The sequence below is a fragment of the Pelobates fuscus genome, chromosome 3, assembly GCF_036172605.1.
Source record: "Pelobates fuscus isolate aPelFus1 chromosome 3, aPelFus1.pri, whole genome shotgun sequence".
NCBI lineage: Eukaryota > Metazoa > Chordata > Amphibia > Anura > Pelobatidae > Pelobates > Pelobates fuscus.
Genome location: NC_086319.1, coordinates 267,419,793 through 267,491,320, shown reverse-complemented (window position 1 = coordinate 267,491,320; position 71,528 = coordinate 267,419,793). Strand labels below are relative to the sequence as shown.

The 71,528-nt window shown below is 42.5% G+C and overlaps 1 protein-coding gene across 1 annotated transcript; it reads left to right on the top strand.

Annotated features, from left to right (window-relative positions):
* The first annotated feature begins 22,865 nt into the window (after positions 1-22,865).
* Positions 22,866-52,316, top strand: BNIP3L (BCL2 interacting protein 3 like). Its single transcript, XM_063448502.1, has 6 exons — positions 22,866-22,986; positions 35,308-35,488; positions 37,870-37,936; positions 42,599-42,702; positions 44,765-44,914; positions 46,791-52,316. The coding sequence occupies exons 1-6, from the start codon at positions 22,866-22,868 to the stop codon at positions 46,837-46,839; spliced, it is 672 nt and encodes a 223-aa protein (XP_063304572.1). The 3' UTR covers positions 46,840-52,316.
* The last annotated feature ends 19,212 nt before the right edge of the window (positions 52,317-71,528 follow it).

The following is a 71,528-nucleotide window of genomic DNA, read 5'->3' as shown; positions in this document are numbered from 1 at the left end:
ACGTCTAGTCCATTGTTAGCTGATGGAACAGTGGAGTGGCCGTGGCTGTGAGCGCGGCTGATGGGAGAAGTGATGAAAGGCCTGGAATTTAAAACGAGAGAAATTATCAGCTGCCTCGTTACAAATACCTGGAATATGAACACAATGCAAGAAAAATTATGACATGCTGCCAACCAAGTGAGTTTCCTCAAAAATCTCATGATAGTAAGGGAGTTGGAGCGACCTTTGTTGATAATGGAACAGGTTGCTGGTTGTCTGAGTAACACCTGACTGATGAACCTGTCCATAGATGTCCCCATGCCACGGCAGCCGCCACGATGGGATATATCTCGAAAAGAGCTGAGGTAGAGAAAAAACACTCCAGGTCCTGCACCTCTGAAGGCCAGCTACCCCAAAGCCATTCGTTCCCAAAAATCGCTGCAAAACCTGTGGTAGACGCCGCGTCTGTCCAAACAGTAGGAGAAGTGTCAGACAATTGAGGGAGGAACATGCTTTTCCGTTCCAGGAGTTTAAAAAGTTTCTCCACATGAGAAGGTCTGCCGTGGCTTGGGTATCTAGGTTAATCTGTGTGCATCATGTAGAAACCGTGAGAACATGCTGAGGAGACGTGATATGAAAGCACGGCCTTGGGGTATAATACGCATGGCAAAATTGAGTGACCCCAGTAAAGATTGTAATTCTTTGCGGTTGCAAGTGCGTAGTTGTACATAGAGGTTGATGTTTGTCAGGATGTTTTCTACCTTGGTGCGTGGTAGGGTAGCTTGCATGTTGGCTGAGTCTAGCATGATACCCAGGAAAGTGATGATGGTATCTGGGCCTTCGGTCTTGGTAGGGGAGACTGGGACCCCCAACTGGTTGAATAGGTTGACAGTTTCTTTGAGGCTACTGGGAGGGGAAGAATTCTCCTCGACCATTAGGAAATCGAGTAGTTTGAATGCATTTGTTATGTCGGTCTTAATGAGCCATGCACCGACTCCTGCCTGTAAGATAGCCGTAATGGCGTGGTCTATAGTGGAATATTGCAGGGAGAATTCCTCCGATGGTATTAGGGAGTTGAGGCTAGGAGTGGTAGAGGTGTGTGGTGCCGACAAATCGATAATAAGTCTCTGCTTGTTGGAAGATTTTCCTGTGACAACCCCGATAGGGTTTGTCCTCCATGTAGTGAAAGGAGGGGATTGAAAAGGTCCCAATAAAAAACCTGCTGACACTTCTATAGCTATGAGTGTGTCAACAGCTGTAGGGTTGTGTTGGGCGGATTGTAGATTTGGACATTCCAGGATTCCTGAATGCATATGTATGATACCTGTGTGGAATCCTTCTTATAGACCAGAGATTATGAAATCTACTAAATGTGTAGATGGATGCTGTGACAGAAATGTCGCAAGTAGGGATATGTTGATAGACGTTAGGTACTGTTTGGGATACATTTTATTGGGACACATGATTTTTGCATGTGCCCTGAAACATTTTGAGCATATATGCAATAAACGACAACCGCTGTAATTACATGTGCCAACATTAAAGTTATTACATATCTGGGATTTGCCCAGAAACTTGATACATCTACCCAGTTTGTCTTTAGCTATTTTCTCCGTAGGACCAGCGGAGCTAGGTCCTTGCACGTGGGTATGCTCGTTAGCAGTGGTGGGAAATTTTTTTCCGAATGAGACATGGAGGAGCAGTATGCACAAGCTGGCGTCCTTAGCCCTGCAAAGTGTCTGCAAAATCACTGTGTCTATCTTACTCCAGTTGGACCTTGTCCCGTACTGTGAGAAGGCGCCTGACACTTTTGCAGAAAAAGATCTATGGTAATCGTAAAATGCCGATCCACCATATTTATTGCCCAGGTCCACCAGCTTGTGCATATACATGTCAAATTCCTCACGCCTGTGTGGGTAAACGGCACATATGACATCCCGGTAGATGCCAAAAGCCAACACAAATTCCGGGATGGTGAGTTTCCTGTTTAGGCGTGCATCCCTGGACTTGACCACCACAGAAATATCCTCATACGCATAAGTTTTATGCTCCACCACATCCTGGGAGGCAATTAGTAGTGCCGCTAAGTTGACATCTTTACCTTCCAGGATGTCTTCTTAAGGTGCTCAGGTATCATATGGGCAGGGTTAACCTCCTGCTCGTCAGAGGTGGTGGCTGGAGAAACTAGTGGCAACTCGACCAGTGGCGGAGGGGTCACAGTGGCTGACCCAGCCAAGGTAAGGGCTGTGGTGACCGATTCCAGTTTCTCCAGCCTGGAGTTTACCTTGCCCATGGATGACATGAGGGATGTAAGCATGCCCTGTATATGTGTCGGGTTAGACTGGCTAGTCCCTTCCCCTGCATCAGAGTTATCAGTTGAGGTGTGCAACAGTTTGTATAGTTCCGCTTTCCTGGCAGTAGCGGGGAAAGGAAAGTGTCGCCTCCTGAGTTCGCTAGTTATGCGAGGGATTGTCCAGGACCTGAATGATGCAGGACTAGCCATGTCTTCTTCCGGTGGTGGGGAGTTTGGTCTAGCCGGAGTGCTCGGGATGGAGAAATCCTCTACCCCTTCTTGAGACATACTAGATGAGAAAATATACCGTTAGTGTTGAAACCCAGGGGATGTACTGGCGGGCTAATTATGCCGTGTGAGGCGAAAAATTAATCTTGTCCTTTGGTGACAGGTGAGGCCCTGCTATTTGCCAAGTGGCTATGAGAGGCTCTATCTATGCGTTGGCGCGAGGGAATATTGAGGCCACCCATGTAGTGGCAGGAATTCGTAGGCCTCTCGGTGACAATAAAAGAAAAACAGGGGAAGGGAGTGACAGGTGACGCCCTCTCTAAACTTTGCGAGGCGGCTAACTAACGTGTGGCTCGAGGGGTGTTTGCCTCCGAAACGTTTGAGGCGGGGTGTTGGCCTCGCGGACCTCTAAACTATAGGCGGTATGCCAAGAGGGGAGATACCTATTTGGGCCTATACCCCTAACTTGCCAGTACTCTATGTCCTATTTAGGGAGAACGTATGTGACACGTGAGCAGGCTTATGTACCTGATAGTATATATATACGTATATGGTGCGTAAGGTATAGAAAACCTGGATAAACCTAAAAGGGTAGAAATAGATATGATAGTATGAGAAATGGATCCTGTGATACTAACGTAGACTAGATATGCTGTGGTTGATTTTATTAACCGTATGTGTTGAAGGGGAACAATTAGAGTAAGGAAGTACCCCGCCTGATTTGTTATGGAGAAAACCATAACGCAGGATTAGCTTGTAGTGGCTACGTATAATGTGTATACATGGTGACCAAATTTAAAATATATATATATGGCCGTGCTACTGTAGTAAGCATGGTGCAGGGAGTATGAGTTAAAATATGAAAATTGACCATTAGCAGAAAAAGTTGACGTATGAGAGGTTAAACCAAAAGTGTGATTCAATCCTGAAAGTGTGAGATGTTGGGACCGTGTTCTGTATACACGATATATCGTTTGAGTATACGCAGAAAGGTCAGGAAATGTACGTGCCATGTAATCGGGTGTACATGGTAGTGACAACGTAATATACACAAATAAATTAGAGAAAACCTTATCACATATATATACACATTATACCTATTCCTGATTAATTATCTGAGTTCTTGTGTATGTAATTTGAGTACATAAAGAAAAGTCAGCATATGACACGTGCCATGTAATGAAAAGTGTACATGGTGTGTTTAAACAGGGAAAAAAAAAAACGTTTGTTTAAAACAAATGTCCTAAGTGTAAATGGAAGGTACACAAAAAGTAAAGTTTGTTCAAGCAAAACTATGTATATGTATACCAAGATAATATCATGAACTAATACCTGAGCCCTAACCTAGGTATAATTAATGTGACAGCATAAATTATGAAATACATGCTATAATCGTTATATGTATATAAAACAGACTGGTATTTAATTAACTATAATCTGCATTAAAAATGAATAATCCTACTATCAGGTACTAAAAACTTATCATATAGAAGCAAACTGAAATAAAGGAGGGAAAAAGTAAAGCATAAGAATGCTACATACTTAGTACTTGGTTTCCGGAAACCGGAGGGTTAATTTGCCTGAGACTTTGGCCGTAAAGCGTGTGGCCGTAAAGTAAGGCTGAAAATTATTGCGACGCCGTGGGAAGTGATCCGGGCGACGGACTTACGTTTGAGAAGTCCTGCGGACTCGATCAGCGAAGACGACCGGGTTTTTTGTGCGTGGCTGGCCGTGGAAAGACCTGTAAGGAGTTCCTGGACATAGCTGACACCGAAGAAAAACGTGGAGTTTCCGAAAGCAAGATGGCGCCGTCCGTGAACCGGAAGTGGATTCAGGATGCAACGCTGACCTCGAAGGTATGGAGCCAGGTAAGGGGTGTCCCTTAAGTAGGGAAGGGGTGTGTCATACGCCCCTCCCACAAACACAGGCCAAAAGGCCTTACTACATATATACACACACACACACACACACACACACAACCAGTATAGCTTATAGTTCCACAGACATAACGGTGAAATTTTACATTCTAAATGGGGAAAATGTTAACATTTAAGTGGAAAAAATAAAAAATGACTGCCTGTAGTGTCTGAAGGTTAATGGTTTGCAGATAAGTTGACTACACAAAATGCACATGAGATTTACTATTTGAGCTGGCAAAACATCATGGGTGATGGAGTAACTATCACTGGGCCATGAAGAATTAGAGAATCAAGATCCCATTTAACCAATTGCAATAAATGTAAGTACACAACACCAGTTGTATGTTTTTAATACACGAGACAGATAAGCTAGGCTGTTTATAGCTCGCTCTGCGTTTCCTGGAATGCCTTTATGAAGCACAATGTATTGGAAATGTTAATTGCTTCATTTTGAAAACACAATGAAGCGCAAATACAGTTCCAGGTTTCAGAAACCATAACTGCAAAATCTATAGGTCTTGGGAGGTGGGAAATCAGGACTTTCAGTGTGTGTGTGTGTGTTTTATTATGCAGGGAGGGAGTAAAAATAAAAATAAAAAATTAATCAGCCTAGTTAGGTTGAGTAGCATGCATCTTTGCCTTCTTTGATGCATACCTAAAACATTTCCCTAGTAGTGTTTGCAGAAGTATGACTTAATTACAGCTATATGGTATGAGTATAACAGTAGAATGGGTGATCTGAAAAAGGGATACTTTTATTCATAAAATATTAACACTCCAAGCACCATAACCACTGCAGCCTGTCACCCTCGCACAGTAAGTAGTCAAAGTCCAAGAGAGTGGCATCACTTCCTCTCCTGGAACTGGGAACTCATGCCAGGATATTTCGTTAGTTTCACAGAGACAAACTGCTGGACAGGGCAGACTAGGCTGAGACAATGAGCACACCCTTGCATTGCAACATCTGCCTGCAGAGCAGGCAAGTTGTCAAATTATTCTTTAACGGTTTGTCTACTTACTGTGGAAGGGTGCCAAGGTACCTCTATAGTGGTTGTGGTTCTTAGAGGGTTCCTTTTACATTGCACGGATTTTGACATTTTTGCACTGAATGAGCCAAAATTGTGCCTGGATTTTTAATTGTCCAAGCTAATTTCCCAAGCTAATTTCCCACTGGCAAGGGTAGCAGCCAGCAAGCAAATGGTTATGACCCTCATCGAATGGTAGTGAGGTTTAAAATGACCTTCATGCCACTGTTTTATATTAAACTGGAGGGGGACCTGGTAGAGAGAAGTTCCTTGTATGCCCCAACTCATGGACATCTGGTCAGAGCTCTTTACTGGCACATGAAGGGACATGCCAATGTATGACCCACAGGTGGGAGAAGCGGCTATGATATACTCTGGCTGGGAGAACATGCAAGTGAAGTGTATTAATGAGGGGTGTGGCATGCCATTGTCCCCAAACGTGGTCATCATTGTGGGGAGAATTAATCTAAAGGGAAATGGACATGTCAGTAGTCCAAACTTCCCAAATGAAGGTCTTTAATCCCACATAAAGTCTCTGCCTTCCTCCCCTAATAAAAGTGAATGAGGTGGAAACAAATGTAATACCTGTAAGTAACAGATATTACCTAGTCAGAATTTCAGGGTACCCTTCAGCCGCTTACTTTGTTCCAGCGCTGGTGACCTCTCCTCCCTGTCCGACGTCACTGGAGCCGAATGCGCATGCACGGCAAGTGCCGAGTGCGAATTCAAAGTGTCCATAAGAAAGCATTTCTTAATGCTTTCCTATGGACGCTCTGCGCGATGGAGGCGAAACTCGCCTCCAGCGTCGCAGATGCGCCTCTAGTGGCTGTCCGGAAGACAGACACTATAGTGTCCCTTTAACAATCATTTTTTAGGCACAAAATAATCCATAATAAACAAGCGTAATTATTAAAGATTATTTTATTCATAAAGAGGATACTTGGCAGAGATACTCAGCCTATAATTATATATTAAGGAGAAACATATGGCAAGAGATATTCAAATGATTGCTGAAAAAAAACAAAAAAAAAAACAACTTGCAGATAACGTGATTGGATGACTCAAGACAAGGTGCTGCAACAACTAAAGAGTTAATGTGTACAAAGCCCCAGGGCCTTATGGTTTTCACCCAGGAGTACTTAGTGTAAGTGTGGAAATAAGAATCTGTGTTTTTAATCTTGTAGGATTCTTTTCTTTCAGGAAAATTAGTTAAAGCATTATTAGCAAAAATAAAAATGAAAATAAGGAGAAATTCTACGCATATGATATGACCAGTGGCGTACTAAAGAGGGGGCGGTCCGCCATGGGTGCCACTTACTAGGGGGGTGCCCAGGGCAGACTGCAATGCCCCTCCTGCCTCGATCGCCGAGACCGGCAGTCTGCAGCTCTGCAATGTGCAGAGCTGCAGACCATGGATCTCGCGTGCACTGCCCAATCAGAGCGTTGCCGCGGGTTACCACGGCAACGCTCTGATTGGGTCTCGCGAGATCCATGGTCTGCAGCTCTGCGGAGCTGCAGACCGGAAATGAGGGCCACCGGACCACCAGGCAGCCCCCACTGGACCACCAGGGATTTAAGGTCATTTTTTTAGTCACCACCCCTCTCTTCATTACCCCCCTCCCTCTCTCAATCACCTCCCCCCCCTCATCACCCCCCTCCCTCTCACAATCACCCCCCCCTCTCCTCATCTCGACTTTTTTATTTATTATCCGTGCCACATTTTTTATAAAGGTTAGTACCAATCACATGTTTCATTTAACATTTAACATATTGATATATATCACAGTAATGATGTATTTTATTGTCTCTCATGTAATTTACAAATTTAAAAATGGGAGGTGAAAGGGCCTCATAAGTGGAATAGCCTAGGGCCTCTTTTCATCTAAATCCGGCCCTGGTCATGTCAAATTAACGTAAGTGCATTCTTTGAAGAAGTAACTAGAAGTATAGATTAGGGCAGAGATGGCAAACATTTTTGAGCCCGAATGCCCAAACCGCAATAAAAAACAACTTTTTTTTTTCCTAAGTGGTCACTTCTCCTCCCCTCTTTTGTGGGCACTCCTCTCCCCCAACCCCCTTTAGTGGTCACTCCTCTCACCCCCCACCCTCTCTTTAGTGGTCTCTCCCTCCCTTTTAGTGTTCCTCTCTCCCCCTCCCCTTGGTACTAACCCCCCTCCCTGTTGTGCCTCCTACCTCCCTGTGTAGCGTAGCTGGGTAGCTCTCAGTGAGCACTTCCTTTCAGTCCAGCCGGGTACAGGAAACTGAAGTTTCTACACTGCGATCCATGCCACCTGGCCACGCTACTCAGAGTGACTAGCAGGAGGGAGCGCTGTGCGCTTCCCTTCTACCGGGTTACTTAAATCTGGCATCCCCCGGGCCAGTGCGCCCTAGGTGACTGCCTAAGTTGCCTATAGGTAGTGGCGATCCGGGACACGTGGGCACCCTACTGCCGTGCTCACAGAGAGGGTTCGGCGTGCCATAGGTTCGCCATCGCTGGATTAGGGTGTTGCAGTGCACGTGATCAACTTGGATTTTGCATTCGATAAATTTTCACACAATAGGTTAACTAAAAGAAATCGGTCTAGATCAGCATTAGGATATTTAGAGTTAGGGGTGGTTGAGGATTAGGAGAAAACTTCCTTAAAGGAACAACAGTGTATTCCTAATGCTATAGTGTCTCTATGCACTAAATTGATTGTCCAAGCGCCTGCCGCCCTTGCCAAAAAAAGGGTTAAAAAAAAAACAAAAAACAAAAAAACCTTTAAATATTTACCTGAATAAAGTGCCGAAGTCCCTTGGTTGGGCTGCTCCTCCTCTGAGGGAAACTGAAAGCGCACGCGAGCAAGCGTTGCGCATGCATTAGCCTTCCCCAAAGGAAAGCATAATTTGATGCTTTCCTATGGGGGATTTAAACCATGAATACGTCCAGTGTTGCTTCATGGAGTCAAACTCTGTGAAACTCCAGGAAGCTCCTCCAAAGTTGTATTCCTAGCAATATAGTACTCTATATTGCCTCCACCTCCCTCCCCCGCACTGCATAGAAAAGATTGAAAACCCTTAAGTCACTTATCTGATTTCTGTGCTGAAGTCCCTTTGCGCTCGGACAGGCTCGGCCAACCTCAGCCGGTTGGGAGGCCCAAGGCGCGTGCGTGGAAAATGCCATAATCACATTAGGACTACCCCACAGGACAGCATTGAATCATGGGGTTTTAGCGGACGCTGGATGTCCTCAAGCAAAGTGAAAGGACGTCCAGCGTCAGGTGACCAAAAGTCCCCTGACAATCCGGAAGCGCCTCTAGTAGACAAGCACTTTAGGTGGAGTTAACCCTGCAAGGTAAGTTTTGCAGTTGATCAATAACAGCAATAGTTATAACTGCAAGGTTAACTGACAGGGGCACTGCGCCTAGACCACCTCTGTGGCTTGGCTTCCTATTCAGAATTTCCCATTGAAATACATGGACGTTACTGTGCCAGGTTTGGTGCCATATTTCATGTTCAATATTATTTAGCTCAGGTGAGATAAAACAAGCCAAATTAAGGAGAGTCAATGTGATTTTCATATAGAAGATGCTTGGTTACTTATTCAGAATTTGCCATTGGACTGCATGGATGTTAGGGTGCCAAGTTTGGTGCAATATATTGCGGACAATATATTTTGGATTAGGCCAGACTTAAATTTTTGGACGATTAGTAGAAAAAAAAACATATTTAGATTACCCAAAATGGTTTTCACAGAGGAAAACGTTGATTATTCATTTAGAATATCTATTTGAAAGGCATAGAAATGAGAGTGCCATGTTTGGTGTCATATCTTATAGTCATTGTAATTTGGATCAGGCTAGACTGAACTTTTTCCTGTCGAGGGATGAGCCACAATTGTTTTCGTAGAGGACTAGTTTGGTTTGTTATTTAGATATGCTGGGATTGGCTCCCTCTGTTTAGCATTATTATGCTGTTTGTCTAATTCCGTTAGTTTACATTGCATTAGTTAATCCATTTGTTAAAATGGCATTCGTTTAAACCTTGCGTTTATATCACTTAATTTAAACCTATCATTTTGTTTAGATCAATTTGTATGAATCATTTTGCTTTTATCATTTCGTTAAAGCATTTCATCTAAAACTTTTAGTTTAAATCCATTAATGTAACCCCTTTCGTTTAAATGCATTTCATTAAAGCCGTTTCGTTTAAAGTCATTTCATTTAAAGTCATTTCGTTTAAATCCATTTCGTTTAAAATCCATTTCGTTTAAATCAATTTGTTTAAATTCATTTTGTTTAAATCCATTTGTTTAATACTGTTCATAATATATTTTGTTTAAATCACAGTATATCCGTTCCTCTGCTTCGGCACATTCGGTTAATTAAGCCACACAGTTGCACTATATAATTTGTACATTGGCTAAATCATATGCCCAATAAAGAGCATTTGAAGACCTGGGCTCATCAACAGCTGTATGCCAAAAGCCCTGTACTGGACACCTGGGAGTCCTTTTCTACAGCTTTGACCTCCTTGTATGAGGACCCCTTCCGTGCCTCCACAGCCCGGACTTTTCTCCGTTCCCTTAAACAAGGAAACCATCCTGTGGAAAATTACATCACAGAGTTCCGTGGCTTGCCATCAGCAGCAGCACATACTTGGGATCATCTGTGGGCCGGTAAAGAGGTCAAGTGTTTCTCAGACAATTTGGTGGCTTGCAATATAAATAAAGGGCGCTCTTCCTCCTTAACCATTATGCGGTTAATACGGAGATTGGCGTGGCTGGACGCCAAACTACAATTCTTTCTAGTTTGTGAACACATCCCAGGCATCCAGAATACGGCAGCTGATGCGTTGTCCCGATCAAACTTTCAGGGTTTCTACAAGGTGCACCCAGGGCCAGATTAACCCCTTAAGGACACATGACATGTGTGACATGTCATGATTCCCTTTTATTCCAGAAGTTTGGTCCTTAAGGGGTTAAGAGCCCAGTGGGTCTGGTGCTGACAATTATGATGGGGCCTAATTACAGAATCCTATCGACCAAAAACACTAAAACAGTCATACCTCTCAAGCGTCATGTATCTGATGGAGTTGGTGTCAGAGGGAAATTTAAAGGATGCAGCTAGAAGAAAACACATAACAGCAGTGTTCAGTGAAGCAGGAAGTCAATGGGCGGGGTAAAAAGGTGGGCCACTGACGCGAATCACGTGACCAGAACTGCCAAAGGGGCGAACATGCCCAAAAAGGGGTATGTCTGTCCAAAGAATTGGAAGGCCAGCCTGGCATCAGTGTCCCTATATATCACAGTGTCAGTGTCCCCATGTCGCCTAGTCTCCCAGTGTCAGTGTCCCCTAGTATCCTAGTGACACGGGACACAGTGAGACATGGGGACATTGAGAGACCCGGGGACATTGAGAGACCCATGGGAGCACTGAGACACATGGGGCATTGGGGAGACATGGGGGCACTGGGAGACATTGGGACACTGATACATTTGGGGACACCACTGGGAGAAATGGGGTCACAGACACTAGGGACACAGATACATGGGGACACAGACACTGGGAGACATGGGGACACAGACATTTGGTGAAACTAAGACACTAGGGACACTGAGAGACATGGGAACACAGGCACTGGGAGACTAGGGCACACTGGGAGACATGGGGACACAGACACTAGCGACACTGGCTGGGAGGCATACAGACACTTGGGGACACATGGGAGCACTTGTGGACATAGCATGGGGACACAGACATTTGGAGACATGGGGACACTAGGGACACTGGCTGGGAGATATAGGGACACTGTGAGACATGGATACACTGGCTGGGAGACATGTGGACACTGGGAGACATGGGGATACAGACATTTGGGGACACTGAGACATAGGGACACTGAGAGACATAGGGACACAGACACTGGGAGACTAGGGGACATTGGGAGCCATGGGGACACTGGGAGCCATGGGGACACTGAGACACTAGGGACACTGGCTGTGAGACATGGGGACACTGTGTCCCAATGTTTCTCCCTATGTCTCACAGCGTCCCCATGTGTCTCAGCGCCCCCATGTCTCACAGCGTTCCCATGTGTCTGTGTCCCCATGTTTTTCAGTGTCCCCACATCTCCCAGTGTCTCAGTGTCCCCATGTCTCCCTGCTGCCTTTACCCCCATCCTTCACAAACCTGAGCTGTAGTCTATCTCTGCAGGCTGGGAGCTGCTGTCTCGACTCTCTGTGCTGCTCCCCAGCGGATCAGTGAGTAGAGAGAGGCAGGGAGATGCTGTAACTTCCTATCCCTGCCTCTCTCCACACACAGTGACCCCTTCTGGCCGGTGCTGGTATTGCAGAGTAATCTCCGTTTATACAGAGAAAAATATTTGCATTTGTATTGCCGGTATTACTGCAATACCATCACGGCCAGGCAGCCTCAAATACTGGCTGTGCCTTAAAATACCAGTCAGGTGGCAAACCTAAGAGTAGTGTTTTAGTAGTAAAGTATTTTTTTTTTTTTTAATGGGCCTATTCCATGGGCCTTGAGCTGCAGCTCCATCAGCCCCTATGTTAATCCGGCCCTGGGTGCACCCCTTCGCCAACCAGCTCCCATCCAGAATACCAACTTTTCCAGAGTTAATTATGGATTAACTAGAATATTGACCCACGCACGGTTTCTCTCATGTAACACTCTGTCTGCCAACACCAAAACAGCCTACAACAGGGCTGTGACTGAGTTACACGTATTGGGCGTGAAATTTTAAGTTTTATGACAATAACTCCTTCGAGACCATGGTGTTTTTTTCCTCTTTTTTGGCCACCTACACTTAAAATTAGCACATATCACTCGGTCACCTCAGACCCCAAGAGTTCACTGTGGTCCATAAATGGATGTCAGCTCCTGTTTAAAACTGTCAGAACCATAGACGGTAACCACTATGTTACGTCTTGACTCTTATCCAAAACCGACCACACAACTACCCAACTACAATTCCTCGGTTTCTAAAATTCCTCTGTCCCGGTTAAATATACTTGACTTAATTCTATCCACTACTTCAGTCTCCCACCTAAACTTCAAAGACCGGGCAGATAGAATGTTTACAGCACTTTACTTCACCTCCTGAGAAGAACTCAGGAAAGCCTAAATGTCTAGCATTGTAATACATTTTGAATAAAGTGTGTTTTCCGCAATATCTTTTGCCCTTTTTATTACAGGCCTACCCGTACGTTGGTATCGGCACACCACTACCGACTTTCCCCCCTCTTCTCTATTTTCATATACGAATTAAGTTCCGACTACAAGTAAAAGGCCATAGGCCTGAATTTGTGGGAGGAGTTTTCCCTATAAAAGCTCTACCCCCCTGCTTACCTATGCTGGTTCCTGTAAGAGTGACCCCTCCAACTACTCCCTCTAATAAATTTACTATCATCATTACATTACCTCTGGTGGGCCCTCTTTATTACAAGCCTACCCGTACGTTAGTATCGGCACACCACTACCAACTTTACCCCCTCTTCTCTATTTTCATACATGAATTAAGTTCCGACTACGAAGATGGATTTCTAGTCTGTAAAAATGGATTTCTAGTCTGTTTTTTCCAATGCCCCAACAGCAAAAGCAAGGTGATTGAAATAACAGATAACAGGTAGAAGGCATTTAATAAAGCTGCACATTTTTAAGTTAGTATTGTTAGTTACATGCTAAGCAGTCATGTCAAGAGTATATAAGCAGAATCTAACTAGGTTACCTTGACATGGCATTATTTATATAATATAACATTAGCAAACAAGGTCACATTAGATTAAGCCCACATGTCTAAATATTGAGTGAAATTCAAGTTTGTAAGCTGGGAAAGACAGTTATGCACAGAGAATACTATCTAGTGATGAAAATTTTGATTAGATGTCAGTGAAGACACAACAGATCACAATAATAGAGAAGTCAGGTTGCCCTAGACGACAGTTAATAAAACACGTGGAAAACAATACTAAAAACAGAATATGTGACAGTGATGATAGAGATGCTTGCATACCACTGGGATTTGAATGAGGGACAATTGGAGGAGCTCCACCACACCAAGAACAGGAAAGGCTTAGCATCTACATAGAAAGTCACTTTTCAAAGAGGAATTGACAGTCAGCTAATGCACCGACTGTGCATATGTCAAGCTTGTTTGCATAGTCCGTCTGTAGCACAGCACTGACAAGGCGTGGTGCCCCTCCACCCCTAGGCCTTTCCTACAGCCGTCTACAGCCTTGATCCCACGAATATGGAGACCTCTTGAGGCCAAGATTTTCCCACCCGGGAAAATGCAGATGGCCTTTCATTTCATACGTGATTGTCGTTGCTTGCAGTTTGCGCCACTTGTGTGGCTGGTGTGCTATCCTATGGCCCAGGTAGGCACACAGTATGTATGGCAGTAGCCTTAGTAGGTAAATTGCCCATGAGGGGCCCAGCCGGCCTCAACCTGCGATGTCTCCACTAACCCACTAATGTAGAAGCATCTTGGGTCGCCTGCTTCTTGCGCTCCTCCAATGCCGTTCAACGACCAGGTACCACCCCTCCAAAATAGTTTTTATATTATATTTAAGATTGAGGATTATTCTAGCCCTGCTGAAGAAATAATTCAATTTTATTTAAGGCAGGAAGCAAATATTTGCTTTACTTACTCTTACTCTTTACTGACACCTCCAACTGCAAATAAACAGTTAACACAGTTCTGAAAAACAACCAAAAACAAGGCAAATTAAACCCTCAACTGGACCCTCCGACTTCCTATTTATTTGATGAGGTCGAGCAGGAGAGTAGAAACAAACATCAACTAAGAAGTTGAAACGTTGCAACCGGAACCGCAAGAACATTTTCAAACAAAAAGACTTGTGAATGTAAACTGTAATCGACTGGTTGTTGCAACAACACAAAATAGTCATAAACCAGATTAATTCAAGGCCTAACATATTAAGAGTAAATGAGGGGGGGGGATAATAAAAAGGTATAAATTATTTTTTCACCAAGGCTAGCATAACCCTCAAATTTACAGCAAGACAGGTGGATTCATATTTGCATTTTTAATGCCCTGACAGCAAGGCAAATGAAGCATGAGTGCGAGGAAGAAAATAAAACGTCCAAAAAGTAGATCCCTGCGACCAAACTGGCGCAGTCAAAATCTCGGACAAAGAACAGCCAAGTCCAAAGCTGCTTAAGAAGCAGCACCAGGTACCAAAATATCTTGCCACGCCAGTGAGTTTCAGGATGCATTTGTCTCATCTAGTAATTGTGGGATTCGAAACCGGACTAAAAGACTAAATGAGAACATGCTCATAGAATTCCAAGACATAGCACAGGCAGGTCAGGAACTCACCCAATACTTTGACACAAACACATCGCAAGACACCCCACACCTGGTGGTATGGGAAGAGCACAAATACGCAATAAGGGGCTACTATATAGCCCACGCTACTGCGTGGGCACGCAGCAAAAGAAAGACAGGACACAACAAATCACTGATCTGGTCACACAAATCCCAACCCTAGAAGCAACACATAAGCAAACATTAGCCGACAACGCATTCCTAACCCTGACGGAAGCAGCAATGCAACATCACCGATGCATTGCCAAATTCCTAGAATATAATGTCTCCTATAAGCTCACACCAGTGGAAGCTGAGGAGCTCAAGCAACCCCTGACACTAAAGGAAGTTTGCGTGGCCAGGGACGTATCTTACACGAGTCAAAAAAGGCCTTCGGTGGCACTTTGAAGGGGGCCGGCAAAAAAAGCAGCCCCAAACGCCCAGGCAGATCCCTTAATTGCCTCATGTCCTGGGGGGCTCAAAAGCTGGCCGGCTGGCCATTTCTGAGCCCCTCCGAGGCGGGCAGCGAGGAAGCATACTCACCTGAGCTCTTCCTGTTCAGCTCCCTTGCGTGCCGCTTAATGAAGCCGGGAGCTGGAATATAACGTCACTCCGGCTCCCGGCATCACTAAGCGGCGCGCGAGGGAGCTGGGCAGGAAGATTAGAGCTCCCTCACCGCCAACTCTGCCTGTCCACCCCCTACCTGCCTGCGCAGCAGCCCCACTGGACTGCAGGTAAGCCATCTACTCCAGCTCTCCCAAGGAGGCTGGGTGGATTTAAAATAAAATTAAAAAAATAATAATTTGTGAGTGTTGTGTCTGTGAGTGAATGTGTGTGTGTCGGTCAGTGAACGCGTGCGTCTGTCAGTTTGTGCGTCTGTCAGTGAGAGTGTGTCGGTCAGTGAATGTGTGTGTCTGTCAGTGAGAGTGTGTCGGTCAGTGAAGGTGTGTGTCTGTCAGTGAGTGTGAGTCTGTCAGTGTGTGTCCGTCTATCAGTGTGTCAAATCAGTGAGTGTGTGTCTGTCATTGTTTGTTAGTGTATATGAGAGTGTGTGTGTCTGTCAATGAGTGTGTGCATCTGTCAGTGAGTGTGCGTCTGTCAGTCAAAGTGCGGCCTTGACAGGAAGGGGTGGGGAAAATGTAAACTAGGGGAGGTGCCCGAGCACTGTCCTGCCTAGGGCAGCACAAATCCTAAATAAACTATTGCGCGTGGTCCTTAAGAACTCCACAGCACACCGAGCACTGGGGCCAGACAGTCACCCGTTGTCGTACCTTTGCACTTTCCTGGATGTTTTACTCCCGAGACTAGTGCTGAGACTAAACTCCCTCTGATCGGACAGCGATTCCCCACAGATACGCTGGAAGCGATAGTGACAGTTATTCCCAAAGAGGGAAAGGACCCAACGACATGCTCGAGCTAATGCCCCATATCTCTCCTGAACAGAGACCTCACTTATTTGCAAAAGCTATATGGCAATGCGGTTATCCCGGGCAAGTTTTACCCGGACCAGGTCAGGTTTGTTCCGGGTAGAGAAGCGAGAGACAACACGATCAGAGCCCTAAACGTGATCCAGTCTGCCTGGTCCATGGGAAGGGAGGTGTTCCTCCTCTTAACGGACGCAGAAAAGGCCTTCGACTGGGTAGAATGGACATACCTTGCAGCAACGCTGCAACACATGGGCATAAGTCCCTACTTTTGAACATGGCTGGCCTCGCTATACACAACACCAACAGCAAGAGGCTGCCCCCCCTCCTGTTTGCTCTTTCTCTAGAACCATTTCTGGAGGAGGTCAGACGGGATGGTGACTCGCCGTGTTTTGTGCCGGACGGGGGGAACATCAGGTAGTGGCCACTGGGTAGTGGCTTATGCCGAAAATATTCTGTTCTTTCTGGAGAACCCACTGGTCTCCCTCCCTCCTAAAACTCGGTACGGTCAGATCTCTAACTTGAAACTGAAGTTAGATAATTCGGAAGCCTTGGCCATAATTCTCCCACGTAACCTGGAAGACCATCTGCGAACACAATTCCACTTTCGCTGGAAAAACACCATGATTCGCTACTTGGGCACCTGACTGCCTAAAGACTTGACGCAAATATACTCTGTGGACTTCCTCCTCATCCTGAACACACTGAAAATCGACCTGCAGCGATGGACGGGCCTATACATTTCGTGGTTTGGCCGCATTAATGCAGTCAGGATGAATATCTTATCACGACTCCTCCATCTCTTCCAGGCCTTACCAGTGGTAATCCCTATGCCCTTTTTCAAATCAATAACAACTGCAATCCGGAACTTTGTATGGAATGGAAGGGCTACTCGAATACACCAAACCGAGTTAATCCGCCTGAAACACTCAGGCGGCATGGGCTCCCCTCCATAATCATGTACTACTAAGCAGTACACTTTCGCAACCAATCATAGATTGGCATGTCCAAACGCCGACTAAACTCTGGGTCCCCATGGAGAAACAATATGCGGGGGACGCATACAATGAAAATTATGGGTCGTGGGGCTATGCTAGGGCAGCTGCAAACATGCAACCCGATGATTAACGCAATGCTCTGGGTGTGGTGCTCTGCTAGATCCGCAAACCAATTGACACCAACCCATTCCCCGCTGACTCCCCTTGTGCACAACCCAGACCTAGCAGATTGCTGGAGAACAACTGACTTAGCTGGGTTTTAGGGCTCAGACTGTAAATATATTTCAGACTTGATCCCAGACAGACATCTGACAGCCCTAGAGAGGATCCAATACCACCAAATACACACCTACTACAAGGCAATGAAGGGCCCACTACAATTCCATAGAACATATACATAATTTGAGACCCTCTATGCCTTACTGATGATGGGAGAGGACGACCGCCCACCGGGATTCATATCCCGATGGGAAAAGGAAACTGGAGTCACATTAACAGAGGATGACTGGAACAAAATATACATTCTAACACATAAATGCTCAGTGGGTACTAAATACCAAGAGCTAAGCTACAAGCTCTTAACCCACTGGAACAGAATCCCAGATGTGCTACATTGAATAAACCCTGACACCCCCAGACACTTGCTGGCGCTGTGGTGAAAAAGCCACAAAAACATACACAATTGCTCAAAATGCACTTACGCACAGCAGCAAAGTCCCTGGTCCCTGGCCTCTGGAATCATCCAGGTGTGCCGACCTTTCAGCAATGGCTGGCTAAAGTTGAGGAGATACACACCATGGAAAGTTTGCTGTTACACAAACTACTTTCCTGTCTTGCTAATACTTGCAATCAACTAGGTGGATTTGGGCTAGTGCAGAGTAAAAATAAAGTTTTGTATGTTATTTCCTTTCGGAACTTGCGTTCTGTGTGGATTCGTCCCAGTAACAGAGTCTTCTGATCTGTTGGCTAGCTGCACGATCTCTCTGGCCCTGGGATAAATCAAGAGAGCTAGGCCTGAGAGCCTTTGTAAAGGCAATACAAATCACTTTGCAGGCAGAGGTGGAACCTGCCTGGAAGAAGGGCAGCAGCTGAATAGGCAGAGGGGACGATACCGGCCTCGAAGAAGGGCTGCAATGGAATAGGCAGAGGGGACAATGCCTGCCTGGAAGGAAAGCTGCCGAGGAATAGGCAGAGGGGACGATACCTGCCTGGGAGAAGAGTCTGGTCAGGTGAAAGAGTAGTGGAGAGACTCCAGTCAAGCTTCGCCGACTGGGGATAAAGCTTTCCAGGCTCCCTCCCCAACAGCTAGGAAGCGAATTGGGCAGAGGTACTAGGTCGGCGTACAGAAGCTCCGTTACATTTGGTGGAAGATGTGGGATGGCTTCCTAGCAACTGGGGAAACATTCCTGGACACCGGCGCATCTTCTGGGATTCTACTGTGCCTTCTAGAATTAGCGGAGATGGATAGAGCTAGTACTCATGCAACATCCCCATCCAGTGGAAACTACAAGCAGCTCTGTTTCAGTACGATGGCCCTTTCGTGACAAAGGGCGAACTGGACCGGTGGAACATGATGGGAACTCACTCGCTGCGAGTTTGTGATTAAGTTGATTTGCAGATATTGTTCTTGGGAGAGCAGCCCCTGGCGGAATGGGTTTTCCAATTCGAGGAGTTGGCATAGAAAGGATTGTGATTGGATGATTCTTACCTGGGCTTAAGATTGTATTCGGTCCACCAGTACTCATTTCTAGAGGATGATGACCCTCCAGAGGGTGAGGGCTATGATTGCCCTGGCCTATTGTGGGAGGCCTTTGAGGATAAAGTCGAATTTGCAAATCCTGAGAAGTTCCGGCTCTGTAGCATTCGGGAAAATAGGGACCACATACTGGATCTCTCAAAAGCAACTGACCTGAAACCTGATTTGACCCATCTGCCCACCATGGAGTAGTATCTTGAACTGGATTACAAGCTTTTATTTGACTCTGTACAGCAATAGCTCCCAGAGACTGGGGATTTAACAGACTTTACATCTGAGGATGTTGGCCAGAAGGATGTGGAGAGAATCATATTCCCCATACCTGAATCAGAGGAATGCCGGCTCAGATCCTCAACCCCCTGGCATGCTGAATCCTGGTCACCCCACTAGCTCACCAGCAGTGGATGGAAACCCAACAAGAGGAGGTATAGGTAGCCTAGCCCAGTGGCAGTTGGTTCACCAGAGAGAGGAGAGTATTGATCCTCCATCCCCAGAGACAGTTAATGGAACTGGGAGTGGAGACGGTTGGTCTCTCTCCCCAGCAGCAGTATGTTATGCAGGGAGAGGAGAGCATCGTTCTCCCTCCCTAGCGGCAGCCAGAGCTAACAGGAGCGGAGACGGTTGGTCTCCTCCAGCAGCAGGCGGAGCAACCGGGAGTGAAGGCAACCAGTTACCCTCCACAGCAGCAGCTAGAGTTATTGGGAGTGAAGACAGTCAGTCCCCCTCCCAAGCAGCAGCTGAATTACTTAGAGTGGAGACAGTCAGTCCATCGTCCCAGAGGCAGAGTGAGCAGCCTGGAGTGGAGACAGCTGGTCTCCTTCCCCAGATGAAGCCGGAGCAACCGAGAGTGAAGACATTCAAAGTCCCCTTCCCCAGCAGCAGAAGAGTGAGCAGCCGGGAGTGGAGACAGCTCGTCTCCTTCCCCAGCAACAGCTGGAGCAACTGGGAGTGGAGACAGCTGATCTCTCTTCCCAGCAGCAGCTGAAGCAACCAGGAGTGGAGACAGCCAGTCCCCCTCCCCAGCAGCATCCGGAGCAACCAGGAGTGGAGACAGTCTGTCTCCCTCCCCAGCAGTAGCAGAAGAAACCGGAAGTGGAGACAGTCAGTATCCCTTCCCAGCGGCAGCAACTGGGAGTGGAGATGGTATTTTCTCTCCCTAGCAGCAGCTGGAGCAACCGGGAGTGGAGACAGACGATCTCCCTTCCCAGGGCAGCTGGAGCAACCGGGAGTAGAGACAGCCGGTTCCCCTCCCCAGCGGCAGCTAGAGCAACCAGGAATGGAGACAGTCGAACCCCTTCCCCAGTGGCAGGTTGAGTTTCTGGTCCCCCTCCCCAGTGGCAGCTGGAGATACCAGGAGTAGAGACAATTGGTAACCCCTCCCCAGCGACAGGTGGAGTGACCAGGAGTGAAGAAAGACGATCTCCCTCCCCAGCGGCAGCTAGAGCAACCGGGAGTGGAGACGGTAGTTTTCCCTCCGCAGTAGCAGCTGGAGCAACCGAGAGTGGAGAGAGTCGGTCCCTCTCCCCAGCAGAAGCCGGAGCAACAGTCACCATCACAAGGAGCTTAAGATGGACAGGTCTCTGGATGGTTCCTATGTTTAAGTCACCCTGTGTCCATTGTGGGTGCAGGGTGTGTATGTGATGTGGTTATTTGGGGTTAAATGATAGTGTGCTCTACTATCTTGCTAATGCTTGCAATTAACTAGGTGGATTTGACTGTGGAGCCTGCACAGCGCCACCTGTTGGTTGCAAGGATCTAGCAACAGCTATATGCACTATCTGAATAGCAAGGCTTGCAAATTTGCATTTTCATGTAGATTTGCATATTGCTAATTTGCTAATTCTGCAGGCAGGAGAGAGAGTTTGTTAAATGTTGTCTTCCCCACCAAGGGATAAACAATAAGCCAACCTGAATAAGAAGCTAAGCTCAACATTGTGCTAATTCCAGAAGAATGTCATGTAATATTACTTTCAGCCAACATTACAAGGACGCTGTTTGGGAGTTCAAGCAGAGATGTCAACTTATTTCCTCTACCTCACACAAGACAGTCAGGAAGTCGACAAAAAACAAGTTGACAAATAGGAGGGTGGCCCAAAACATATATACAGGGTTATTCACTAAACACCAAATAGTACTTAATTGAAATCCTAATAGCAACATTTAGTCTAAAAAAAGTTAAGCTGGGACTATAGCTGCGTTCGAAAATCTTAAAGGAATACTATAGTGTCAAGAAAACAAACGTGCATTCCTGACACTATACTTTGGAAACTGCTGTTTAGATTTCCGGCAGTCCCCTTGGCATGGGTTTATTTGCTCTGCTTACTTGACTGAAATCATTAAACTTGATGATCTCAGCCAATCAAGTTCGGAGGCAATTGCTCATGTGCATCAGAATGCCACGCTGCGCCAATCGTCATCTTCTCATAGAAATGTATTGACCTAATGAGGAATGTTCAGTAGGGATCGACCGATTATCACTTTTGCCGATATTATCGGACGATATTCCGGGTTTTTGTAATTATTGGTATCGGCCCATAATCTTGCTGATAATGAGGTGGTCCAGCGCGCGTCCAATCTGTCCTCTTTCCAAATCTCGTGATTCACAAGGCCCTGGCCGTCAAAGTGTTCCCGCTGGTTACTGCCGCAACGCTTCGCGTGGCAAAACCAGGCGCGCGAATCGCAAGACTTTTAGAAAGGAGCTGAAGACCTGGGCCTGAAGTAGTGCTGTCTGGCTGCCTTCTTTCTACCTAGTGTCTAGTCTGCTCTCCTGTTTGTGTGCCAATTGGTTGGCCAATATTATCCTTCTGGTCTGTAAAAGGTAATTTTCTTTACTACAATAAATATACTTAGTCAGTGAGGGGCAGAGGGAGGGGGGTAGATATGGAACTATACAAATGATAGTAAAGCCCTGGGTATGTATTGGCACTATATTATAAATAATGATATATTATAAATAGTATATTGGCAATATAAAACTACAATAAAGCACTGGGTAGTATACTAGCACTATACAAATGATAATAAAGCACCAGTTAATATATTGGCACTATACAAATAATAATAAAGCCCTGGGTGATATATTGGGCACTATACAATGATAATAAAGCCCTGGGTGATATATTGGGCACTTTACAAATGATAATAAAGCCCTGCATGATATATTGGCCACTATAGAATGAAAATAAAGCCCTTGGTACTGGATATATGCTGCTGCTAGGAGAAATATAAAGTAAAATGAGGAGTGGTCATACAAAGCAGAGGAGAGACACATTTTGCTGCATAATGGCCACTGGGTTAACCTGGCACTGGCATTACATAGACCAAATTAAAGGGAAACTATAGTGCCAAGTAAGCAAACTCGTTTTTCTGGCGCTATAGCTTCCCCCTCTGTCAAGGCCCCCATGGTAAATGTACAGAATATTGTTATTGGCAAGTTATCGGCCTGAAAGTTCACAGATTATCGGTATTGGCTCTAAAAAAAACAGTATCGGTCGATCCCTAATGTTCAGTTTCTCCATGCAAAGCTTGAAGCTGCTGAACGCACGAAGCACCTCTAGTGGCTGTCTGGGTGACTCGCTACAGTTGTTACTAGGCAGCAATGTAAACACTGCCAAAAAGGCAGTAGAGACTGACAATACATTAACAAATCTGCTATTTTCGCCTACATTTTAGCACCTTCAGTTTACTGCTATTCAGGTTAAATCCCCACAACAAACACTGCAGTATTATATCTGTGTGTTAGTGTCTGAGACCAACAGTGTGTCTGTCTGTAGCTGTATGGGCGGGTGACAGCCCTGGCTGACCACGTGAGCTAGTCACATAATGGGCTCATTGCTCACATTGTAAACAAACAGCGGCGGATAAAGGCGGGATGAATCACGTGACTCCGAGTCTGCCCGCCTCCGGCCCTCAGGTGATGATTCGAGGTGACGTCAGTCGGGCGTGGCTACGCAGTGCGGCTCCGTCAACCCTAACAGACTGCAGCTTCGCAGCCATGTCTGAGAACAATAACAACGGGGAGGAGCCCGTCTTGCACGGTGAGTCGGGCGGGTGGTGGGCGCGGCTCGTTTTCCCCGCTTATTAACGCCGGGCGGTATTTCCGCTGGCCAAGGCTGGGAGATGATTCTCCGTTCGGCCTGAAAGAGGGCGACATGGAATGGGCGGGGCGTTGTTCAGAGAGACAGCGATGTGAGCCAATCCGTGACCAGTAAAGGCGACATAGGCGGGACTAGTGAGGAACAGAGTAATTCGGACCAATCACAAGTCAGCGTCTAGCCTGATAAGAGGGCGTGATGGGGAGGATGTGCATAACATTGTTATTGTAACATTCTCTGCTTATATCCAGTATGTTCTAAATGGAACGTCATGCCTACTGACACTGTAGTGGGGGACACTGCTGCCATTCCAAGTACACTACCTCTCCTTTAATGCTCAGCCAGCTGGGAAAGTTTATCCACATGTGCCAAAAGGTTGAAACGATAGCTTTTTACTGTACGGCTAATATACAATTAATGCTATATACTTTATTTTTTAAAAATAAATTATAAAGTATTAGGTTAGTAATGGACAATGGTTTTTTTTTTTTTTTTTTTTTTTTTTTTTAACTGCTTCATTATACAGGCTATTTTGTACCTTAATGGAAAAATAAGACCAGACTAGTCATATTGAGTATTTCATAGAGGAGAATTTTTATGAATTACTCTAATTTACTGCGTTAGCAAAAGCTATAAGAGAAAGTAGATATGCCTCCCAGCAGTTTTGATTTGGCATTATGGACCTGATTTTGGGTTCCTGTTATGTTTTAGTTTCCTGGTGTCACTGCCCCTAGGCAGAAGAGTGCAAGTACATCAATTGGCATGTGTGCGCTGAACTTGAAGAGAACACTTCTTGCAGGGTCCTGTCGGTAAGTGGCCGGGGCAGATAGGCTGGCACACCTTTTCCTGGTGGAACTGCCCATTATGGGTTCTGCTGGTTATGTGAGTTCCACCACTGGTGACACCTCCTTCAGGACCCTTTCCGATTGCATAACTCCTAATGTTCGGACGTACTATTTTGTCTAATGGTAAAGCCTGAAGTTCTGGTTTATGGGGTCTATCCATATCCTAAAAACTCCTGTCCAGCAGAGATATGTGAAATCTGAATAAATTGATAGAAGCCATACTGCGGCTGCCATCTGTGTATACACAAGTTATTGTTTATTAAACTTGGCTGAATGTGCAGTTACTTGCATGTCTCCCAGGGGAGGAACTTGTTCAATCCATGTTTTGCGCACTTACAGTTGCAATATGCACCATGTTTTGCTTGACACATAATTGCATCATGCTGATTGATAGCGCTTGAGCGTGCTGCCCTATAATTTAAAGAATCTACATGCTATAGGATTACTGGTTGATATATCACCTGATTTACTGCATACGCATTTGGAATTTATATACTAGTTGCCCATCACTTTATGTCAGTTCCTTGAAACCCAACTCTTCAGAATAGCCTATGGCCTCCTAGGGTAACTGTCACTTCTCAAACTATATCTTACTCTTTCAACTTAAATGACTACTAAAGTTATCCAATAGAAGGAAAAGGGGGGTTGAACTCAATCACAGAATTAGGCACAGGGTGCACTGAGTATGAGTCAGCAAACCCCATATAATCTGTATAAATGAAAAAAAGGCTCAGTATAACGTTTCGACCTGACAACAGGTCTTTATTAAGCTTGATTAAAAACCTGTTGTCAGGTTGAAACGTTGCAATAAACTGCCTTGAAGAAATCACAGTGAGTGCCTGAGACTTTTTTTCATTTATACTAAAGTTATCCAGGCCACTTCAACTCAATGGAGTTGCCTGTCTGCAGTGGTTCTGTCATGTAGAACATATCAGGGTTAAAGGGAAACTCCAGTGCACTGCAGGTCCCCTTTCCCTCCCACCCTCCCAATCCCCGGTTGCTGGGGGGTGAAAACCCCTTCAGTAACTTACCAGAGGCAGCGACGATGTCCCACGTCGCTGCTTCTACCTCCGCCGCCGCTCCTCCCTGTGATTGTGGTGGGCGAGACTGATCCCGCCCGGGGAGACCTAATGCGCATTAGCACTTCCTGTAGGAAAGCATTGAAAATGCTTTGCAATGCTGAAGGTCTTCACACAGCGTGAGGACGTCCAGCGACGCTCTAGCACAGGTTTTCTGTTCTGTGGACAAGGAAGTGCCCTCTATTGGTTGTCTAGTAGACAGACACTAGAGGTGGAGTTTTGAAGGTTTACAGTCCTCATCATGTAGCTACAATTTGAGATTATCCATACATAGAGTGGGAGTTTTGCATTATTACTGTAGCGAGTTAACTTTTTATTGAAGAACACTATAGAGTTTGGAATACGAACATGTATTCGCAACGCCATAGTGTCCTAGTGCATGTTTAGATTTAGCCTCCTCTCTCCTTTTCACCTGCAAAAAAACCCCGAATTTTTTTTTTTGCAGTGCTGAGACTCCCTCAGTGCTGCTGCCCTCTTTCCATCATGAAACATTATCATGGAGAGGCTTCTTCTCCAATCCAATGCTGATTATAGAGGAGCATTGGAAACGAGATGTGCGTGTGTCCAATAAAATGCTTCTCATAGAAGAGCATTGAATTTATTGAGCTGTGTTTAATCACACGACCGAATCAAACTTGGCTGTTGCTGCTGTTTAATCCTACGATGTAAATATTGCAGTTTTTTTTTTTTTTTGCACAAAACATCCCTTTTGCAAAAGTTGATGTTTTTGTGATGTCTTAATGTTTGGATTTAGGGGCAGGGGGACATGTGTATACTGATATAAAAAAACAGTGAAGAAGGCCAAGCAGTTCAGTCCGACTCTGGTCCATTTTGTTGGTACTATTTGACCTTTATTGAGACAGTTTCACGTTTGTCAAACAAACTTGAACCAGCTGATTGAGATGTAAGGTGTAAATGTGTTGCGAGAGCACAGTATAATGCTCAGGAAGTTCACAAACATTGCCAGGCCCAGCTAGAGACTATATGCCTCACTCACATTAAACACGAACAGACTGGCTGCATTACGTAGAATATTTCCTTGCCAGGCATCTCTTCTTACCTCTTTATTGGTATCCTGGCCAAGAGAATGTTGCTGCTCTACCCCAATGGACACCAATAACCATGTACACTTGGAGTCACTGGTTTCAATTGAGTGCATTATGAGGTGAGCAAATGATGTCACTTTTATGATATATTACAAGGTTCTGTGAGTAAGTGTGCATTATGAGGTCAGCAGATGATGTTAGTATTAGAAGCCTGTTTGCAGGGTGAATCATATTTTTGTATATGTTGATTGCACAAGGATTATCACATGAACATGTGCATTTATTAAAATAGCATGTGAAGTTATACACACAAATAGAGCATATCAAAAATGCTAGCCCAATCGGATAACACACAGACAGGCCTTATTATGGAAGCTTTCTAGTAAGCAATATGATCTGTCTAGATATGCATAGGGTCGGTTCCTTTTCAGGGGTCCAAATTCTTCTATCCTTAACTTCTACCTTTGCATCCATCTTTTCAAGGAACTTACAATGTGTGCTACTTGTGAGGATATCACACAACTCTCAACTCCATTGCAGTGAAAATCATGTTGAAAATAAAATACCTTTTGTGTTGTTCTATATGACTTAGTCACTTGATCGGTGGGTTATGATCCCAAGTGAAAATTCTTGTTTGTACTTAAAACTGTAAGGCGATCGCAACTGAGTAGCAGAGGATCAGGTAATTGATGGCAGGATATATCGACGGAAGGTTAAATGGCGCACAAGGAGGAAAATATATGTATAGCGAACATACACAATATAAATCGAAACAAATAGCTGCAACTCACTGGGAGTCCTGGTGAGATCTCCTAAGTGCTAAATAGGTAATAAGGAATAGTGAGTGCGCTTACAATAAATAAAATACAGTGTTAATCACACCTAAAAAATCTGAAGGGCATATAACACATTTGATTACAATGCAATAATACCAAAGTGCTATAGTGCTTTAAGAAATTTACACAATATGTGGAGTGCCAAAGTGCATATATGTGCAGACAAGGGATATCCAATATAAATAAAAAAAGGACTGATATACTTGCAGAGCTTCTGGAACAAATAATACACGGCTCTGTAATACAAATAATACAACACCTAGTGCAATATGTTTGTACAGTGCAAAATTAACAATAAATAAATAGGTATCTCACTCACAATGGTGGAGTGGTTGAAGTACCACCCCAAACTATCAGGCTCCAGGGAGGATCAGCCCCCAGTGATCGTGGGATCCACTCAGTGTAGAAAGAACGTGGGCCAATCCGGATATGTGTAAACCAAGAATTTATTTATTACCAATGCATAAAAAGATATAAAACACCAGTCTCCTGCAACCTGCTACCGATAGTCCGAGAAAGAGAGAGAAGGTCTATAATCAGAGTGTCCTCCTCGCAGCTCAATCCTCATGGATACACGGTGTAGGTGCAAAAACTTCCGGATTGTTCAGATGCAATGCATTTCTCCCCTCCCACGGGGCTTTTTCAAGCATGAGCTTGAAAAAGCTTGAAAAAAGCTACTATTGCAATATAATTCATCCCACCTAGCTCCTCTGAAGACGTCTACAAAATGGTCACTAAAGGCATGTGAATTCATATACATAGGAATGACAAAATGACTAGAAATTTAGATTTAGTCAGAAAAAGACTAAGAAACGTCATTGACAGAATGGCACACTGACTACATGTCATTCGGTTATTGAAGTGAGCAGCCACTAGTTGCCCTCTGTTTAGCCGATATGCAACAGTTTTCAGCACATGGATCATGGACATGGCGGATGATATAAAACTTTTATCATGCTGTGGGGCTGCTCGCTATAATAACATACTAGCAGTTGGGCAGCTATTGGCATTTACTCCAACTCTTACAACTTTTATTTAGGCATTATTCCTTGGCCCCCATTCCAAACAGTAAAAATATGTAATCAACTAAGTTTTACTTCCTTGAAATCCAGCTCTGCTTGCCATGCCCCCTGGTGACGTCATGCCTGCCTTCACGCAGTCCAATCCAAGGCTTCTCATAAAGAAATCTTCGATTGGGCTGTGTAGCCAGCTCATAGCACCTGTGCACCCTCTGAGCCGACAAGGGAAGTAGAGCCTAAAGAAAAGACAGGTGAGCTGGGCTGCAGGGAGGGAGGGGTGACATAGGGATCTGCCTGCAAGGGAAGAATCAAATTCCGTCTTTTGCCAGCGTGCAGTGCACACTAACAGTGCACACTAACAACAGATATAAAATATGCATAGAATTGACATTTGGCAGTCCAGAACAGAGTTCAAGGCTACCAAAGTCACATGTGCTAAGGGTGTAACTAGCTCCTGGCAAACAATTTCAAATATCTCTGCTTGTGCCGTGTTTCAAGTTAAAACACTGCACAGACAGATTCCTTCCTCCATGGCCACTTCAAAAAGCAGACGTGGTCAGTGGCGTTGGAGTAAGCCTTTAACCCCTTAAGGACCAAACTTCTGGAATAAAAGGGAATCATGACGTGTCACACATGTCATGTGTCCTTAAGGGGTTAAATGTAATACATGGCTGCCCTGTCGCAAGTTTTTTTTTAATGTTTAGTAGATATGTCCCCACATGGCAGATGGGTGCACAATGGAGGTCTACAACATTCTTTCTAGTAATGTTGATGTCCTATTATTAGTTTAAATTTATTTACATTTTAACCCCTTAAGGACACATGACATGTGTGACATGTCATGATTCCCTTTTATTCCAGAAGTTCGGTCCTTAAGGGGTTAATGGCCTTAATATAGGCCAGCCTTCACATGGTTTACCCTCGTGCAACCAGGGATTATTTAAGTATTTTCCCACTGGCTGCTAGTGCTGCCAGCAGGTCATAGAGATTAACGGTCAGCAAAAAAAGAAAATAAAAGAATTACTGAAAAGAACCGAAAATTCTTTCCGTGCACATCTCTGGAAGGCAGTTGCTTGACAGTTCATTGTTATGCTTTATTCCTCTGTGTGTTTCCATTCTGTATATTTGGATTTTTCCCCCCTTTCTGCAGTATTTCACACATATACTCTCACTGACAGACACTAATACAAACACATACACACTCTCACTGACAAGCACACATACATTCTCACCGACAAGTGCACACACACACACACACACACACACAAACTCCTTAAAAGACACACACTTTATTTTTTTTATTTTACTCCACCCAGCCTCACTACCTTTGGGAGTGCTAGCATGGAGTATCTATTTCCCTGGGGTCCAGTGGGGCTGAGCGGCTGGCGTGCAGTCCCTGGGGTCCAGTGGGGTGAGCGGCGGACGGCGAGGCAGCAGTGATCTTCCTGCTCAGCTCCCTCGCGCGCCTCCTAGTGATGCAGGAGTGACTTCCTATTCCGGCTCTGGCATCACTGCTGTGCGCGCCGCAGTAATGGCTGCCGCGATAATTGAGGCGGGCAGCAAAGGAGCACTCTCCCCTGCTCAGCTCCCTCGCCACCCGCCTCAATTATCGCGGCGGCCATATTGTTTCCCGAAATTTTGGCAGAACCCCATTTGTGTTCTCACGCAACCCCAATTGAGAAACCCTACACTAAAGTGAGAGCTATGGGGATTTGGAATTCAAAATGAAAGCCAAGTTTAACCCCTTAAGGACCAAACTTCTGGAATAAAAGGGAATTATGACGTGTCACACATGTCATGTGTCCTTAAGGGGTTAAGGTTAAAAAAACTGAATTTGAAAAATATCTCCAATTCAACTGTTTTTAGTTAAGCTATTTTGGTGTAAATTTTGAAATTCTCTTTGAATTCCCGACGATTCTTATTATAGTAAATAACCCTGAAAATGCATTTCAATTTACTGTTCAGCATAAAACACTGGGAAATAAAGAAAACTGCCTCTGATCAGGGGATTGTGTTGGATGTTTTTGCATGTTCTCATAGAGTGCTGGATGGAAAGCACTGCTAATTTTAAGTTTGCCATTATACATTTTGGTTGAGTTGATCAAACCCATGCTCTAAATTTGCTAAAGGATCAATAGTCATGAATTTACTCATGCTTTTTTAGGAAACAACCATGAATATGTTTTCATCTGTCCAGTATTGCAGCCATGTCTTCTCCTGGAATGGTTTAGTGCAGGGGTGGGGAAACCTTTTATCTGCCAAGGGCCATTTGGATATTTAAAACCTAATTCGCGGGCCATACAAAATTATCAACTTAAAAATTAGCCTGCTGTATTTGGTCAAACATTTAATTAACTCACTCCTTATGTGATGGCTGGAACTGCTTCTCTTTGGTGTGATGTTAGCTGGTATTGATGATGTTGCTACTTGCAGTGTGTGTGTGAGAGAGGGGTGTAGTGTGTGTGTGTTTTCTTTGTTATGCTCACTAAAAATGAATTTTATCACAAGACCTGTCATGATGTTCCAGAATCCTAGAAAGGTCTTTGAAAAGAATATATTAAATGTAAATTCCCTTGTTAATATGCAGGCTGACTTCACTATCTTCTTCCCGCGAGCACAGCGCTGTCCGAGCATTGCCATGGGAATGCACGGCAACGCGCCAACGTGCCTGTTCGCGGGACGATCACAGCCTCCTGGGTCCTCCTCCTGTGCATCAGACACCCAGGTCCTAGCTCCCTCCTGCTTAACAAACTGCCTGGACCCCGGTAAGGGAGATCTTTGATGCCCGAAAAAGGCAGACAGCAGGGCTGGCTTTCCACGGGCCAGTCCACACCCCTGGTTTAGTGAAAACTCGAGCTGATGACACTCTCAGAAGCAAGGGTGTCCATCAGTGATATTCTGCTTGTTGTTGGGCTACCGTTCCTGTTGTTATAGGTTAGATGTCCAGGCTCAAAAGCTATTGCTCACTTTCCTGTAAATTACATCATATAAAAAAAAAACAGAAATTTTCTTTGTAGATAAGGACCAAATGGCTGCCTGCCCATTCCCTATCTTAAGTGCTCAGCCTTATTTCCTGAAATTATTTAGACCAAGAACAGCCCAATGTATACAGCATTTTTAGCTGACGTCTTTGCAACAAATGTGGTGCTTGTAGAGTTACATTTTGATGTGGTGGGAAGCAGGCTAATATGGATTAAAAAAGAACAAGGATCTAACTGAGCTTAATTCATTTAGCTAAATGGTTAAACTGGTTTCTTATCTGCTTTGATTTCATTGTGTATTTTGTTTTGTCAGTTTGGCAAATGATTCTTTGGATATTCAGGGTGCTTGAATTCGTAGGTGAGCGTTAAATATCGTTTAGTTGTTAGCGTGCGTGCTGAGCAGCACGATGTCAGGACTGTACTTTTCCTTCCACATAGTGAGGTCTCTGCAGGGAGCTCAGCACCCACTCCCTCCTCCATCCATTCATATGAATAGCTATAGCTGAATAGCTGGGAGTATTTCAGGACAAACCAGAGATTTGCAAAAAAAAAAAGAAAAGCTGTGGCTAAGAACGATGGGTAGGGATTCTGGGAAGAATCCTCTCCAATAGATGCTTCAGAAATATCCTGCTACAATGAGCATGGTTGACTTTCCCTTGATTGGTGCTATTGTTTATTTAGTTTACAGTCTCTGCAGGTAGAGGACTGTGTATAATATAATATAGGACCCTAGTCGTAGAGCTGGATCTTATCATATCATTTGAAAGAACTAATGGGTGGAGGTGTTTAAAATAATTCTAATGGGGAACGGAGCTAAGCGACGGAGCTGAATGGCCGCATGTTGTCCAAGCTCTGGGTTGACAAACACATTAACAAGCGATTAAAGGGGTCTCCTGCACCCACAAATCCTGCAAACCGACCTTGCAGCAGACTCTAGCGATATGGGGAGAAGACCTGAGAAGCCGAGCATGGGCATGAATAACGGCGACTTATGGAGCCAGGCCCGAGTGGAGCAGAGCCTAAAATGGCGACCTCTCAGACGACACAGAGATCTCCGAGGATTTCTCACTGGGAATACCAGAAGGCCAAGCAAAACCTACCACCTCTCACTTAAACTTGGCCCCGATGACGACGGCGATCATGAAAGGCCTGCTAGCAGAGCTCCAGTATACAATCCAGGCCGACATGGCCCAGCTCTGATGGGACCTGCACGGCCTAACGACATGCATGGGAGCTATAGAAAGTGACACCCACAAAAACACCCAGCAAACAGACCAACTTTAAAAGCTTGATCTACAAATCCAACAAACAAAAACTGATCAAAGGTTTCGGAGCTGGAGGATCAGAGTCGCAGGCAGAACCTCAAGATTAGGGGTATCATGGAGGAGATGCCGGAGATGGAGCTGCCACACCTCCTATGGTGACTTCTCACAGCACTGCTAACACCTAAGCAAGCTAAATAGGTGGGCCTGGAGGGGCTGTTCCACCTGCACTAACCAGCGAAAACACCAAAATAAGCACAGAGGGATCTCTTAGTGAAATTCCAAAGCGGCAAGGATAAAATAGCTCTCGTGAACGCAGACCGGAACAACTTTCCTACACCTTTGAAGGAATGCAACTCTCGTTCTATGCAGACCTGTCTGGGAGCACCATGGTGTGGAGAAGATCACTCATGCCCTTCACGGTTCTACTCCGATCTAACGGCTTCACATACAGGTGGCGACTGCAACGCGTGCTGGAAATACAACACGGCACCGAAACTCATACCATCAGAGATCTCCGGGAGGCGACTGACCTATTACAAACACTGGGACTGCCAATAGACGCCCTGATCACAGCGCGACTGAATACAACATCCTCCCTGACTCACGCATGGAATCCAACAACAGCGCGTCCCTTTGTACCTCGGGGAGCGCGACAAGGTGACCGGGCAGCTGACACCACCTGAGCGGCTTTAGTATACCTGCAGAGACGGGCTTGAACTCTCCCGACCACAAGAGATGTGTTTTTCTCTATTTTTTTCTTTTACTATTTCTTGTTGATGTTATCCTGTCATGCTTTTAATGTCACTCTTAGATATTACCCCACCGGGGCCACACACACCCTCCAGACCACACACAATATAGACTGACTCAGAGTAAAACCTCCGCAGACTCTGATCCAACTGTCCACCCACTGTATGCACAAACACAGGACCCACCATGGCCTTCCCCTACACACTATAACTACACATACGCAACAACAAGGCCCCTCGCTACCCGCATCCGGCCTGTTCCTCACACTCTCAACGACTGGGGAACACTGCCCACCATATGGAGGGGAACTCCATAAAAAGCCGATAGACCGCCAGACCACATTCCCGCTACATTGACCCAGACTATGTACCCTCTACTATTGGCAATCTTAACTATAACATATATAATATATGCTGTCCACCTGCATGTCATAATGATTCTTCGAATCCTGACTTATCCGATATCCCTCTGACAATGTATGTAATCGCTTTATTCCGCGCACGAAAAAAATAAAGCATTCAAAAAAATTATAATAATTCTAATGACATTTGTGTTGGGCAACTCATGGCTAAAATGTAAAATTAAAAAAATCTACTTAGTATTGATCAGATAATTATGTCCCTAAAGTGTTAATGCTCTATGGATCATCACATTGTATGGGTTTAATACAGGGTTATGTTTTCATAATCACTTTTGCATATTTTACCCTATAGCAGCTTTACTGCCGTGATCACACATTTGCTGTCAGAAGTGAAAGGCTTTGTATCTCTAGCACTGTGTATCAGAGAATGTGTTCCTCTGAATAGCTCTGCTGAAAACAAGGTGTCTTTTGTTAAAGGCACCTGATCCCTTCACGCAGCTGTGTACAGCTTTGAGCCCCATAATGCACATGTGTGTAACATGGTGAAAGTGAGTATAGTAACAGTCCTGATGTCTACGTATTCTTTACCAGGATGCTCAAATGACACGTGCCAGGGCTTTGTACACTCATGCATGTGACTCGTGGGATTTTGTAATTTATGTACTGGGACAGGTTTCTGCTTTTCATAATGAGTTCCCTAGTGTGATATAATTCTAGAGAGTGTTTGTTTATGGGTAGTATTTCTTAGGTTGTGGCAAGTATAAGTGCAGTTTTATTTATTTTTTCGGAAGTGTACAGAATAACTTAGATATGTCTGAATAGCCTGTTACAAAGAATTAACCGTTTGACATACACATGGGTGTGGATGTGTTAAAAAAAAAAAAAAAATCTACATGTCCACAAGACTAAAGTTGTAACCTAATCAACTTGTCCCTCATGACAAGCTATATGTTCTGATCAAAAATTTTTTTTTTAACTACAACTAGTGTGTCTGTGTATGTTCTCTGGCTGTGTTTAGTATGTGTGTAATGTGTACATGGTTTGTTGGCTGTATGTGCTGGCTCTATCTAACATGTGGGATGTTTGTAGGGTTTCTGTTATGTGGGGAGGGGAGGGGGTGTTGGACTGTGTGTAATGTGTTCTTCAATGCTTTCCTATGGGGATTTCACTGACACTGAATGTCCTCATGCAGAGCGATATTGGCAATATTTGTGTAAAAAACTATTTCAATACATCATTTTGGGTTACCTAACCTTATCTTGCCTGCATCATAGAAATTATTAAAGTACATGGTTCATGCAGATGAGATGGATGGGCTAATTGCATTTTATCTACAGACCTAATCTATGCCAATGTGTTGTGAAACAACTCTGGTGTATACGCCTCTTTAAAGTTGACAAGTTGTTACTTGTGATTCCAGCTGAAATTCATTTGGTGAATATACTATGTGTTTTCGGTTATGAGATTTACTATTAGCTTTATTATTAAGTAAGTTAGCCGGAACCAATCTCCTTCAAATCTGCTGTATGCGTAGTGAATTATTCTAATTCTGTTCTATCCTGTTAGTAAGGAGTTAACCCAGCGAATGCCAGTAAGGTGACTGGCTTATTAATGCAGTGCTCAGATGCCTAGCACTAGAGGATTAAGGCTTACGTGCTTGAAAGGCTGTATCACGTGAAGGAAAGTTGACAAACAAATTGGGAATTATACTATTCAGCCCTTCTATTGTGTTACCTCTCAAACCTGGTCATTAGATGATGTAATTAATTTCCAGCTTCCTTCCCGGCTAAATTCATCATATGTCAGTCATACACATGGGTTTGTCTCCCCAGTAAAAGTGTCAGGAGACAGGCAGAGAATTCCACGAGTTTGAGACCGATATAGAAGGTAGAGGTTGTCCTGCACTGCTTTCAGTTGATACCAGGAACAGCAGAGAGCCCTTCTCATCTATCCTAGTCTGTGTGCTACTGGCTTTTTATCTACACGTTGCAGTCCCTCATCTGCCAGCATTGTATGATTAGATTTGACTTGGAGTGCTTAGTACCATTATGGCTTATGAACTTGGCTTTTCTGATCAAACAGGTTCATGGGTGGAGCTACAAATGAACGGCAACGGAAATAACAATGACAGCAACAGAAATGGAGGACTGGAACATGTGCCATCGTCCTCCTCGATCCACAATGGAGACATGGAGAAGATTCTACTGGATGCTCAACACGAGTCTGGACAAACTAGTTCAAGAAGCAGCTCTCAATGTGACAGGTGATACATGGGAGTCTTTAGTTTAGTATTTTCCTTAAACCATGTATTGAAAATGTAAACATTTGAAGTTTCCACATTTGCAGTAAATTAACAGGTTTTGTAGATTCTGTAGTATGCTTTCACCAACTTGGTCATTTAACTTTTATTTTTGTTGAACATATCCGATATGCAGTGGTCTATGGGCTCTGCAAGCTTTTCTGTGAGTTCTAGTTTAATTGTAAGTTTTTTCACTTGTAGAAATGTACCGTAACTGATGAACAATAACTCTCTGAAGCCATGACATAATGTACAGCAGTATTAGATTCAAAAAGGGACTATGTGACTTCTGATGACATTGAAATATTTGTAGTTAGTGTCATAATTGAATTGTTTTCTAAAGATTCTATGTATTTTGTAAAAAAAAGTGTCAGATCATGATTGATCAAATAAGATACTGCTGTTTAATTGAGGACAAAATACTAATTTATACATAATAGTACTTGAAATCTTTAATATTGCATAAAAATCAATGTTTTTCTTTATCACATTAGATTTGTTTTAATTTTATTATTTCTTATAACCACTAACTATGTAGACTTTCATTAATCCATGTAACCTTTCCTTATAACTCATCCTATTACTCCCTATATCTCCTCCTATTATTACATATAACCTCTCTATAACCCTTCCTATTAATCCATATAACCTATCCTATTACTCGATATAACTTCTCTCTCTCTAACCCCTCCTATTACTCCATATAACCTATACTATTACTCTATATAACCCCTCATATTACTCTATATAACCTCTCTCTATAACTCCTCCTATTACTCCATATAACCTCTCCCTATAACCCCTCCTATTACTCCATATACCCTCTCCCTATAACTCCTCCCATTACTCCATATAACCTCTCCCTATAACTCCTCCTATTACTCCATATACCCTCTCCCTATAACCCCTCCTATTACTCCATATACCCTCTCCCTATAACTCCTCCTATTACTCCATATAACCTCTCCCTATAACCCCTCCTATTACTCCATATACCCTCTCCCTATAACTCCTCCCATTACTCCATATAACCTCTCCCTATAACTCCTCCTATTACTCCATATACCCTCTCCCTATAACCCCTCCTATTACTCCATATACCCTCTCCCTATAACTCCTCCTATTACTCCATATAACCTCTCCCTATAACTCCTCCTATTACTCCATATAACATCTCCCTATAATCCCTCCTATTACGCCATATAACCCCACCTATTACTATATCTAACCTCTCTTAATAACTACTTATTTACTCCCTTTTTCCTTTTATATAATCCATCCCCTTGTATTACTACATATAGCTCCTCCTATTATTCCTTATAAGCTCTCCTTCTAACTCCCCATATTACTCCATGTAACATTTTCTTTTAACTCCTCTTATTAGTCTCCCTACAAACTCTATTTCTCTCCTATTTCTCATATATATCGTATATCTTTAAAATCTCATATTGCACCAAATAATCCTGTGTAATGTTTCCCTAAATCCTCTCAGCTGAGTTCTGCTGGACACTATGGCTGCATCCCTCATCTGTTCTTCTCCAGTAGGAGAATCCAGATTGCTTTGTAGGGCAAAGCAAGGTCATTCAGCATTGTGCTCAATGGCTCATTAATTAAGTTCAGCCAGTGAGCGTGGTACTGTACCAGCCTTGCTTTACTCTACAGAGACATCCAAATTCTCCTGCTGGACAAGACCAGATGCAGAGGTTGTTTTTGCTGGCACCTGGCGGGACTTGGGTAAGTTGTCAAAACCTAAAATGAGCTAGTAGTGGCTATGGTGTTTGGAGTGTTCCTTTTAAAGGACCCTGGCTGTGACTTCGCTGCTAGGGGTCCAGTGGCCCTGGGGGGCAAGCAAAGACAAGTTGTTGTTGTTTTTTTTTTTTTTTAATGTACATGTCCCTCCCGGATGCCGCTGTCCTCTTCTGGTTCCTGGTGCTCCAGTGCCAGGAGCTGATGTCACAGCTGTACTGTCCTGCATGCGTGAGAGTACAGCATTGAGTTTAATGAGGATCCTGGGGTAAATTCCCTGCAGACTTCACAGATGACATTCCTTGACCCCGGTAGCTCTGCCCATTGTCAAGTAGTGTCAGGCGGGGGAAAAATACTGTCCCAGTATATCTTTTGACTGGGTTGGAATTTCAGTGGAATTCCAACAGAGACAGTATGAGTATTTCATAAAGAGTTTATATTTATGAAATACTCAATTTGCAGGGAAAGGGAAGTGGCAGTGTTGCTTTGACTTATTTTGCGTTTATTGTTAATTCTTGATGCTCCACTTACAATCTCCTTTACATATAATGTACTTGTCACACAAAGGTTTTAGCCAACATATCCTTCTTGTTATTTAGTCCCTCACCTGAAGAAGGACAGATCACATTTGACGTGGAGATGCACACGAGCAGAGACAGTTTCCAGGTACCTGTTTTTATGTTTATAATTCTGAACCAACTTTTATGTTTATAATTCTGAACCAACAAATCACCATCTAGCCCCCATATCCCCTCTTGTCTCCCTAAATAAAGTACAATCTTAACTTACATTTAAGTCTGTAGCTGCTAGTTCTGCCCCTGTTTGCCTGTGAGCTGCCCCTGTCTGCTGACATCATCAGTTGTGGTGGTCTGAGCCAATCACAATGTTTTCACATAGGATTGACTGAGACTGTCAAGGAGGCAGATCAGGGGCAGAGCCAGCATGATTCAAACACAGCCCTGGCCAATCAGCATCTCCTCATAGAGATGAATTGAATAAATGCATCTCTACGAGGAAAGTTCAGTGTCTGCATGGATGGAGACACTGAATGGTAGTGCTGCTTACTCTGCAGCACTACCCAAGGAAGCAGCTTTGACAGCCATCTAAGGAGTGGCCAGTGGACTTATCACTAGGCTGTAATGTAAACCTTGCATTTTCTCTGGAAAAAAAAAAAGGATTCACAGAAGCCTAAAGGGAATGATTACACCAGAACAAACACAACAAGCTAATATATATATATGAAATTATGTGAATATTGTGCATGAACGATTAATCTTAAGTATAAAAGTCACAAAATGAAACACTTACACACTTAATAGTTACACCAGAAGACACTGACACACACAGAGGACACTGACATACACTCCCACTGATTTAACACATGCACTAATTAATTTGACCCACACATTCACTGACCGACACACTCACTAATTTGACACACACTGGCATACTCATACACATTTTCTCACACATAAGGTTTTTTTTTTTGGTAATCGTTTTGACAACTGATGATGTCAGCCTCGATGTCGAGGCATCCTGCAATACCACCCCCTCACTGCCAGGCCCCCGAGTGATCGCTCCCTCACGTGGAGCCCAGCAATGTAGTGTAGTATAGTGCAGATGCTCTGCCTCTATGCTGAGTTCCGGCAAACGGTCTTCTACTTCACTGGGGGGGACTGTCTGATAGCACAGACAGATCCCCCTCTGCAAATTAGGGCCCCCAGGGGCCATGTGACTGCTCTAAAAGAGCGTTCACTAGGCCGCAATAGATGTCCACAGTGCTGCCAGCAGCACTGTAAAAAAGAATAATAAAGTCAATAATTAAAAAAAAAAAAAAAAAAAAATATATATATATATATATATATATATATATATATATATATATATATATACATACACACAAGATCCAGCGCACTCACCTATCCACTAAACAGCAACTTCAATATTGAAAGATTTTATTTGTTTTTTTAAAAACACCTAATCTAGGCAAAAATAATGGGGGTTTAGTTACATTATATGATCATACATTGGATATATTTTATTATCTTGTATATAATGCCATACTAAGTGTATTATTTTTGTATTAATATATACATATATTAATATAAAAATACACCTAGAGCAAAATTACACACGTGTGTGTGTGTGTATATATACATACACACACACACACACACACTATACATATTGTGTGTGTCTGTATGTATATATTATTATAAATAATAATTAAAAATAAATAAACAAAAAATAATTGTAAAAAAACGAGAGAGAGAGGTGTGTGTAATTTTATTCTAACTGTATTTTGATATTAATATCAAACCTGCTTGTGGTGTATGTACCCCCTGAGTTACTTGGGAGCCTGTGCTCCAGGGATAATGGAGGCGGGGGCACATTTGCTGCAACAGAGAAGCACAGTTTGTTGCATTATTCACTCCATGCTGAAATAGCATTTACCAAGTTGAAGGAACAAAGAACTGTCACGTCTCTGGAAGTGACGGTTCCTTTTTAATGTAAAAATCTCATCAGTTTTAAAGCTGACATTGTAGCTAAAGCAGATTAACAACCTCATCCCTTCACCTCATCCTATTTTGCATCAGAGATCTTTCAATAAATTCTGATGTCACAGGCATATTTCTCATTCCAGTGTACCTTTATGAACCATATAAACGTGTCACTATCATTAGAACATTTTAATTCCACAAAGAGGGAGGCAATTTCTTGCTACCTACCCGGCTTTGTCTTCGGCTTTGAAACGCCACCCATTTTTATTTATAGGTTTTTTTACTCTCCGCCCTAGAGGGGTGGTTATTGCGTGTTTTTGCCAAGGACCACCCTTTTTGGTTCTCTTAGGGATAGGATCAGCATATGGTAACATGGACCAGGTCCTTGCAGTTAATAATTTCAAGGAAGCCTGCTATATAGATTTGGGTGCTGATTTTGTTTAATATATAAAGAAGCAGTGGAGTATTCGGAGACTATTAAAAGAATAGCCACACACAAATATAGTCTGCTGTACACAGAGTTTTTAGCCTTCTCTTGCAGAAAGGAAATTAAAGGAAAATTGTATTTATTTTATAAGTTTTGCTTGATACTGACTTTGTCACTTTTTTTTAACTTGAGAAATACTACTGAGTCATAATAACCTGGACAACTGGTATTTAAACAATGCTGAAACTAGGTAATTAAATGGGTGACTCCAAGATACCTGAGCTTTGATGCTGACCAGCTCAGAGGTTCTTAGTCACCCGCAGGCATCGCTCCTTGTGAGATGCTGTGCTTGGCATAAGTGAAGTGCAAGCAGAATGGAATTTAACCCTTTGATTATAAGAACAGTATACCTTGCTTTTCAATGCAATCAATGTTCCTTTACTAGACATTAAAATGTTTAATGCACCTGTAATTCGTTGGTGGGTTACCAGCCAAACACCATGTGTTCTAGCTAATAGAAAACATCACCCGTATCCCAGCACCTTTCTGTAAATGAGAATTCATTAAAAAAAACTCTGAGGCATCATCCATTCATTAACGCCTTCACTACTACAAAAGCACGTTTGATAGAAAAAATATTAACATGGTATTTATTTGAAGCAAGGGGTGCATATCTAGCACATGTGCATGTCACAACCCAGTAATTTTATGCATACAAACATAAACTAAAGTGTGTAAATTGACACAATTTTTATTTTTCAATTGTTTGTTCATAAGTGAAAAATATTTTGAAATTGAAAAGCTTTAGACTGTATACAAGTCCTTTTATCTTGCAATATTTCACAGTCTGAACAGTTAGTATTAAAGCAAATTTTCTTGCTTACAGTAGGTGTAACAGAAATATATAAAAAATTGTCAAATTTGTGCTGCTCCCCTCCTTCCGATCTCTGTGTATAGTGTGGCCGAGCATCGCAGCTGACAGGAAGTGCTTGCTGAGAGAGCACTTCCTGTCAGATTGGTACCGTGGCAGCCATGAGCAGGTACAGGAAGGGAGGGGAGGGAGGTAATGGGACTAATAGAGGGGCTGGTGGGAGGGAGGTAAAGGGACTAATAGGTAAGGGAGGTAAGGGGTCACATAGAGGGGAGGGAGGTAATAGACACATTGAAAGGATGTGGGGGAGGGAGGTAATGGGACTAATGGAAGGGATTGGGGGAGATAATTGGACTAATGGAGCGGCTAGGGGGAGAGAGGTAATGGGACTAATGGAGGGGCTAGGAAAGGGCTTGAGAAATCCCAGGTCACCAGGACAACTAGAAATTTTGCCCTGGCGCCTGGGATTTGAAGTCCTTTAGCTAAACCTGCAGGATGGGGGAACAATGTAGCCAAACGGTCGCCGTAAAAGAAGCATGGAGGTGGCCTGCTGGGGCAGCGCACGAGGGAGCAGTAATCTTCCTGCAGCTCCTTTCTGCTCCCTTGCGCTGTATTGTGATGCCGGAAGGCGAAATATGACGTCATCCCGGCCCGGCATCACTACAGGGAGCAGAGAAGAGCTGCAGGTAGATTACTGCCCCCTTGCTTGAAGGATGAGAGAAGCAGCCCCATTGGACCCCAGGGAAAGATCCACTTCGCTCTCCCAAAGGGAGGCTGTGTGGATTAAAATTAAAATGGAAAATGTCAGCTTGTGTGTTTCTCTGTCTTTATGTGTGTCTCTGTCAGTGTGTCGTTGTGTGTCTGCTTAGGTACCTGCACCCCTCTGATCATGAGAGAGGTGTTTTTACTCTCCTTCTTTCCTACGTCGTGCCGATTTTGCTGCGGCTTGTCCTTCCTTCATGGCTAAGATAATCAATCTTTAAGATCTCCGCTAAACCATTGCTTTCCTATAGGAAAGCATTGGGACGATATTGCGCATGTTCTCTATGGGTAACATTTAGCACCTCAGTGCAGAGTGTGAGGACGCTGAACAAAGGTGCTGCACACTGTGCAGCACTGACATAGGACTCTCTAGTGGCCTTCTGAGTGACTACTAGGCAGCAGTTTACATTGAAAAGGCTACAGGGACAGGCTATAGGCAACAGGACAGCTACATCTCTGTAAAACATGAAAGTATCTGATGTACAGAAACCATACATACTCTATAACTGTTAATGACCTCTATGCCCCATTCTCTCTCATCCTGTTTATTGAAGCTTTCATCATTTGCAAAACTTAATAAACTTGGCTGTAAGTTGCATTCAATTAAAAGAATTGTTTAATGAAATACTAATGTTTAACTGTATTAATAACTGTTATGAGAATATATAGATTGGGCACCTATATTGTAGAATTAGTCGTTTTTTTATTATTATTGGATTATTATGTTATTGGTTATATTATAACTGAATCCTCTGTATCTATTGCAGTCTGAAGAGGAAGTAGCTGATGGAGAGAATGAGGTAGATGTTCTAAAGAAAAGCACAGATTGGGTGTCTGATTGGTCAAGTAGACCTGAAAATATTCCCCCAAAGTAAGTTCTACAGCTCCTCGGTGTGAAACTACTACAGTCTGATATGTGTTATAGTTAGCACCATAGTTTAAAGCGGCTCTTAATTTAAAAAAAAAAAATGGCAATCTCATTTTTATATATATATATTTTTTTTTATCATCCTTATTTGCAAAGTTATACATAAGGAAAAATAGAGACTACTTTTCTATGTATAAACTGGAGGTTGAAAAAGGGTGGAGCTTTAGCTAAGCTCCGCTTCTGTTGTCTACTTTGTCTTTGGACATCTTGCTCAATACCCACCTCCCTCCAGTGTTCCAGCAACGGCACATCATGGTTCCTCTGTGTTAACTCTTGTGCGATCATGAGCGTTAACACAGGTCCATTGGAAGCTCGAGCTGGCGTGACATTTGATGAGCATTCCCAAGGAAGGGCAAAATATAAAATGTCTTGACGCCACCAACTCAGAAACTTTAGGAACCCAGTGCTATGAAGTTGACGCGTTGGAACAAGGATAAAGAAAGGTAACTTGCCCTGGTCCTGGGGTCTAAAGCTGTTGTGGGGCGATGGGTGGGTGTGGGCAACTGGAGTGAGGGTCCCCTTGGCTGGGGTTGATTAGTGACAGATCCGCTTTAATAGAGCCCAACTAACCATATAAGGCAGCACCCTTGTTGGGTTCTCAAGATACATTATTGTTTGACTGCTAAGAACATTAAAGCGAGTCTTCCCCTGGTTAGTTATGCCAAAATTAGGTTTTGGATAATGCACATTCAAGAAAATGCAGGTTTTATTCCAAAATGTAAAAAGTAAGAAATTCTGTGCAGTTACATTTGTGTTGAAAGTTTGAAACACGCAGTAGTTGAGAAATATATGATAACTCTATACTAATTTTAAGTATGAGCAGGAATTTAAAAGTTGCTCTTAAGAAATTGCATATGAACCATGTCACTGTTGAGCTGGTGAATCTCTTGTGACGTGACAGTATATCAAATTTTCTGATGGCAAATGCTAGCCTTTATTTGCTATCTTATCTATATTACATTTTTTCATGTGCACAACATACTTCAAATTTTAAGGGCCCTTGGCACTTAAGCTAGAACAGGGGCTTTCAATGTACTATTTGTACTTTTTTTTTTGCTTAATTAAATACAAAATTTAATTCTATTTATACATTGGCTAGCAATTCTGCAAGCACAATGTATAGGTTTAAAGATAAATCTGTTCAATTCTTCAGCATAGTCATCATCTATATTGGCATTTGATTGAGAAGAGAGCAGAAGAATCCTCCTAAAGGTGTTTTTTGTGCTGTACGGCACAACAACTGCAGTGTATACGTTACCATTGCTTTGGTTACTTCTCTAGCAGCCCCATTTGCACTGTCTAAAGAAGTAGAGGAACAAAGCTCAGATGCTGATGTGCTGGCAATGTAGACAACATGCCCCCGTCATAAGGGGAATTTCACCACTTGGGGTAGGGTCCCCATGCTGGCCCAGTATTTTCACACCACAGGCAGGGTTCAGGTTTGTCAGGAGGTGGGTGTTTCAATACTGTAAAACCATGCAGCTGTGGACGTGGCTGTCCTGGAGAGAAGGTAAAGGCAGTTCAGTTTTCCTGTAATGTAATTGAGCATTGAACAGGTTTATAGGGGTAAGGTTCAATTAAAGTGAACCTGTCATGACCGATAGACATACATTCATACAACAGTATTGATAATGAAATTATGTGTATGTAGTAGCAGTGCTTACGCAAACTCCTATACTATGTGACTGGTATATAGAGAAATGTTTGTATACTACCCTAAAACCTTGATAGGGCTCCAAATTAGAATACAACATCTCAACAGGCAATACATGTATTTATTTATATGTACAAACTGTGTTTTTTTGTTTGTTTTTTCTTGAATGAATGAATGCATAGGATAAGCTGATCCAGCTATGATATAATTGGGGTTTATTCACAAAATTATAGGCCTGAATTCTCAATCTATCATTTTGGCCTAAAATATGTAGTCCCCTTGCCAATTCTGCACGTTTGAAGAGTAATCCCCTTGTTTTACATACCTTTAAACCCTTTGTTTGCATTTCAGGGAGTTCCATTTTCGCCACCCCAAACGATCAGTGTCTTTGAGTATGAGAAAGACTGGTGCCATGAAGAAAGGTGGTATCTTTTCTGCAGAGTTCCTGAAAGTTTTCATCCCCTCTCTGTTCATCTCCCATGTTCTGGCTCTGGGACTGGGGTGAGTGTCAGGCTGATTCAGTGCACATGTAGCTTCTACTACATTGATAAGTCAGTGTTCTCCTATTATGAAAGGGCAAATAAGAACATTAAGCACTGGATAATGAAGCACAATGCCTGTGAGAGTCTCATTAAAGGGTTAATATAACCATTCTTTCTTTTTTCAAACCTAAAATGCCCTGCTGGGCATTACTATTAAGTTCCACCCAGGAGAGGGCAATTTGGGAAAACAAGCCCAAAAGAAAGGTGGTCAAATGGGAGTGGAGAATGAACTTCCCTTGCTGGGTCTGCCTGCAAGGGAGATATAGTTACATCTGTCTCGAATGGTCATTCAAGTGCCAAACCTCTTAGGTGAGTCCTACACTAACAATTCACCTTGCTTCTTTCAGCTTTAGGTAAAATCTCTAATGAGACATAGAGGGGTATTTTGTTAAACCCCTTATTAACCCTTAATAGGAAACACATGAGGTCGGTGCCGCACTGTAACATGACTGTGTAATACAAAAGCAAATACAAACATGCAAAATTCCGCCTTGCACTCAGACTCCCATTACTCCTGAGCAAGCAATGACTATAGTACACATCAGTCCCAATACATACAATAAAAACCAAAGAAAAATGTACTCGCACCCTATATGTAAAAAAAAAATTAAAAAAAAAATCAAGTTATTTAAATGTGTGTAGGGATTTGGGGTAGTGTACAAGTAATTTTTTATTTATTTTTTTGGTTTTTAGTAATGTCTGTCTGCAGCATGCTCAGTATGTTAGTATGTTGACAACAGATGTAAAATATACATAGAAAGGACTTTAGGCAGCCCGTAAAAGAGTAAGTCATCTGTGCTGAGGGTGCAACTAGCCTAGGCAGACTAGTGCTATATTTCAAGTTGAAACACTGCACATACAGACTCCAACACCATGACCACTTCCAATCAATTAAGCGACCAGTTAAAGGTGATTAAACCCTTTAAATTGTCAGAAAACACAAAATTATTGGAAACAAAAAGTAAGCTTTATTCCATCGCCAGTATAAATAGGCACAAAAAGAATAATAAATAAAAATAAACTTATAAGTTCTCTATTACGCTAAGCAGTTGAGAAAGCACAGTACATGCTAAATTTGTCTGGTGAAAATGATTCAAGTTAATTTTTTCCTTTTTTTTTTGTGGTTATTGTTTATACTGGTGATGAAATAAAAGCTACTTTTTTTTTTTTTTTTCGTCTGTCGGTTTCAAAAAGACTCTTACAAGCACAGTGCATCCGCTATCTGGTGCCTAATGTGACTTTTCCTTTAATGCCCTGTAAGAAACATGCAGATTTTCATCACTTGATTGTTTTAAATATTGTGGTCCCGTGGCTCTCGAATATTTTACAGTCCTGTTTTATAAAATGTTTATATCACACTGATACGTATGTCCTGCATTTTAAATCTGTCTACTGTGAGCAGTGTCTTTTCCTTAGTTGAAATATTGATTTATTTTAGAAAAAAAAATTATTTACCATTAATATATCTTGCAGTGCAGAAATGCAAAAGTATATCAATGAGTTAGATTCCAAAGTTCAGCAAGACACATTTATTGGAACTAAGTACACTGCAACGTTTCAACTGTACAGTGGGTCTCTGTCAAGCTTGATGACAAAGGTCCACTGTAGGATCGAAACGTTGCTGTGTACTTAGTTTCAATGCTATGTGGGGGTTGTGCTAGCCCCTGGTTTGGTTGCACTGATTCTAATTTAGAAAGTAAATCTAAAAAAAAAGAGAAATAAAATAAATAATATGTTCATATTAGTGAATGTGCTAACCTTCTTGTTTTTGTAATTTTTAATCACCAACTGTATTTCATTGCTATAAATGGCTGACCATTTTGGTTGTATTGCAGTATTTACATTGGTAAAAGATTGACCCTCTCATCTGCCAGTTCCTACTGAAGGAGCATGATCTGGAATCTAATTTGTGATCCTGTGATGGTGTGTTCCTGTCACATTTGTGCATTTGAACTTTGCACCATGTTAAGCATGATTCAAAGCACCCGCTCCCCTTCACCCTGATTCTTAAACCCGGGATCCCCCTCTGACTACCATGTTAAGTCAGAGCACTAATCCCCCTTCGTGAAATACTTGTGTCACTGAGCAGAGGACAACTCGTCTCTTGGTAATTCAGTTGGGAGCCAGCAGCAGTGCTTGCCTGTGAAAGGAGACCCCAAATGGATAAAGCAGTGCTCCTGCAGGGGACAGGAAGACCACTTGATGTAGACATGAAATGTGTCGGGACAGGTCCCTGCTGCAAAGCCTTGCTACACCACCTCTGACTTTTAACCCTTAAACGTTTTCTTCTGCAGTACCCAAAGACACCAGTATGAGCAGAAGAGAAGTCTGTGAGTCAGGCACCAAAGCCTATATTGCAAGTTGCATATAGATCGGGCAACTTGTAGGGATATTTAGCATTGAAGTATTGCATATATCAAATTAAAATAATCAACAACTGGGGTATATTTACATGCAGTCTTAAGTCTCTCCAAACACAATTAAAAATGAATTATGGGGGTTTTTTTTTCTTCTAAGTTTGGATAAATATTTTGGTTGAGTCTGCTAGGCACGTTTTAGCTTTTCCCATATTCCCGTAGTACAAAGATTGTGTATCTAAAGAAATAAAAGCTCAGCCACACCTAATTGAGAATGTTGCTAATCTTTCTAATGCAGGCAGAGAGATCTGCTATTTTAGAGTACAGGCATCTCATATTAAAACACATCTCAGATTCTCATGCACACTCATTTTTAGTGCATTTCATTAGCTACTTTGATGATTTTACAGCCTACATATTAAAGTGATGGCAGTGTTATTCTGCTGCTAACTATGTAAAAACCCTATAACACTGAATTTAATATATCTAAGGGGTGCGGTGAGAACTACATCTAACATGAAAATGTACACTATGTATCACTTTTAAATCTCTGTTAAGATTTTGTTGGTACAGTAGGCAGAGCCACTAGTGACCTCTAAACAGGATTTGTTTGATGCAGTACAATTAAATTGCTACATTTGTTACTGACCTAGTAGACTAGAGATTGTTTACGCCTAACACTGCTTTGTTTTTGTTTAAAGTGTTTATCCTTTTTATGCAGCTTTATGGTCCGACCTTTCTCCATGTCTCAATGTACAATATCAGGTTTTGGCATACTTTCTTTTTGTTTAAATGTGAATTTTTAGTGTTAAGCTATCATGTATCCATCAAGTTTGGGCACATGGGAAGATGTGAATCTTATGATTCACATAACTTAGTCTGAAAGTCACCATATCTAATGCTTATAGATTGGACATAGAAATTGTTTAGAAAATTGAACATGGGAAAAAAAATAAAAAAAAATAAATGTTGTGACACATAAACATTGTATTTTGGCACCTACTGCAGTTTATAGTGTTAAAAAAAAACAAAAACAAAAAAAAAACTGATATTCTCAGTAACCCTTACTCAGCAGGTAAGTGTGTTGAAGGAGAAATATATGGGAAGCTGAGATTGGCCAACTACCAGATCTACAGCTAGCATCCAGCCACAATGAATTGTTGTAAACAGACAAGGGACTGAAACATGTAAAATCATGGCTCATTGATGATGATGAATTTGTTTTATTTATTTTTTAACCACAGATCAAGTAATGATATCATGTGAAGGCTATTAAAGCCCTATAAAAGCTGTGACCTATGTATCACCCTCACGTTGAAGCTTGCACTTAGTTTTGATTCAAGCGCTAGAATTTACCTTTGCGGTATTATATTATGTGTCATTGGATAAAAGCCTGGGCCTAGCATTATTTTGCATTTTTTTTATGACCAGGAGATCATCCTTTTCAAACAGTATAATCTGCATGCACTATGAGTGTCTGGATTCAAGGGCCAGTAGTCACAATAGAAGAGAATGATGACACTGTGATAAGAGAGATATCTGTATGCTTCTTCCAGACAAAGGCTGGACAGCCAATCGTGATACGCCAAGTACCTTTGTTTCCATAGCAGCAGAAAAAAAGTTGTATTTGTGTGTTTTAAATACATTTAATAAAATTGAAAAAAGAATAAAATTACAGATCACCTAAACATTATTTGCATAACATGCTACTGCCTATTAGGTAAGTGGACATTAGTTTTATTGCAAGTAACCAAACCCTACCCCCACCACCCACAAAACATCTGTATCATTTTTCTATAGGTGCAACTCTTCATTTTAATGCCGGCTTCTCATGCTAAATTTCACAGCAGTGCTTAAACAATCTGACATTTAGAAATTGTTTTAGAAAATTAGTCTTAGAAGAGAAGCTTTTCAAGTTGTCATCTCTGATTTGATTTGTGCTTAGACACCATGCATAAGATATTAGGACATTTAAAGTGATAGTAAAGCTTTAAACTCCGAAAGTTCTACTTTAAATGCATTTTGGCGTCAAAATATGTGGCAATGTTTTAAGCATGTTTGTCACATTTCAGACTACATTTCAGAGGGATTAAAAGTGAACTTGGTGAGATTTTAGAATGCCTTTGAGTTACTGACTTGTACAAACCTTTTTATTTTTTTTATTTTTTTGTGTGTGTGTCTAATTTCAAAGAGCAGTTCCTTTATTTGCAACATTGATAACTACAAATAGCAGCAGTATTGATGATTCTTTTCCTCCCAATAGTTTTCAGTAGAAAGCCTGTATAGGAGCAGGTTGTATATATTCAGTACTTTACTATCACTTTAAATATTTAAACTGGAATAACTTGATTTTAGTTTTGCTGTAGCACAGGTGGTTCGATTAAATATAGATTATTTCACTCCCCAACAATTAGAGCGGTATGGATTAATTTCCCCTAATTTCAATTTGAAAAGTGCTTGAGATTAACCAGTTTACAAATCTCCCCAGCACAGTTTGTATTGCTATCTCTGCTGGTTCAGAGGATGTGGTGGCAAATACCTCATACTACGTAGACATTAGTTTGCTCTTCCCGGCAAAAAAAACTCAGGTTCAAGACATAGCAATGGTGCTCTCTTTGCATCATCGCTTAGTTAAAAATTTCAAGTGCACTTTATCTGTCTTTACTAGCATAGTTCACAAAATGCCACTGCAGCTTTGGACCCGGAAGCTCAAGACTTCTAAAGCAGAGACTGTATACAAAGATCTCTTAAGTTATAACTTTACATCTTCTAGAATAGGTTTGCGAAAACTGGATTCAATCCCACTGCCACTTAGTGAATCAATTACTTTATTATTGTTTCAGGTGTATTGTTAAACGTTATAAAGGAATATCCCTGAAACATACCAGACATTGCTGGTTTTCAGAGTTTAACAAATAGGTCAATTGAAAGTATAGCCGAGTCTGAAATTATTTTTCGGTTTAGCTCTTGTCCTAAAATTCAGAATTTTTCGGAATAATTCCCTGAAGTGCCCATTTTAGTAAATGACCATTTGAGTTTCCATAGCCATTAGTCTAGCATTATTTTATCAACCCTGGAAACTTCCCCATTTCTTCTCTAAGAAGCAATAAACAGAATTATTGGGAATTGCCAAGGCTAATCAAAGGTTTCACCTGGAATTACATTGTGAGACCAATTCCCTACATAAATCCTGGCTATTTCCCCTTGGAAAACTATCTACCCAGTAAAAATCTGCCTAATGTGAATTTATCCCAAAGTATTTTTGTCACAGTTACGTGGATGCCTGATAAACCACTTTAATGGGGTTTAAAGCTACAAATATTCAAACAGAATTCACTGTTATGCATATGCCAGTGAGAACCACAATTTTTAACTGTGACCGGAATTGTGTGATAATTATTCTTCATTAAATTGTTCTCCTCATTCTGTCTAGTCAACAGACAAAGAGGTAAGTTATTAGTTATTCCATCTAGTATTCTGTTGCTCTATCCTTTTCATAGGTAAAATAGTCCCTCAATTACAGTTACTTCAAAAACAGCACAAATTAGAACTAGTGTTTTTTTCTTTTTTTCTTATAGCTAGTAGCTAAAGGTTTATAGTCGACCAGACTACTTTAGTATATAATCATTAGCTGTAACTGGCTTAGTTCCTGAAAATATAACGGAGTCAGCAATAACTGTTCTGATAAAGGAACTTATACTCATAAGTCTAAATATATGATTATGCTTGTGCTGTACTAACTACATTCGTTTGTTTAGGCTAATCACCCCAAAACCATTACATGCATATCACCTGGACAAGTAAGTTTAGATCAAGTATTACCTAATTTCATAACAATAGTGATGTTGAAATGCAATCTACTTGTTAGGGTTATATGTATGTTGTTTGGTTTCTATATTTTTTATTAAATATAGTTCATATGTGATTACTCACTCTGGCTGTGAGGAGGTAGTTTTATTGCACAAATGAGCAGAACAGTGACATTTTAAATAAAATGAAATCTATGTCTGCTCAAAAAAATATAATCCAAGAAACCTAGCTACAGCTAAACATCCTTAGAATATGTAACTGCATATTCTACTGCAGGTAGTAAGTCAAATTTAAAAAGAAGGGTACAGTTTTCATTTATGAAGCCCAAATTCTGATGGGTATGTATTAGACTACATTGTTTTAAAGATGTTAACCTTTTCACTGTAACATTAACCCTTTCACTGTAGTGTAGTATTTGTTCATTAAATGACTGATACCATAATGGGGGTTCTGTATAAAGAAAAAAAAATCTGGAACAAAGTTCTAAAAGTGGATCAATCAGCAGGGATATTCTATCCGTTTCCATGGTGATTGCTGCAAAATTATTCTTTATAACGAAGCTCCATTGTACAACTCGACGTGTTCGAGCAGAGTCAATGTTATTGCTCTAAGAATAAAGCTACATAGCTTGGATGATATGTGTTTTCCAGGAACATTGTACATGTTTACAGGACCGATAGAACAACCCTTTCAGGACCAGAGTTAAGCAAATCCTTGATTATTATGACAAGGATGTTAAACAATGAGTCCTGATTGGGTTAAATGAGATCATTAGTTTCTGCTCTCAGAAGTAGACTGGAGCCTGGTTGTGTAGCATAAATGACAGTTCAAATGGAAATTGATAATGCTGTACCCAAGGGAAATAGGGGTTGTGGCATATAAACTGATTTGATCTATGCTGTTTGACAAACTCCAATATGCTCCTTTGTGACCTAGATAAGAGAACAATTGAAAGTTGTTTCCTAGTAGCATTTTTATATGTATTTGTATATACATGTTTAAAGCTAGTGACTATGAGGTTTTACATGAGTTGGCCCTTAAAGTGCTAGACTTCAACTCAGTGGCACTTAAAGGGTTAAACCATACCGTGTGATTCATTTATTGAAGTAGATCCTTGCAAAATGATACTGTTTCCAGAAAATGCCTAAGTTGTAGCTGTAATCATTTTGTACCATTAAAGCTCTCACAAATGTGTGTTTTGTGTGTTTTCATCTGTTTGCCAAAATCACTAAATCATCATCAAGCTACTTCTCCAAGGAAAATACATTTTGATTTTGTTTCTGGGTTATATAGCTCAGTGGTATACATTTTACTGATGTTGTAAGAATAAGACTTAGATGACTCTGAGAGCAAAACAAACTTGCATTTGAGCAGTTACTGCACCCAGTATAGTATAGGGCCGTTCCTACACAAAACCATTTCCTCTCAATCCAATCATATAGATTCAGCTGCTTAAAGGACATAACTTTTCAATTAAATCATTATGGGGGCTGGAGCCTTAAATTTACTGAGTTAACCCGATTTCAAAACATTTTAAACCCGAAGTTGTGCATAACAATTCTCATAAAACATTAAAAGTTAGAAAATATTTGTTTTGTTAATTTATACACAGCCAGTGATATATATATATATATATATATATATATATACAATACAATTATTATTATTTTTTTGTGTGTAGGATTTCAAGAATTTTTTGGAAGTTATAGGATAAATATTGCTAGGAGTGCGTAAAGATTTTACCTCGTTAATGCCGTTATGCCACCCTGAAAAAATGTGGGCTTTAATGTCATTAGGGTGGCATAGTGCACCCTAATGCCATTAACTGGTTAAAATCTTTACTCACTAATTTCAATATTTATCCCATAACTTCCAAAAATGTGATTTATACTTTCCTACTGTGGTAGTCCTGGTCTGACAGCCAAGGCAGCCAACTTGTCTATGCTAATCTCTCTGTAGTCAGCTCTTTTGATGCTTGCAGAATTGCGGCTAGCAGTGTAGCTGCATTGCGAACTGTCAGGCAGTTTTTACGAAGTAATAAAAAAAATAAGCTTGCAATTATTATTACCATTTATATAGCGCCAACAGATTCCGTAGCGCTTTACAATATCATATGGGGGGGGGATTTAACTATAAATAGGACAATTACAAGAAATCTTACCGGAACAATTGTTTGAAGAGGACCCTGCTATAGTCTATAGACCATAAACTATATTTATATGCAATAAACTAATTTTGTGTGCATCTCTCAAAAATGTCCATATACAACTCCAGGTTATATGTATTTGCAACAGCAAGATCTCATGTACAGAAAACAGCTAATACTGAGGTGGATTAATCCACCTAAATGTTTTAATAAAGAGAGTTTGAAGGTTTTGAATAAATATCCTGGGATAATCTATTTAAAAGATTGCAAGCCTATGGGGCCCCTATGCTTGTGAACCCCGGGCAACTGCCCAGTGTGCCAATGCGTTTAGAAGTCTCTGGTATGTCTGTAATTTGACGCTTATACAATTTCATTTCCGGATTTCTTTTCACCAAATGATTTACTGCTCACATGCCACTTTAGGACAAAATCGTAGCCTCTAAATGTACCTTATCATACCATTTGCAAAAGAAGATAACTTGGGCTATTAACTATGAAGTATTGTGAGTCTTTTCAATTGGCTATTTAACCACAACAACCAAATTTAGCAGTGCTTTATGTTTTTATTCTTTTTCACATGCATATTGTATTTTAAAACAAACAAAAAAAAGAGTGTGGTGCATCGTAATGAACAAACATATACAGTTTGTGTGATCACACTAAATTTAAAACTTGGTATACATACTTGTTGAAAGTATAAATACAGCATTCAGGATAAAGATAAACCTCTTCAGGTATTTAATCACTTGAATAAAAAAAATTGAGAAAAATTACATAGCATAAAACCATGCACAAATGGAATAAAAAGGTGGATAATATTGCACTCACAAACATAAAATAAAAACAGGTGCATCAGAAGGTCCAAAGACCCTTCTACCATATACAGCAGTGGTCCCTCAGCATAAGTCTCGGTTAGAGTCTGCCCTGGTTGGTGAAATATTGCCAAAAGTCAGCAGGGTGTAGGTTCTCCTTGAATAGTTATCAATCCAGGCAAGTACAGACTGACTGAAAAAAAAAACTACCTTTTAAACCCCACCAATGATGTTCAAGATAGATCTCCAGATAGATGTTTCCAGTTTTTCATCATCCAAAAAGATGGATCGGGATCATGGTGGTGACAAAAATCTCCATTGGAGTAAAGTAAGGCTTTTGACACTGTAAAGTAAAGTAAGGCTTTTGACACTGTTGCACATAGAAGGCTTATCAATAAACTACAATCTTTGAGTTTGGATTCCAATATTGTTGAACGGGTGAGGCAGTGGCTGAGTGACAGGCAACAGAGGGTTGTAGTCAATGGAGTATATTCGAAGCTTGGGCTTGTCACCAGTGGGGTACCTCAGGGATCTGTACTTGGACCCATTCTCTTTAATATTTTTATTAGTGATATTGCAGAAGGTCTTGATGGTAAGGTGTGTCTTTTTGCGGATGATACTAAGATATGTAACAGGGTTGATGTTCCAGGAGGGAACACTGGAACACTGCGATCTTACCACTTTGTATAATAGCTGGTTTGTGAAACTTCTGACTATTTCATCAACACTCTATCTTGATTCATTCTATCCATTTGCCAGCTATAAATAAATTGTGTAAAGAGAACAATCTTAGACAACACCACTAGAGGTCAGATTAATACTATAATGTTGAAGCCCTACTCCTTGAACAAATCCATATGCATTGGTAATTTTGTTCGGGATCTGTGAATCATCTTGGAAGGGTGGGGTAAGCACCATCCACACAGCCTCTATACGATAACTCTCAGTGCTCAGTCTAGCTTTTGGCATATGATGGCATTTAGGCAGTCTAACCTGAATAGAAAGGAGCATTTGTAACTCATGCAGTTGGTTATTGGACCATTTAAATGTAAACCAATGTATTGGTTTAAGAAGCAATTTATATTGCAGTAGTTTATTGCAATGGGAAGCCAAACCAATTAGAATGGATATGAGAATAAATATTTTGCATGGTACTCTGGAAAGTGTTGAAACAATCATTTAGAACTGCTGTGTATGGATTTCACTAAAAGGGGTTGTTTGAAACTAAAAATAAGCTGAGTCCCCATTCCAACACCACATGTCAGCTAAACATAAAGGAACATTGTATGTAAAGATAGACGACTTTACCTACAATATAGCACATCTACTAAACTAAGTGCCTAAAGGTGCCCATAATCTCTGGCACTATTAGTGTCAATCTTCAGGTGCAATGCCAATTAGACATAGACATCCTTTCCCTATAGTACAAAAAGCTTCCATAATTTTCCCTGTCATTTGCTGGAGGAATACCCAGCCCATATAGAAAGTGATCTGCAATTACATCTAAAACTGAGCAACTTGATTTCCACCTTTATAAATGCCAGTAATAAATAAAAAAATAACCAGCTTCAAAACAAATTGGATTCAAATTGTTTCTTGAAAAGGATATGATTATTTCTTTTTAATTTAGAAGTAAATGAGCATATTTTCAGGTAATCCCCAAATATGCATCCAAACAAACTAGAAACATCTAAACTGATGGTTGCAAAATAGTGAGCATTGGCTTGGATAATGGATGTACCAAAATCAAGGTGCACTGTGTCTTTAATCACTCCTTAGTATCCTACACTTATACACATCTGCAGCGTAAGGTACAAATTTAAATAAAGTGCACTATACCTTTAAAGTGCCAAGCAAATAAATAAAGTGTACTGTATGTTAAAAGTGCAAGGAATAATAATGAAAACATCTATTACTGTGTTTGGAAGTGCACTACTTGATAAAATGCAATAAATCAGCTGTGCAAATTCAATTGTATTTAAAGTGCATCAAATTATATAGTGCAAGGAAAAATACTCAAAAAGCTTCAAATCCACTTACATCACTTTATTCCATTCAATGGAGGTATATAGTATTGTGGTGTATGTATTCATCTGTTGCTTCTACTATTGAATTTTTTTTTTTTATTTTATTTATGGGATAACTGATGGTCTTACCCACAGTGCAAAAAGATGGCTATCGCAAAAGGGGAACATAAGCAAGTAATATCTTAAAAAATTTCAGTATACATGAATTACAAAATTAAAGGGACACTATAGTCACCAGAACAACTACAGCGTTTTGAATTTATTCTGGTGAGTAGAATTATTACCTTCAGGCTTTTTGCTGTAAACACTGTCTTTTCAGAGAAAATGCAGTGTTTACATTACAGCCTAGTGATAACTTCACTGGCCACTCCTTAGATGGCTGTTAGAGATCCTTCCTGGGTCATGGCTGCCTAAAATGCATCCCTCTGCATGCAGACACTGAACTTTCCTCATAGAGATACATTGATTCTATTAATCTCTATGAGGAGATGCTGATTGGCCAGGGCTGTGTTTGAATTATGCTGGCTCTGCCCCTGATCTGCCTCCTTGTCAGTCTCAGCCAATCCTATGGGAAAGCATTGTGATTGGATCAGGCTACCACCTCTGATGATGTCAGCAGACTGCTTGTTTTTCTGAGGCAAACAGCATGCAGATCCACAGCTTCAGGCTTGAATACTGTAAGATTTTGCTATATTTATGGAGGCATGAGGGGCCCAGGGGGGGCTAGATGGTGGTTTTAACACTATAGGGTCAGGAATACATGTTTGTGTTCCTGACCCTATAGTGATCCTTTAAGAGATGGTATATTCTAGCAAAGATTGTTAAGATATTAAAAATGCCAGTGTTCCTTTAACCCCTTAAGGACCAAACTTCTGGAATAAAAGGGAATCATGACATGTCACACATGTCATGTGTCCTTAAGGGGTTAAGCGGAGTGTGATCTTTACCAGTCTTTGGCAATGGGTAAAGCTTATGCAATGTTAAGTTTCAGGTGGTTAAACTAATTTACCCATACTTGATCAGTTAAAACAATCTCACAGCACCTTCTCCTTTCTGAAACTAATCTTCCAACTTTCCGGAAAAGAAATATCAGAAAGTACATCTATAAGTCCCGACTCATGCTCAAGACATAGAACTTATGGAAACGGGACCTCAGATCTAAGTAAACTGGATAAAGCACATTGAATAGTAAAAATATTCTGTAAACAAATTTACATTCTCTGCATGCACGTCTATCTGATATGTTCTTGATGTTTGATAAATATGCAGACTACTTCTCTAAAGTAATAATTGTTAAATATAAAATCCACAACTAAAGAATGTTAAAAAACAAACAAAAAAAACACGATCTCACAAAAGGGAAATTGCACCTAGAAATTGAGATTTTGCCAAGGAAAAAAAAAATTAAAGGCAAGGGGGAGGGTAGTATAATCATCAAGATACGAGAGGCATAGGGAAAGATAAACTGATAGAAAACCAAAAAAGAATGACAGGATTATTTTCCTTGCTCTCCTTTACCATTGAGGACCATGAGCAGGCTGGTGCAATAAGAGACATCCCCAACTAGTTTTGGCATTTTTATTTTTTTAAATTTATGATTCTGACCCTAGCACTAGTAAAACTGCAGATTTCCAACCCCGACAGGGCTGTTCAATAGTTTTCTGTAGAGCGACAGGTGGGGATAGTGTTCTGTCCTGATTCCTACTTACAAGATCCATGCCGCAGCACTGTGAGGGAGTGTAGAGAGCCATACAGACCAGCTTAGCACAGTTACATTTTAAAGAAAATTTAGTGGGATAGACAAATTTCTGTAGAATGTCTGTTCAGCTCGGCAAAATTTTGGAACCCAGATTTCGATTCAGTATTCGAATCAGAGAAATAGAAAAGTTTGTGAAAATGGACCAATCAGTGTGCTGCAATGTATATACATTATATAATATGTAAGGTATATGTTTTGCAGTAATAGGAGCATTATCCCACCATATGGTTCACAGATCAAGTGAGAAAAGTTACTTAGAGAAGGAAAAACAGCAGGAGCAGTAAAATATTAAAAATTAATATATATGTGTGTGTGTGTATATATATATATATATATATATATATATATATATATATAAAATATAGTTAGAAAAAGGCTTGCACTCACTGTCTTTTCTTCAAAAAATTATTCCTTTATTACATTCATTGTTAAAAAGCGATCAACGTTTCAACCATCGTCCCTGGCTTTCATCAGGATCGTTTTTTAACAAGGAATGTAATAAAGTAATAATTTTAATGAAGAAAAGGCTGTGAGTGCCTTTTTCTAACTATATTATAATTTATGGCATTGGCTGGAAACTGCACCCGGCATTTTGGAAATTTATAGTGTGTGTGCAAGGACAAACAGAGACATTATATACATGGATTGGTTTGCCGAGCCTACGTTGCCTTTGAGACCATATGGCAGCCAAGTAATGAGAATTACACCCATCATGGCACACCGTTCACAAAAGTAGACAACCCAGGATATTCAGAATTGGGTAGGTCCAGTCTTTTGTAGTAACCACTTAGTCACAAATGCTAACCAAAGTTAGTTTTCATATTTTTGTTTTGCATTTTTCACACAAAAACTGCACTTTCACTGATTATATCATTATTACAAATTATAGTGTATTAAAACACTCATATTTGTGTTTAGCGAAGTTTCACAAGTACAACAGTACCCCACATGTACAGTTTTTATGGTGTTATGGAAAGTTACAGGGTTAAATAAATAGAAATCAATGGACTTTCTGCCTGGGTTGTCAGACAGGTCCCTTGCATTATAATTAATACAATTAATTATGTAAATATATGTCACGATAGCTAGTGTGGTCCAGCACACAGAACTATGTAACATCTACATACAGAACAGAAAAGGTTCGAACGTAAACCAGTCCTTAGAATGGCCGGATTAATGCATTAAAGACAGAGAATAGTCAAGGCATAGCTGAGGTCAAGTAAGCCAGAAATACACAATATCGTTAAACAAGCCAAGTCAGGGAAACCAGAAATCAGAATAGTCAAGAATAGCCAAGGTCAAAATACCAGAAATATCAAAGACAGGACAAGAAAAAGCGCTCTCGGGAACTAGGATCGGAAATCACGGCAGGGCACTGAACTAGGGAACTTCAGGGATTTAAATATCCCTCCTTTGACTGTGATTGGTCAGAGGGTGACCTGACCCCAGAATATGCGTGTGGGTCGACGTCATGACGTCACACGCACGTTCGTGTGACCCCAGGGGGCGGAGCTATTTATGGCCGCGACCGCGTGGTTGGTGCCATCTTTAATCCGGACAGGCTGCCAGGAGAACCCGGTGGAGCGTCTCCCGACTCGCCGCTGAGCAGGTAAGCTCAGTTCGTTGGCGTGGTCGCACCAGTCGGGTGCAACTGCACCTCGCGGTGGGTTGGGGGCTGTGACAGTACCCCCCACTCGAAGATCGCCCACCGAGCTGGAAGGAGCCGGTTTGTTAGGAAAGCAGTTGTGAAACAACTGGACAAGACGGGGAGCATGAAACCTATCAGCAGGAACCCAGCTACGTTCCTCCAGGCCGTACCCCTTCCAGTCCACAAAATATGACAAAACACCTCTAGAAATCTTGGAATCCAATATATAGTGAACTTCATATTCCTCCTGTCCACTAACCACCAGAGGCGGAGGAGGAGTGACCGGTTTTGTGTACCAATTACAAGTGAAAGACTTCAACAGAGACACATGGAACGTGTTAGCAATTCTCATGTGCGCAGGGAGGGCCAATGAATATGTTACAGTGTTAATACGTCGAAGGAACTTTGAGTTTAATATGACACGTGGAAAGCCAGACCATGTCCCCTACTTGATAGACAGTATTGGCACCACGCCACTTGTCAGCCTGGATTTTAATACGTTTAGAGGCTGACTGCAAAGCTTCATGCACCGAAGCCCAAATGTCTTGGACAGAGGCTAAACGGGCGTCCAAAGCAGGAATATCAGTGTCTGAAAAATTAGAAGGCAATACAGTGGGGTGATAACCATTATTTAGAAAAAAAGGGGCGAAGATTAGAGGATTCGTGAGTTGCATTGTTTCTGGCAAATTTAGCCATGGGCAAGAGTTCAGACCAGTTCGACTGATTTGCATCAACAAAACAACGTAAATAGGACTCTAAGGCTTGATTGGCTCTCCGCTGCCCCATTGGTCTGAGGATGATACGAAGAGGAAATAGAAAGTTAAATGCCCAACTGCTTACAGAAAGCACACCAAAATCTAGAAATAAATTGGGTACCTCTGTCAGAAACAATGTTTTTTGGTACCCCGTGTAGCCTAAAGATTTCACGCAAGAATATTTGGAGAAGATCTTGAGAAGATGGAGAGGTATAAAATGCACCATCTTGGAGAATCTATCCACAACCATAAGGATAGTGTTATACCCATTGGAATTAGGGAGATCCACAATGAAATCCATGGCTATATGGGTCCATGGAGCCTCTGGTATTGGAAGTGGCTGTAACAACCCAGGAGGAGATTTGTGAGGGACCTTGGAAACTGCACATATTCGACATGCCACCACGTAGTCCCTGACATCACCCCAAAGTGACGGCCACCAGAACTTTTTAGCAAGGGGAGAGAGGGTTTTGTGTATCCCAAGATGTCCAGCTGTCAAGTTATCATGGAATAACCCAAGTACTTTAGTCCTTAATGATGGCGAAACAAACAGTTTGTTAGGTGGTTTCTCCGCTGGTGCCTGAGTTTGATATGCTATTATGGCACATAGGAGTGGAGAAGACACCTCCGAAACTGACGTAGCAATGAAACACTTGGGAGGTACAATCAGGAACACCTCTTGTTAGGGAACCTCATCTGTCCCAAACTGTCTGGACAGCGCATCTGCCTTTGTGTTCTTAGTGCCAGGTCTATACTTAATGACAAAATTGAAGCGGGAAAGGAAGAGTAACCATCTAGCCTGTCTGGAGCACAATCTCTTAGAGTCACAGATATAAGCCAAGTTCTTGTGATCAGTGAAAATCAGGAGTGGCTCTTTGGAACTTTATAAGAGATGCCTCCATTCTTTAAGGGCGAGAATAATGGCCAATTACTCCCTATTCCCAATGTCATTTTTCTCAGCAGGAGTACATCAGGACTCTTTTGTTGAGACAGAATGGCCCCTTAACCTGTCTCTGAAGCATCCACTTCCAAGATAAAAGGTTTAGCAGGATCGGGATTTGCTAAAACAGGTGCTGAAGCAAATAAAGATTTTAATTTATCAAATGCATTTTTTGCTTCCTTGGACCAAGAATTACAGGTAGCTCCTTTTCAGGTAAAGTTGGTGTTAGGAGCTATCACAGACGAGAAACCTTTAATGAATTTGCGATAGTAGTTCACAAATCCAATAAAGCGCTGTATGGCTTTAAGGTCTTTGGGTAACGGCCATTGTAATACTGATTCCAGTTTGCATGGATCCATCTTGAAACCAGAGGGGGATATAACATACCCAAGAAATTGTATTTCAGTCTGGCCAAACTGGCACTTTTCTAGCTTGCAGTATAAGCCATTCTCCAGCAGGGTCTTTAACACTGTTTTGACATGTTCTTATGGGTACGCATGTCTGGAGAATAGATGAGAATATCATCCAGGTACACCAACAGGAACGTGTGGAGGTATTCCCTAAGGACAACATTTATAACGTCATCGAATACCGCTGGGGCGTTGCATAAACCAAACGGCATGACCAGTCCCATTCTGGTATTGAACGTTGTCTTCCACTCATGTCTCTCATTAATTCTGACTATAGCTATAAGCGCTCCTAAGGTCGAGTTTGGCAAATACTCTGGCACCTTTGAGCCTGTCGAATAGTTCAGAAACAAGGGGGATTGGGTAGGCGTTCTTAATTGTTATTTTATTAAGACCCCTATAGTCAATGCAAGGGTGTAGGTCTCCTTCTTTTTTAGAGACAAAGAAGAACCCAGCCCCAGCAGGAGAAGAGGATCTCCCTATGTGGCCCTTCCTTAGAGCTTCCTTTATATACTCCTCCAAGCAGAGGGTTTCTTGAGGAGACAGCGCATAAACACCTCCTTTAGGAGGCATAGTACCCGATAGCAGATTAATAGCACACTCATAAGGTCTGTACGGTGGTAATGTCTTTGATTGACCTCTTTTACCTCCAGATATTGAGGTGGAATTTCTGTGGTCAAGGGAGGTGCAGTAGGTACATTGATGGTGCCAACACGTTGTGGCATGAGATTCTTACAATGTCCCTTGCAATCCTCTCCCCCAACTCACAATCTCTCCTTTAATCCAATCTAGACAAGGATTGTGTCTCTGGAGCCAAGAGAAACCGAGTATCACAGGGCAGGAAGGGGAAGAAATAATCTGAAAAAACATTTCCTCAGAATGTAACTGCATGGGCTCAGCCTCTGGAAGCGGAGCAGGGGTAGCTACCACTGGGTTGGAAAAACGAGGGCTATCGCTAGGTTAGCATGCCTCGTAAGTTGCTGGTTCCTCTCTCTATCTCTCAATCTATTATCAATGTCAATCATATAAGCTATGAATTCATTAAGGTTGACAGGAAGGTACCTTGCGGCGGTTTCATCTTGAATATTCTCAGTAGTGATGTTGCAAACATAAAATTTTCGGTTCGCGAACAGCGAACGCGAACTTCCGCAAATGTTCGCGAACGGGTGAACTGGCGAACCGCCATAGACTTCAATAGGCAGGCGAATTTTAAAACCCACAGGGACTCTTTCTGGCCACAATAAAGCATGTAAAATAAGGGGGGGGGGACCTACTAAATAACAATAAGGGGGGGGGACCTACTGTCCTCCCCCCCTAGCCCCCACCCCTGAGTGGTTGGTGGGGGCCCTAAATAAAGAGAGGGGGGTACCTACTGTCCTCCCTCCGGCCCCCACCCCTGAGCGGGTGGGGGCCCTAGATAATAATGGTGGGGGGGACCTACCTTCCTCTCCCCGGCCCCCACCCCTGAGCGGTGGGTGGGGGCCCTAAAAAAAGAATAAGGGGCCCCCGGCACCCACCCCTGAGCGGTGGGTGGGGGCCCTAAATAAAGAGAGGGGGGGACCTACTGTCCTCCCCCCGGCCCCCACCCCTGAGCAGTGGGTGGGGGCCCTAGATAATAATGGTGGGGGGACCTACCGTCCTCCCCCCGGCCCCCACCCCTGAGCGGTGGGTGGGGGCCCTAAAAAAACAATAAGGGGGGAACCTACTGTCCCCCTCGGCCCCCACCCCTGAGCGGCGGGTGGGGGCCCTAAATGAAAATCCCCCCACCCCAATCAAGGTGACTAGTGGTCCCAAGCCCCTAGTCACCCCCCACCCAAATCAAGCTATCCCCTACCTACCCCCCTCACCCTAAAAATAGTGAGGGGGGAATAATATAACTAACCTGTAAAAAAAATTAAATTTACCATTTGACGTCAAATAAAAAGCCATCATACCCGACGAACTTAAAATAAAATAAAAAACCTGACAAAAAAGAAAAAACCTGAGCGCAAAAAAATAATCCATCTTCACTCATGGAGGGCTCCGTGCAGACTGAGCTACGCAGGGCGGGGGAAGGCTTATAAAGCCTTGCCCCGCCCTGCAATTAGGCTAAGAACACTGATTGGTGGGCTTGAAATCCATCCAATCACAGTGCTCTGTGTAATTTTACACAGCGTGGGAAAGTTCTTTGGAATTTTCCCACGCTGTGTAAAATTACACAGAGCACTGTGATTGGATGGATTTCAAGCCACCCAATCAGAGTGCTTTGTGTCATTTTACACAGCGTGGGAAAGTTCTTTGGAATTTTCCCACGCTGTGTAAAATTACACAGAGCACTGTGATTGGATGGATTTCAAGCCACCCGTTCAGAGTGCTTTGTGTAATTTTACACAGCGTGGGAAACTTCTTTGGCATTTTCCCACGCTGTGTAAAATGACAAAGAGCACTCTGATTGGCTTAAACCAGCCAATCAGAGTGTTCTTTGCCTAATTGCAGGGCGTGGCAAGGCTTTATAAGCCTTGCCACGGCCTGCAGAGCGCAGTCTGCGCGGAGCCCACCATGGGTGAAGATGGATTAATTTTTTTAGCGTCGGGTTTTTTATTTTTCGTCTGGATTTTTTTTTGCGCTCAGGTTTTTTATTTTATTTTAAATTCGACGGGTATGATGGCTTTTTATTTGCCCTTTTTTGGGGCTGAAAAATGAAGATATTAGAAAAAAGAAGACGTCAAATGGTAAGTTGAATTTTTCTTTACAGGTTAGTTATTTTATTCCCGCCTCACTATTTTTTAGGGTGAGGGGGGTAGGTAGGGGGTAACTTTTTTGGGGTGGGGGGGGGTGGGTTACTACGGGCTTGGGGACCCCTAGTCACCTTTGATTGAGGGGGGAATTTTTATTTAGGGCCCCCACAGTAGGCCCCCCGCTTATTGGTTTTTTTTAGGGCCCCCACCCACCGCTCAGGGGTAGGGGCCAGGGGGGGAGGACAGTAGGTCCCCCCCCTCATTATTTTTATAGCCCCCACCCACCACGCAGGGTTGGGGGCCGGGGGGGGAGTACAGTAGGTCCGCTCCTCATTATTTTGACGGCCCCCACCCAACGCTCACGGGTGGGGGCAAGGGGAGGACAGTAGGTCCCCCATTGTGATTTATTGCCCCCACCCACCGCGCAGGGGTGGGGGCCGGGGGGAGGACAGTAGGTCCCCCCCCTCATTATTTTTATGGCCCCCACCCACCGCGCAGGGGTGGGGGCCGGGGGGTGAGGACAGTAGGTCCCCCTCATTATTTTTATGGCCCCCACCCACCGCGCATGGGTGGGGGCCGGGGGGGAGGACAGTAGGTCCCCCCCTCATTATTTTTATGGCCCCCACCCACTCACCGTGCAGGGGTGGGGGGTGGGGGGAGGACAGTAGGTCCCCCCTCATTATTTTTATGGCCCCCCACCCAACGCTCACAGGTGGGAGTGCGGGGGAGGACAGTAGGTACCCCCATTGTGAATTATGGCCCCCACCAACTGCGCAGGGGTGGGGGCCGGGGGGGAGGACAGTAGGTCCCCCCTCATTATTTTTATGGCCCCCACCCACCGCGCAGGGGTGGGGGCCGGGGGGAGGACAGTAGGTCCCCGCCTCTTTTTTTATGGCACCCACCCACCTCGCAGGGGGGGAGGGCAGTAGGTCCCCCCTCATTATTTTATGGCCCCCACCCAATGCTCACGGTTGGGGGCAGGGGGAGGACAGTAGGTCCCCCATTGTGATTTATGGCCCCCACCCACCGCGCAGGGGTGGGGGCCGAGGGGAGGACAGTAGGTCCCCCCCCTCATTATTTTTATGGCCCCCACCCACCGCGCAGGGGTGGGGGCGGGGGGGTGAGGACAGTAGGTCCCCCCCTCATTATTTTTATGGCCCCCACCCACCACACAGGGGTGGGGGCCGGGGGGGAGGACAGTAGGTCCCCCCCTCATTATTTTTATGGCCCCCACCCACCCACCGTGCAGGGGTGGGGGGAGGACAGTAGGTCCCCCCTCTTTATTTTTATGGCCCCCCACCCAACGCTCACAGGTGGGAGTGCGGGGGAGGACAGTAGGTACCCCCATTGTGATTTATGGCCCCCACCAACTGCGCAGGGGTGGGGGCCGGGGGGAGGACAGTAGGTCCCCCCCTCATTATTTTTATGGCCCCCACCCACAGCGCAGGGGTGGGGGCCGGGGGGAGGACAGTAGGTCCCCGCCTCTTTTTTTTTATGGCCCCCACCCATCTCGCAGGGGTGGGGGCAGGGCAGTAGGTCCCCCCTCATTATTTTATGGCCCACACCCAATGCTCACGGTTGGGGGCAGGGGGAGGTCAGTAGGTCCCCCCATTGTGATTTATGGCCCCCACCCACCACCCAGGGGTGGGAGCCGGGGGGAGGACAGTAGGTCTCCCCCCCCCCCCCATTATTGTTATTCCCCTATATAACAATGTTTGGTATCTAGTGAATATTCCCCTGTATAACAATGTTTGGCATTTAGTGAATTTTCCCCTATATATTCCCCGGTATAACAATGTTTGGTATTTAGTGAATATTCCCCTGTATAACAATGTTTGGTATTTAGTGAATATTTCCCTGTATAACAATGTTTGGTATTTAGTGAATATTCCCCTGTATAACAATGTTTGGCATTTAGTGAATATTCCCCTGTATAACAATGTTTGGCATTTAGTGAATATTCCCCTGTATAACAATTGTTGGTATTTAGTGAATATTCCCCTGTATAACAATGTTTGGCATTTAGTGAATATTCCCCTGTATAACAATGTTTGGTATTTAGTGAATATTCTCCTGTATAACAATGTTTGGCATTTAGTGAATATTCCCCTGTATAACAATTTTTGGTATTTAGTGAATATTCCCCTGTATAGCAATGTTTGGCATTTAGTGAATATTCCCCTATATAACAATGTTTGGTATTTAGTGAATATTCCCCTGTATAACAATGTTTGGCATTTAGTGAATATTCCCCTGTATAACAATGTTTGGTATTTAGTGAATATTCCCCTATATAACAATGTTTGGTATTTAGTGAATATTCCCCTATATAACAATATTTGGTATTTAGTGAATATTCCCCTATATAACAATGTTTGGTATTTAGTCAATATTCCCCTATGTAACCATGTTGGGCATTGAGTGAATATTCCCCTATATAACAATGTTTGGCATTTAGTGAATATTCCCCTGTATAACAATGTTTGGCATTTAGTGAATATTCCCCTGTATAACAATGTTTGGCGTTTAGTGAATATTCCCCTGTATAACAATGTTTGGCGTTTAGTGAATATTCCCCTATATAACAATGTTTGGCATTTAGTGAATATTCCCCTATATAACAATGTTTGGTATTTAGTGAATATTCCCCTGTATAACAATGTTTGGTATTTAGTGAATATTCCCATATATAACAATGTTTGGCATTTAGTGAATATCCCCCTGTATAACAATGTTTGGCATTTAGTGAATATTCCCCTGTATAACAATGTTTGGCATTTAGTGAATATTCCCCTATATAACAATGTTTGGTATTTAGTGAATATTCCCCTGTATAACAATGCTTGGCATTTAGTGAATATTCCCCTATATAACAACGTTTGGCATTTAGTGAATATTCCCCTGTATAACAATGTTTGGCATTTAGTGAATATTCCCCTGTATAACAATGTTTGGTATTTAGTGAATATTCCCCTGTATAACAATGTTTGGTATTTAGTGAATATTCCCCTGTATAACAATGTTTGGTATTTAGTGAATATTCCCCTGTATAACAATGTTTTGCATTTAGAATTTTTTTTAAAAATAAATAAATAATAATAATAATAATAATAAAAAAAAGAATGGTGAGGGAGGTGGGAGGTGGGAGGGTCTGGGAGGGAGGGTCTGCTGCTGATTGCCTGGAATGTGTCTGCTGACTGTGAGGTACAGGGTCAAAGTTTACTCAATGATGACGAATAGGGGGCGGACCGAACATCGCATATGTTCGCCTGCCGTGGCGAACGCGAACAAGCAATGTTCGCCAGGAATTATTCGCCAGCGAACCATTCGGGACATCACTTATTCTCAGCTAAGCCCTCTGAAAAGGCGGCAACCAGACCACTGTTAGTCCAGTCCACTTCAGAGGCTAAGGTCCTAAATTCCATAGCGTAGTCAGTCACAGAACGATTGCCTTGTTTAATTCTCATCAAGGCTTTGGCTGCATTTTTGTCTCTGCCCATAGGTTCAAAGGTTGCTTTGAATTCGGCTAAGAACTCGCTGTAATTACGGGCAATGGAAATGCCAGTCTCCCATAAAGGGTTGGCCCAGGTTAAAGCCTTACTGTTAGCTGGTTCATAAGATAGCCAATCTTTGACCAATCTGTTGGGAAGAAGCCAGGAGAAGCTTCAAAGTGATATTCAGTTTGATTAAGGAAACCCCTAAACTCCTTGGAATCAGCTCCAAAACGAGGGGAAGGAGAAAGAGTTATGGATGGAGGTTTGTACACTACAGGTGCAGGTACAGGAGGCGGAGCTAACGGTTGTACCGGAGGCGCCTTAAAGGGAAACTCTAGTGCCAGGAAAACGATCCGTTTTCCTGGCACTGGAGGGTCCCTCTCCCTCCCACCCCCAATCCCCAGTTGCTGAAGGGGTAAAAACCCCTTCAGTGACTTACCAGAGGCAGCGACAGGTCCCACGTCGCTGCTTCCTCCTCCCCCTCCGCTCCTCCTTCTGCTTACGTCAGCCGGTGGGCGAGACTGATCTCGCCCGCCGGCCGAAGAGACCTAATGCACATGCGCGGCAATGCCGCGCATGCGCATTAGCGCACCCCATAGGAAAGCATTGAAAATGAATTTCAATGCTTCCCTATGGGGAATAGAGCGACGCTGGAGGTCCTCACACAGCGTGAGGACGTCCAGCGACGCTCTAGCACAGAAAACCTGTGCTAGGGACCAGGAAGTGTCCTCTAGTGGCTGTAGACAGCCACTAGGGGAGGACTTAACCCTGCAAGGTAATTATTGCAGTTTAATAAAAACTGCAATAATTACACTTGCAGGGTTAAGGGTAGTGGGAGTTGGCACCCAGACCACTCCAATGAGCAGAAGTGGTCTGGGTGCCTAGAGTGTCCCTTTAAGGTATGCCATTCTCTGGAGCAAGGTCTGGAATTATCTGGCAAATTGGTCTAGTCTGTGATCCATATCCTCCACCCTGTTTTTACAGGCTATCATATGCTTGCATAGTTCCTGCAGGATCCATGGCCCTCTCGTAATTTCACGACAGATAGTGTGGTCCAGCACGCAAAACTATGTAACATCTACATTGACAGAACAGAAAAGGATAGAACGTAAACCAGTCCTTAGAATGGCCGGATTAATGCATTAAAGACAGAGAATAGTCAAGGGATAGCCGAGGTCAAGGAAACCAGAAATACACAATATCGTTAAACAAACCAAGTTAGGGAAACCAGGAATCAGAGTAGTCAGGAATAGCCAAGGTCAAAATACTGGAAATATCAAAGACAGGACAAGAAAACGCGCTCTCGGGAACTAGGTATGGAAACCACGACAGGGAAATGAACTAGGGAACCTAAGGGATTTAAATATCCCTCCTTCGGCTGTGATTGGTCAGAGGGTGACATCACACGCACGTTCATGTGCGCCTGGGGGGCCGAGCTATATATGGCAGCGACCACGTGGTCGGCGCCATCTTGAATCTGGGCAGGCGGCCAGGAGAACGCGGCGGAGTGGCTCCCGACACGCCGCTGAGCAGGTAAGCTCAGTTCGTTGGCGCGGTCGCAGTCAGGTGCGGCCGGACCTCGTGGTGAGCCAGGGGCCGTGACAATATAGTAGATAAATAGATAGACATGTTGAATAAATAAATAAATAAATATATATATATATATATATATATATACATACATACACATACACACACATACATATATACACATATACATGTACGTACATACTTACATACATACATGAATGATATATTTTATCATTTATATATACATATATATAATTCTAAGTGTATTTTGAGATATATATATTTGTGGTCAGGGAAGAAAGACGTATAAACGTGGACCTAACTTATCACCATGAAGTGTAATATGCTAAGTCGGTTGTGGTGTGCTGAAAGCGACGTACGGGTAAGCCTGTAAATAAAGAGGGCCCGTCAATGATTTGATTTTTTAGATTTGTGGAGTGGTGGGTGGGATAACCAAGCGCTGTCAGCAAGGTATGGTAAGTCTGGGTTTATATAGGCCGGTTGCAAACCCTCCCGCAACTCCAGGTTCCGCCTTCCCATTTGTGGTCAGGGAAGAAAGACGTATAAAGGTGGACCTAACTTAACACCATGAAGTATAATATGCTAAGTCGGTTGTGGTGTGCCAAAACCAACGTACGGGTAGGCCTGTAAATAAAGAGGGCAAAAATAGAAATATCCATTCCATGCTTTAATACGTATACATATACATTCTGTAACCAATGAGGTCTTATTTAGCCAATTGCTTAAATGCCTGTCTTAACTTCTTCTCAGGTTGAGGTATGTAACGGTTATATGCCGATGATTTCCACCGGCTTAGTTTTTTGATGATATGTACCGGTACAGATATAAAATATATCAAGATACGCTCCATTTTTTTATTTACGTATATTTTAGAAGTTAATTAAAAACCTGATTAGCATATTATACATATATAATACTATATAATTTAATTCTAAGTGTATTTTGGTATTAATATATAGATTGATAACAAAATACAGTAAGAATTAAATTATACATGTTATATATGTATAATATGCTATTCAGTTGTTTTAACTATTTTACAATATATTATACATGTATAATACATGTATAATATATTATATCAATGTGTGAGCTTTACTTTATTTTAAATTTTGCACACACCTAAGGCCGGCCCTGGTTGTAGGAGCAGTGCATATTCTTTTAGAATGACCTGAACATGTTAACCGTTGTATTTGAGTAACTTTAAGGTGTTGTGAGCTAGTTAAAGTTTAAGGTAGCAAAAAATATGTGAATGCCACCATGGAATCGAATGAGTATGGTTTGATGATTTCATATGTGCAAGTGAGTTTATTGACAATGGCCAGAGCCCAGCGCATGAACAGGTGGCATTGGCAGAGAGTGTTGCATGTGCCAGCAATTAAATCCTGGAATTTAGGGGTAGGTCATTTGCCGCCATGGTAAGAATTCGGAAGAATACGAAAAATTGTCATTGAGTCACCTCATCGGTTGCTATGTTGTATGGGTATGTGAATAAGGTAGAGTTTCTGTGATACTGCCAGCCAGATCTCTTCCAAATCAACCTTATTACTGTAAGTGAGGGGACAGACCGGTAATAATTCCCATGCTGCTGATTTACTAAATGAAGGCAGGTTCCGTGCCACTATGGGAAATGTGTCACGGACCAAGTTCACTATGAAATTGGCTGCCATCCAGTGTGGGTGGCTGTATTAGTCCAGAAATGAGGGAAAATGGTGGAGTGAACATAATTTCCTTGTTCTGTTGGAGGACTGCTTAAGCATGTGTCAAATGTACCAGTGCTATTGTTGACAGGTGAATCTGGGAGCAGGTTGAGTGGATGGGAAATTAATGAGCTCCCTTGTGTAAGGTGCATGGTAAAGTTCAGCGGAGCAAGCAGAGACTGGAGATCCATATGGGAAACGGGCATCACTGCCCAGAAAGGATTTTCCCTTTCCCTAATACACTGGACTGCGGGGAGGCAGAACTGCAATGAAAACAAGTCTAATATATTTCAAGAAATTGGTGTAGGGGCCAAAGGTTGATCGAGACAGTGGAGTCCAAAGGATATACCAGACACAAAAGACACATCTGCTTCAGGGTATGGCATTCAGTTCCATAATCGTTACACTCATGTAGATAATGTATTACTGAGGGACAGTACTGACATACAA

Bases quoted from the DNA above. Each gene is read 5' to 3' on its own strand.
- BNIP3L (XM_063448502.1), top strand. From the start codon at position 22,866: ATGATTCGAGGTGACGTCAGTCGGGCGTGGCTACGCAGTGCGGCTCCG. The intron at 22,987-35,307 runs GTGAGTCGGGCG...CTGATCAAACAG, and splicing joins GGAGGAGCCCGTCTTGCACG to GTTCATGGGTGGAGCTACAA. The intron at 42,703-44,764 runs GTAAGTTCTACA...TTTGCATTTCAG, and splicing joins CCTGAAAATATTCCCCCAAA to GGAGTTCCATTTTCGCCACC.